Raw genomic sequence first — 72089 nt, 5'->3', positions numbered from 1 at the left:
GATTATTGAAGGGTTTGAGTTATTTATGAAAAGCCTGTATTTTAGATTGTTAGAGGGAATGAGGAGTCTTGCGTTGTTTCCAAAAGGCTTGTTGACTGGACTATTGAAAGTATGATAGTCCACAGGTGTTTCAAGAGGCAGCTTCACTGGAGTATTGACAGGATGACAGTCTTTAGTTGTTTCAAGAGGTTGGCTGGTTGTAGTATTGAATGAATAAAAGTCTTTAGTTGTTTGACTAGGCTGCTCGGTTGAAGTATTGAAAGGATGATACTTTTTGGTTGTTCGATGATTATGCTTTTTTCTTCTAATTTTTGTATTTATTCATAATGTTTTGTGTAGCGCGAACATGAGCCTAGTGGGTTTCAGAGCGCTTTACAGGAAGGGAAGGTAGGGTATAATTGAACCAAGTAAAATGATCACATATATGAATGAAGTAAAGAGCCTTGAGAATACACAAATTACTAAGCTTGTTTTCAAAGGTAGTTCGCAATGAAAAGGTCAGGCATCATAAAAAGAGTTACAGGTATGTTTACACTCAATAGATACAGAGGTGAGAGCTTAGGGTAAACACTTGTTCATCAGAAATTATTTTGCTTTGTTGGAGTATTGACAGGATAATAGTCTTTAGTTGTTTCAAGAGGTTGGTTGGAGTATTAACATGATAATAGTCTTTAGTTGTTTCAAGAAGCTGGTTGGTTGGAGTATTGACAGGATGATAGTCTTTAGTTTCAAGATGTTGGTTGGTTGGAGTATTGACGGGATGATAGTCTTTAGTTTCAAGAAGTTGGTTGGTTGGAGTATTGACGGGATGATAGTCTTTAGTTGTTTCAAGAAGTTGGTTGGTTGGAGAATTGAAAGGATAATAGTCTTTAGTTGTTTCAAGAAGTTGATTGGTTGGAGTATTGACAGGATGAGAGTCTTAAGTTGGTTCCCAGAAGAAATGTTGCTGGACTGTTGAAGGGACAGGAAGGTCTCGAGTTGAATCTGGAAGGCCAGTAGACTTGATTATTGAAGTGATGGAAGGATTTTAGTTTTCTGGCCATATGTTCACCTCCTCTTTCCCCTCTCCATCCGCCCTTCTCATCTCTTTCTGGCCTCACCTCGACCTCACACCTTATTTTCTTCAGGACAGTCTGGATGCTTAACAGCTCCTCTGGCCTCCCTGCCTCCTCCCCCCATTTGCTCCCAAGCCGCATTTCTCCTCCCCCCCAATCACAGCAATGCCAAGATCTTGTTGTTTACAGGAATCCTCTCTACAAACCAGCACATTTATTGCAGCCATAGCAAGTATCTTTAATTTCAGTGCCACATAATTACATGCCACATAATTACACTGCACTCAACGCCACATACACTCCAAATATCACTCAGTGCCACATAATTTCATGCCACATAATTACACTGCACTCAATGCAACATACACTCCAAATACCACTCAGTGCCACATAATTACATGCTACATAATTACACTGCACTCAATGCAACATACACTCAGTGCCACATAATTATATGCTACATAATTACACTGCATTCAATGCAACATACACTCCAAACAATACCACTCAGTGCCATATAATTATATGCTACATAATTACACTGCACTCAATGCAGCATACACTCCAAATACCACTCAGTACCACATAATTACATGCCACAAAATTACACTCTACTGAATACAACATACACTCCCCATATTATCACTCAGTGCCATATAATTACACACCTCATACTTACACTCTACTCAATGCAACATAGATATACTTTATCTATCTGTCTATCTATCTATGGCCCTCACTCTATCTGTCTATCTATCGCACTCACTCTATCTATCGCCATTGCTCTATCTATCTCTCTATCGCCCTCACTCTATCTATCTATCGCCCTCACTCTATCTATCTATTTATCTATCTATCGCACTCACTCTATCGCATCACCATAGCATCACTCAGCACCACCACAGCATCACTCAGGGGCACCACAACATCACTATGCGCTACCACCGCATCACTGTATGCCACAGCATCACTCGTCGCCACCACAACATCACTCAGCGCTACCACAGCATCAATCTGTGCAACCATTCAACAACAACTGGTTCAAATATGTTCTCTCAATGTTTCAAGCTTTATTACAAATGTCACAAAAAGATGTAAATATTTTGCTTCTGTTCTTGGTTTTTCGTCACAATAAAATACAATGAACATAATCTTCACAAAAGTTATTTACAAAAGCTATTGCCATTATAAATTACAGTAACTTTTATTTAAGTATTCATTATTACAAAAAAAAACATTTTTATTTGTAATATCAATACATCTAAGTCACATAAATACAACACATATTGCATTACAAATGCTATAGGTGTCATATTTGCAAAAGTTAAAACTATTGGCATTGTAAATGACAAAGCTATTAATTTCGCTATTTTCAAAACCAACACATAAATACAAAATTTGTCATTTACAATACCAATAGCTCAAACTTTCCTAATGCGAGACCTATTGCATTGCAAATGCTTGTTTGGAAAGGGCCAGGTTTTTAGGGTTTTCCTTAAACTATGCAAGTTTTCACTAGCTCTAAGATGGACTGGCAGCTCTACATCTGGGCAGCCTTAATCTAGAAAGACCTCCCACCTGCCCTGTCTTTCCCGAATTTATGTTTGCAGAGCAATTTTGCTGTAGCAGAACGTAAGTTCCTTCCATGCCTGTAGTGACAAAATGTATTTTGTAGTAACACTGGTCCAGTTCCCTTTAGTGCCCTATATACAATATATAAAGCTTTACAGATGATTCTTTCTTTCACCGGCAGCCAGTGTAGGGCTTTCAGTGCAGCTGAGGAGGAGTCAGTTGTTGGTTTATTTAAGGTCAGTTTTGCTGCAAATGTTTGTACCATGTACAATCTATTAATTAGGCACTCCACAGTGTTACAATAATCTAACCTGCTCAGGATTGCCCCTTATGCTACAAGCTTTCTCGCTGGCTGAGGCAGTAAATTAACAATTTTCCTCAGGATCCTTAGTAGCGCGAAACATGTAGCTACTATTTTATTACTGTGTCTTTCTAAGGGAAGTTTTCCGTCTATGTACACTCCCAAGTTTCACATCATTTGCGATCTTTCAGGGCTCTTTAAGGCCAGAAGTTCTCTAGGAGTGATTCGGAAATTTTAGAAGGAGAGCAGCACGGGTGGTGGTCTCGGCGCCGTGTGGGATGGACGCCTGAGCTTTGAGCTCCACCGCACCGAACCATCCTGTAAACCGCGGGTGCATCTTTACGTGCCTTTTCTGTGCGGTTTTCATCGATATTGGCACCGGAATATGCTGTGAACCGGAGGATGGGTCTGTGACATGTTTTTGCAGCGTTCTTCTCCTCATTTTTTAACTTTATTTCCTCATCACAGCACGTCCACCATTTTGTATGCTGATGCCGTCATGAGCCTCCTTCCTTCAAATCCTGCCTCATTACTCTATTTTGTGAGCGCTGCTACCAGTTAGACAGCTGCAAATCATGGTGAGCCGCTTTCTATGCTGTGTTATCTCTGTTTTGTGGCATTTATCCACTGCTCATTAGATGTTCATTATAATGGCCGCCATTTTGTCTACTACGTCGCCTCAGAATGCTCCTCTTCACTGCTACTGCATCAAGTTCCATTAATGAGCCCTTACTGTGTTGATATTTGCCACCATTGTTGAGGAAGCTCTTTATGTTCTACCTATGAGCTTTATCAGTTTATCAATTTAAGACCACTTTTTTTTCACGCTGAATTTTCCTCTGCAGTTGTCATTCACTCTGATGGTACTGTTTCATAGACACTAATTTAGCTATATCTTATATTGACATTTACAATTGCGACTCTTGTATATGGCCAGAATACGTAAACCGGAATTTATTTTTGTTCCTAAACCTTCCTCTGTTGAGACTCTTTCACCTCCTACGCCAGCTATTAACAGCACCACGTTGCTGCATACTGCTATGGCCAGGGTGTCATCTAATCGCAGTCAGGCCTCACAGGCATTGCAACATAAATCTTCTCCACCCACATCAGCGTCTAAACGTCTAAAACAAGACTCTCCTCCTCCATATAAATCACCTCCGGTTATTTCCCTGGAATTGCTGTTAGATGAAATACGAGCATTGCATCCATTTGCGGAAGAAACTAATAGCAAAATGCAATTGTTGGAGGAGAAGTGGTCTTCTACGGAGGGAAGAGTATCTGCAATGGAGCAACAAATATCTGTAGTGCAAGTTGACTCTCAAAACTCAGCTCGTTGGAGAGGAAGGTCCGTAGGCTACAGCATCATACTGAGGATTTGGAAAATTGCAATAGACGGAACAATCTTCGTATTTATGAACTGCCTGAGAACTTGGAAGGGGATGATCCTGTTACCTTCTTCACGTCTTTTATCCCAAAATTCCTTAATATGACTCCGTTAACATCTCTTAATATTCAACGGGCTCACAGGCTTGGCCTCGTCCTCCACTCTCCTCAGCCTCACCTTCGTCTTCAACTCCAGTTTCATCTAGACCTCGTGGTGTCATCATCCTCTTCCTGAAATATACCGACTTACTCTCGTCCTGGCCCTTTTTTCCTCTTCTTTTCTTTCTTTTGCATCTGAATACTTTGATCTGAATTGTTCTTCCAACACATCTCCACATATTATATGGGACTCTTTTAAGGCCACGGCAAGAGGTTTTATCATTGATTTTGTTTAAAAAAAGAAGAAACGTTTCGCCCAAGAACACAGATCCACTTTGGCACATATTAAGCTTTAAGAACACAAATTCTATACTTCTTCGAGTCAATCTGTTCTCCCAGAATTAATCCATGCTAAACTTGCCTACAATAAAACCTCTACTGACAATGCGTCCTCTATGATTTTACGTGGTAGTGCTAGTTATTATGGCGGTCGTAACAAGGCAGGAAAGCTTTTGGCGAATTTTCTCAAAACCCGCACAGAGCGCACACTCATAGATGCTATATATTCCTCTAACAACTCTCTTCTGCACTTAGATCAAGATATCCTTGAAGAATTCAAGCTCTTTTATCAAAATCTTAACACCCCAGAATCCCCTCCTCCTTCTTCTGTCATTCAGGAATATCTTGATAAAATTCCTCCTCCCTCTTCCTCTCATCTTAACCTTTCCGATCTTGATTCCGATCTATCCCTAACAGAACTCTCCTTTGCTCTCAATTCTCTCACCAAAGGTAAGACGTCTGGCCCAGATGGTTTCTCTCTTGAATTTTACTTAAACTTCTCAGATTTTCTCCTTCCGAGACTTTTAACATTATTTCATTCCTTTTATTTAGCTGCTAAAACAGAAGGTACCTTTCAAGAGGCAACAATTTGTTTGATTTATAAAGAGGGTCGGGATCCTAAATATTGTAAAAATTACCAGCCATATCTTTGGTAAACGTGGATTATAAATTGTTCATTAAAGTGCTTGCTCTATGATTAGATCCTATTATGCCTCATCTCATTGGAAAAGAGCAATGTGGGTTTATCAAGGGCATGCATACCTCTGACAACTCTCGGCTTTTTCTTAACGTTCTAAACAAAATTCCCTCTTTATCTGCCTCTCTAGAGGCCAACTCGGTTGATGCAGAGAAGGCCTTTGATAGAGTAGATTGGTCTTTCCTATTCGCCTCGCTCCGCTGGCATGGTTTCGGCTCCAAATTAATTTCGCTTATTTCACTTTTATACTCTGCCCCTAGAGCCTCGGTATTGGTTAATGGTTGTATATCTTCCTATTTTCATATTCAACGCGGAGTTCGTCAAGGTTGCCATTTATCCCCTCTTCTTTTTGTTTTAGCTCTTGAACCCTTTTTGTCCTCTATCCCTAACAATAACTCCATCTTTGGTTTCCCTTTTGGTGACCATCAACTTAAACTATCCCCTTATGCCGATGATATCCTTTTATTTATTTCTGACCCATTTCTGACCCTGATACTTCTATCCCACCTTTACTACACAAATTTGAAACCTTTTCCCAGGTTACAAGATCAATTCAGACAAAACAGAAATTCTTCCCCTCACCAAATTTTTTCTTCCCCATTCTTTCTCATCCACTGGCTTTACCTGGAATGATTCCAAAATTAAATATTTAAGCATATATGTCTCGAATTCTATTGCCTCTTCGGTTAATCTCAACATAACTGCTGCTCTATCTCTATTGATATAAATTACTTTCCCCATGGAATCCCCTTTTTCTTTCTTGGTGGGGTCGATTAGACTCACTCAAAATGATGATCGCACCTATTTTAATTTATATTTTTTCTATACTTCCTGTCCATATTCCTGACATATACATGAAACGTATTGATTCATGTCATTCTAAATTCCTTTAGAAGAATAAGAAAGCTAGAATTGCCCTTTCTTCTCTTCGCAAATCTAAATCCAATGGAGGTGTGAACTTTCCAGATTTTCGTCTTTATCATAAATCCTTTTCTCACTGTCAAGCCTCGAAATGGCTCCTATCCGAACATTCCCCCTTTACTCCTCTTTGGTTATCCATTGAGCAAGCTTTGTTATTGCCATTCTCCCTTCGGGAGGTTTCGACTTTCTCGATTAAAACTTCTCTTATATCTTTCCCCTTGTTTAAACATACTTGTTCTCTTCTGAGGCCTTTAACTTTACCAGAACCTATTCCTCGTAATACTTTTTTAGACTCCCTTATCTGGTATAATCCTCTTATCCTTCTCAATAATAGACCTATTTTCTGGAACTCTTGGAGATCTAAAGAGATCATATGGGTTAAACATCTTTTTAATGGTATCGCACCATGTTCTTTCCCTGAATTTCAGGCCATATTTCACTGTCCTCGTTCTTTTTTACATACATTTACCACACTCATCACAGTTGTTCTTGATGTATTTTATTATTTTCCTCCTCCTTCTCATGATGACTCCCAAGGTTCTTTGCTTACGCTTCTCCTTTCCTCACCTAAAGCCTCTCTTATATACAAGTATTTCCTAGCCCCCGACCCAGGTCATATTAAATCCAAATTGGAACTCTCTTGGGAGTCTGATCTGGGATGTGAATGGGTATCTGTTTCTGGGATAAACTTTGGTCTAGGTCTTTAAAAATTTCTCGCTCTGCCTCTCTTACCCAATCTATGTTCTTTCTTTATCACAGACTTTATCTTTCTCCATAGCCCGTTTTTTTTCTCCAGACTCTGAGTCTAATTGCTGGACCTGTGGTTCCTCTGATGCTCAATTCATGCATCTTCTTTTTCTTTGCCCCTTTGTCTCCAAATTCTGGGATTCCGTTTGGTCCTATATCTCTTGCATCTTTAATGTTTCTTTTTCCTACATCATACCTCTACTGTTTACTGGAAGTCTCTTTGACTCTTTATCCATACCTTCTCATAGTCATGATCTTTTTAATCTCATGCTTGCCTTAGCTTTTCAACATATTACCCTTAACTGGAAAACTCTCACTAAGCTTTCTAAACAATATTGGTGGAATTCCCTTTGTCACTTTAACAGACTTGGCGTTGCCTTCGCCTCCTGCTGTAAACCAACACTTATAGAGACCTCTTTTGGCTGCCCCTTACTACTTATTTAGACCAGCTTGCTTTAAGGCATAACTTCTTGTACAAATCTGAAAATTTTAAACTCCCTTGAATATTTATTCTCTGTTCTCTTGCTGTATAATTCATAATGATTCTTTATATATAAGTAACCGATTAATGATTTATTCATATCTTGCAAGGTTTTGCAATGTAATATGCATTCTCCTTTTATGATAATATGCTCTTATGCCTCCTCCCTCCCTCCCCTTCCTACCCTCCCTATCTTTCCATACCTACTCCATTTAAAATCTTAAAAATAGCTTTTATTACATTCATTGTACCAACATATTGTTCTTGTACCTCTAATTCAGTAATTATCATGCTGTTGGTATTCTTTCTTGTTACATTTTCTTGTATATTTAATAAATCTTTCCAAACAAAAAAAGTAGGAGAGCAGCACAGATGCTTTGTTTTACCTTCATTGAATTTCAGGCAGTTCTTTTTAAGCCAACTGGTCATTTCTTGTATGCAGGTATTGAATGTACCTACTGAATTGGGGCAGGTTTTCTCAAGGGATACACTTTGCTGCATATCGTCAAAGTAATCCACAAAAAAAGATCCCAACGGATCTAACCAGAGTCAGCAATGGACGTATGTATGTATTAAAAAGAATGGGGCTCCGGGCCGAGCCCTGATAAACCACCTGTTCTGTTTTCCTAAACTTTGACTGGAAAGGGCCGAGTGAGATGGGTTGGTATTTATCCGATAGGAACGATCCAATCTACTCTAGGAAAGCTCCCTCCACTCCTATCTCCTTAAGTCTCTGTAACAATATCTGGTGGTTGACAGTGTCAAATGCAGCTGACAGGTTTAATAGTATCAAAACTGCTGTTTTCCCCCCAACCACCATCCTTAATTCATCCATAGTCGGGGTTAGTGCTGGCTCTGTGTCGCTGGTCTAAAACCATTCTGTTCAGCCTCCATGATGTTGTGGTTCTCCAGAAAATGTCCTAGTAATTTGCTAATGTGTTTGTCCAATATTTTGGTTGGGTAAGGAAGTTGGGAGATGGGGCGATAGCAACTCTGGTCGCTTATGTCAGCCTTTGGTTTCTTCAGCAGTGCAGTAACCAGTGATCTTTCAAGATCTTTGGTACAGAGCTAGTTCTCAAAGATTGATTACAGATTTTTACCAACACTGGAGTAGCTTCTCCTCTCTATCTTTCCACCTATAGGGAGGCAGTGTCTAGCAGGGAATCAGAGGAGATGCTCGACATCAGAACTTTAAAATCCTTCTTTACTGAACACAATGGAGAAGCAATGGGCTAGTAAACTATGGTTGTACCATCATCCTCTGTCCCTCTTTCCCCTGCCTCTGTGGATATGTGGATTTGGCAGAAGTAGAGAGAGGGAGAGACTGTAGAACAGAGCACAGAGCAACCCTCCCCGCCTCCGTCTTCTCATTAGCCTGTACTACTGTAGCCTCAGAAGGAAAGAGAGTGGATTCTGCTCAGTGTCTGTCTACCTCAGTTTGGCCAAACAATGAAAAACGGTTTGATAGAGCACAAGGAGAAAGGGGCTGAATACTTTTCACTTTCACAACTTTTGCTGTGTGCGCACACACTAATAACTGCCAGGCACACACTTGAAATCCTATGAAACACATGCAAGCCTCAAAGGCACATGGAATTGTGAAACCCCTGCATCTGGCAGGAGTTTTTTTTGTATCCAATTAGGACATGCTGCCCTCATGGAATTTATGTTCCAATATCCTTATAGCCCTCTGTAATGGGTTATACTGGCCATTAACACCTTGGCTGCTAGAGGTTTTCTTTATTATAAACAAAAAATGGAGAGTGAAGGGATTTTATCCACCTCGGTGGACGGAAAGGTACTCCCGATCCCCTGGGTAGGTAACTATATAACAAAAAGGAGGAGTACCACCATAGATAAGGCTAGAAGGCGATATCGGTGGGATGGAATTCTAATGAGGCAAAAGAAGAAGTCCTTCTTTGTTTTTAATAAACCCCTCACTCACCGACCTGGTCGGTGACATGCTTCATCATCGGGGCCACCTTGACAGCCGAATGCCGTCAAGGTGTCGCAATAAACAAAACAAAAGCCGGGCTGCTAACGTTTTTTGAAACAATGCACAACCTAGTATCAACAATTGCTAGGCTGGACAACGATTAGTGTTGAGTCACTTTTTGTATTTTATAAAAGATTATGAGCAGAGTTTTTTTTGAGCATCAAAAGATACACCACAACATTTGCAAAGGTTCACAAATACATTGAATAAACCAAAAACAACAAATCAAAATCAAATATACAACACATAAACAATTGTGATAAACATTGAATATGGACAACTGTACAATGCCTCAACTAAGTCTGTCATTGAGGCACCAATCCTGAATGAAAATTGCACTAGTGGACTAACAGATGGAATACTAGCCTACTTGTTTCACCCACCACAGAATACACAGTGAATTTGTCACACGGTGCTGTAAATAGGAGACACACAAAAACTAAACAGCAGTGTAGAAATGTGTGAATTGTATTCCTATTACGCCCTAGTTATTTGGTATCTTGGTGGTGCTGGACGTCGATGCGTTTCGAACCCAGAGACGAGTAACGGGTTCTCCTCAGGACATGGACTGGGGGGTCGTTGTCACTGTGAATTAATTAAAAAAAGGGGGATATCAATGGTAAACTAGCTGACATCAACTCCTCACTAAATCACGACACTCTGAAAACATAAAGGTACCTTCTTTTCGGGGGGTCGGGTCACTCCCTGTAAGGCAGATGGTAAACAAACCTCAGTTACACTCAGTCCTTTAGAGACCTTATGTGCTGCACTACTAGATTGTAAAATTAACATATACCTCAATGGTGTAAACACTCGTAAATGGTGGGGGTGCGGGCGCACCTAAGTTATACTGTGTGCAAGTTAGACCGCCTGCAAGAAGTAAGAAGACTTCTTAGTACAGCCCTGAACATCTCAGCGTTAGATGGAAAATGTATTAAGCGTGTGGGATCCTACCTTTGTTTGTAGGCTTGTGGGTCTTCGCTGTGCGCGTGGGAAAAGCGGCAGCCGCCGCGCTACTTAGACAGCTAAAAAAATTATAGAGCGGGCGTTTTAGAAGATTGTCATTTTTCGCCCGCTCGCTGAAAACAATGTTAGTTTCGGGGAACTTACTTCTCTGAAGATGAACTGAAGCGCTGCAACCGGCACCCAAACGATTCTGAAAGACAACTCGAGGCCTTGGGGGCGTGTCTACATGTATTTACCTCAGACCGAGTCCTGATGTATCTTGGGATATGTAGTGCGGGTTCGCATGACTGTGCAAAAGGGATGCGTAGATAGAGTGCAGAAAGGGGCTCGACTGGGAATGTGTTCATGATAGGGAACTTGTTCGCTCGCGCTATCAATGGTGAGCCTTAATTGAGAGATGTCAAAAAGTGCGTGCACTACGGACACATGAGCTGCAGCAAGCGGAAACAGACAATCGCCGCGGACAAAATATTTACAAATTGCTGAATTCGTTTAGATCGTTCAGTCCAGACATGGCAGTATTGAATCTTAAAATGAGGTAGGCCTCTTTTTGTGCCAGACGTACGTCCGGGTCCCCACCTGCCCCTGGAATGTTCTTTATACTTGCTAAGATTGTCCATTTGAGGTCATTGGCCGAATGTTCCTTCCTCAGAAAATGGGACACCAAAGGTGCTGTCATGACTTTATTGTTGATCCTGGATCTGTGCTGGATAATGCGTTGGCGCACTTCTTGGGTTGTTTTGCCTATATAGACTTTTCCACACGGGCACGTGATGGCATATACTGCATATTTTGTCTTACAATTTGTGAAGTCATCGTGTCGCCAGTGTTTTTTACCATCCGTGAAAAGGGTTCCTTCGGTCGTCAGATTGCACACAGAACATGTGCCGCACTTATGGTGTCCTTTTACTGGGCCCATATTAAAGAGGGTGCCCTGTACTTCTCTTCTGGTTGTCCCCCGAGTGGACGAGATCTGCTGTCCAATGCTTCGGTTCTTTTTAAGCGCGAACAATGGTTTGCCAATATCAGGTAGAATTTCTTCAACCAGGTGCCAATTGCTCCGGATGATTTTCTGTACCGGGGTAGTGTGGGGTCCAAAGGTGGACACACATACCATCCGTTCCACTTGTGGTTTTTCCCGCTTCTGCAGGAGATGTTCCCGGGGTGTCCATCTTGCCCTCTGCATAGAGTGTTTCAGAAGTTTGGCCGGATAGCCTCTCGCCTTCAGTTTGCTAGTGAGTGCTTCTCCATGGGTGATGAAGTCTTCCGTTCTTGAACAGTTCCGTCTCACCCTAAGATATTGACCATAGGGGAGGTTGTTCTTTAAACTTTTGGGGTGGAAACTTGCATAATGTAAGGAATTGTTCTTATCAGTTTTTTTCTGGAAGAGTGTGGACTTCAGACCTTCAGGTGTAGATTTAATCTCCACATCTAGAAATGGCATAGTTCTGCAGTCGTACGCCAGACTGAATTTAATATCAGGACTGCGGTTGTTCAACCACCCATGGAAATCTTCTAGAGACTGTGGTGTACCATTCCAGATACACCACACGTCATCTATATACCTTAGCCACTGCCCTATATGGGCTTTGTACGGGTTGTTATTATACACAAATTTCTCCTCATATTGGGCCAAGTAAAGTATAGCCATCTCCGGGGCGAATGGACACCCCATCGCTGATCCCTTGATTTGCAAAAACATTTCATCTTCAAATACAAAGAAATTCTTCTTGAGGGCAAGGGATGCAAAGTTGACGATCAGCTCAGTCGGCACTCTGTGGGGGCGAGGTCTAGAATCGAGATACATTTCGATGACATCTACTCCATCTTGCTGTGGAATTTGGGTATATAGGGACGAGACGTCTATTGTCACCAGGAGCTGAGTACTTGGATCAAATTCTACTCCTTCTACCTTATTTAGAAAATCCATGGTGTCCCGGAGAAAGCAAGGGACTTCGATGGTAAATTCCTTCAAGAAAACATCCACAAACTTTGAAATTGGCTCCAACACTGAGTCACATCCCGACACTATTGGACGGCCTGGTGGTACATTTGGATCTTTGTGTACTTTGGGGAGAAAGTACAGATGTGGAGTGCGAGGGAAGCGCTTAACTAGAAATTCTGCTTCTTTAGGGCCAATTATCCCATTCTCTCGAGCTTCTTTCGCCATCTGGGAGATTTCATGGGTGATCTCAGCCGTGGGATCTTGTGTGATACGTCGATACCAGTTGGCATTGTACACATGGCTCCTTCCTTCGGCTTTGTACAGATCTTTAGACCACAGCACCACTGCCCCTCCTTTGTCCGCCGGTCTGATGACTGCTTCCTGCTGGTTTTTCAATGATTCAATGGCTTGTCTTTGATCTTTTGAGAGATTTGCTGGTATAAATCGTCTCTTATTCTCCAACACGTTGAGTGAAGATAACACCTTTTGTTCGAAGGTGATAATGTTCCTCGCCATGTTGTTACTAGGTGGACAAAAGGAGGATTGTTTCTGAGACCGGACACCTCAATTTGTGGTTGCCTAGTGGAGTCCTTGAAGAACCACCTAAGTCGTATTTTTCTGAAGAATTCAATCACCTCCAGTTTCACTTTGGTGAAGTCAAGATGTGTATCCGGTACAAATGAAAGACCAAACTGCAACAGTTCTTCCTCTGCTTTGGTCAAGATTTTGTTAGAAATGTTAATAATGGAGGAATTATCTAAGACTTGTAGTTCCGCTTGCACGTTGACATTTCCCATTGTGGCTGTTTGAATTTGCTCCGCTGTTGTTGTTGGCCCTGCCCTAAAAAAGGCCTCTTCTGTTGATTCCTATTGGATTATCCTTCCCCCGGATCAGATTCAGCAGCTGACTCTGAAGAGGAGGTTCCGGAAAATGTGACAAATCTTTTTTTGGATCTGCCTTGATATGAATTGAGGTACCTGGTGAACTCAGATCGGGTATAAAAATCTTCTTTCAGATATGGGTACACAGTCTCCAAATTGAACGATTTTTTATCCTTTTCAAATTTGGATGTTTTGAAGTTGATTGTGCTGTCCTTGAATGTTGTTATCTCTTTCTCTATTTTTTCAAGAAGTAGTTTCGCCTCTGATTCTGTATGATTGTCCTTGATGTTTTGAAGTTGTTCTTCGATTTCCTCAATTTCTTTTTGGCAGATTCTGTGGGCTGTCTCCACTGTGTGCACCATGAGATCTCTACTGCACTTTGTGCTGATACAGCTGAATTTTTTCTTGTACACTGGATCGTCTGTGAAAATCACAGGTACGTTCTTTATCTGTAGACCCCACGGAATTGTTCCGGCTCTTAAGTTGGCAAGTAAGAACTGGCCATGTAATTCTGTTCTGATGTGCTTCTTTTGTAGCCTTAGAAGCTTGTCCGCTACGTTTTGCTGCTTCGCTGTGCCGCTCAATGTACGTTAGCTGCCCGGCTTTTGATTTGTTTATTGTATACGAGTGGTCCAGGCCGGTCAGGGACAGGGCCCAAGCCTTCCCCAGTTTTCCTTTGTCAAGGTGTCGCAGCAACCCTTGACGGCAAAGAAGGACTTCTTCTTTTGCCTCATTAGAATTCCATCCCACCGATATCGCCTTCTAGCCTTATCTATGGTGGTACTCCTCCTTTTTGCTAGAGGTTTTCCCCCGCGGCGCTGCATTTTCTGATTTCCCATTCTTCATGACGAGCTCAGCTCGTCATGAGCACACGACCAGTGTACTGCATGACGAGCTGAGCTCGTCATGAGCAGCGAAGGGGTTAAAAACTCACTCACTTGCTATAGGCCCTTACTGTTAGCTTAGGCTTATAAAGCAGGGAAGGCCATCCATGAATGATATTGCCTATTATAGGAGCTGATAAATCTATATTAGGACATCTGTCCTCGTGGGCAGAATGCTCTAATAGAGTTATAGCCTGCTGCAGGTGGCTAGTGTGACCATTAAAGTCTCACTTCCTTGGTATTAGCCTGTGCTTTTAGCTTGGAACAATAACACTAGAGTTGTTATAGCCTGCTATGGCGGGCATTAACAATCATTTATTTTATATTTTAAATAGAACCTGCCTATTTTGTGTTTATTAAACTAAACATATTTTTAAAGCAGAAAAAAAACAAAGAAAAAACGGAATTCGGATTATAAAAGAAAAAGAATCCTGGCTTGCAGCCTAATGGGTGACCATCAGGTTAACTCTTGCTGTGGCTCTCAGTTCTCCCACAGAGACAGTTTTACCATACACAGTGCAGTACATGCCCATGGGGTAAATAGAGATTCCATGTCATTTGTCACAACCTGTAAGGTGTCCTTTTGCATACTGCCTGCTTCTTCTGCCATCCATTAATGCGTTTAATCATGCCACTGGTACCAAAGCTCTACTTCATGCTGTTACTTGGCTGAACCCCTGGACACAAAGCATGCATTTAGCTATTTTAGCTCATACTTTCTTCTCTCCTTGAGGAATTTAGAAAAATTACAAGACCACAGACTTAAGACTGGTCATTGTGCCTTCCTCCTACTCCTGCACGTCCTGAGATGTCTGGGGTGCTGGGTTCTGTCCTCCAGATGCTATGTTAATTGAAATTCCTCATAATGAAAAAATGTTACAAATAAAAAAGCAAAGGGTGCAGCAGATCTGAACTCAATAAAACACAGACCTGAAATGACTGCCAAGAAGGACGAACTAGTTTAAAGTGCAAGAATACAGTAATAAGAACCAATAAAAAGAGACTTGATGGTACATAATAGCCCACTGCATGATGAGGGACGTGCAACCCTGCCCTGTGGGCCAGAGCTACATGTATAGTTGGACACCTAGTAATGACTTTTGGTAATGGGTGGATATGGATCACGCATGTGCATCATGACCTAGGTTGTCTCATGGTAATGCAAACTTGTTGGATTAGCATGGCCACACCAAGCACTACCCTCATGATGGCAGAGGACTACTATTCTTAACATGAGTAAAGTGTTATGAGTAGGTGGTGGCAGCATGCAAGCTTTGTGTTATAGTATTCAGTAGCGTGAAGAGGCATTTTGTACCTGCATCACAGAAGTGGTGCCAACTGGTCCACACATGTAAAGTACCACAGCTGTGTACTTAACTCAATCTTGACCTGCACAGACTGTGTGTAGCATCGGAAAGTGTGTGATTCTTATTTGTGTAAGATGGGGTGCGTGTGTGTGCCTGTGTTTGGAAGTTAGAAAAAGAATTACCGGGCACAGTACTTATTAATCTAAAGGCAAAGGCATAAGAACTCTGGATAATTATTCATTGCAATTCTTTATCAGTGCCATTGATATAAAAACATCAGTGAATTTATTCATATTTTATTATTTTTTTGGATTATAAAATAATTTTTTTATAGATACAAAAATAACTTCCATATATAAATAAAAAACGTTTTTATAGATACATTCAATACATCAATATTCCCTCATGTTGATAATTAGAGTCACAGTTAGATGATCATCTGATATTCCAACAAAGCATAAGATATTCCTTTTTTTATTTAATACAATTAGTCCAGCTTAGGAATCCAGACAGGCCTTGCTGGGACGGTCGGTTTTTCTTCAGTGATTGTTGGCTTCAGGAACACGTTACTTTGTTTCTTTCTTATTTCATTTAAGTCCTTTAAAACAGCCAAACGGTCTTTGATATCAAAGGGTTTTTGGTCTAACACTGAAGTCTGACAATCGAGATCCGATATTAACATTCTGGTCCCAAAAAGGACTTCATATGGAGTGATACCCCCCAGAAAACTTCTTGGCATATTGTTAAGACTACGTTGGACACTTATTAGATGTTTGACCCACCCATCACCCAAGCCTAATTCCCTAGCTGTTATTGATTGCTTTATGTCACGTTTTTTTCTCTCCACTACCAAATTACCCTCAGGATGGAATGGACTAGAGTACCGCAATGCAACGCCCAATTTGGCCATGTCCTCCTTGTAAGCTCGAGAGCTAAACGCAGGACCCTGGTCAGAATGTAGCGTGCTGACTGCGTATGTGCCTATAAAGACTCACAAATCTTGTATAACAGTTTGAGCGTCAGCCGAGCGCTGAGGCCACATCCAAACAAATCTTGTCTTAATATTTGTGGGACTGCATTTGTCCATAGGGTCGGCTGCTTGTAGAAAGTCTAATGCTGTCTAACAATGGTGTCTGTACTGGGCTGGCTACACTGGAGTCAGGTATCTGGCGGCATTCTCTGCTGCGATCTCTATTGCAGTCATGACAGTTAATTGCAAATGTGTGAATGTGAGCATTCATCCCTGGCCACCAGTACATCTCTTTTAATTCTAATATGGATTTAGAGGTCCCCTGATGTATCAGAACCTCTCCTAAATGTGCTTCGTGTATCAATGCTACTCTACGTTTCCTCTTTGGAATTACCCTATCCCCCACTCCAGGGATTCGAGCAAAAGGAACGGAGTTTGCATCAATCATATATGAGTGGAAATGTATTAGGTAACGCCGCACCGCTGCCTTTGCTTGTGGCATTGACAGCTAGCATTATTTTGCCATCTATTTTCATTTTTTAACGAGTGATTGCAGCAACGGAAGCCGTTTGCACAGCTGCCTTTGCGGCTTCATCAGCCAATGAATTCCCTTCAACGTGAATGCCATCACGTTGATGTCTCAGCGTATGTATTACGTGAGTGTTTTGTAGTTCCTATCGTAACTGAACTACTTGTTCCCAAAGCAGTTTATGCTTGATTGTGCCACCTTTTGCATCTTTGTAACCATTTTGAATCCAGTTTTGCAAGTATTCATTGTAAGATTTAACACAATAATATGAATGGCACACTATGGGTGTGGGGAATTCGCAGTCTGTATTTTCAAGCGCCATCTTGAATGCTTGTAGTTCAGCTCGCTGAGCTGTACAATCTCCTCTCCTAGAGATTGAGTTTTAGTGTCCATTGGTCGGAATTTGCCATCGCGCCAACGACCTTTAACGATCGCGCACACTGCACTATAGGCTTGTTTACCCATCATAGCGGGTTGAGCTGATCCGTCAGTATAAATTATAGATTCATACTGCTCTAGAGGCAGAATTTTAGTAAGCAGAGGACATTTTTGCTCGTATTGTAGAAATGCTTGTGTTTTCAAATATGGGTCAAAAACATATTCAACATCTGTTGCAGCAGGAGAATTAACCTATTGTATCCATCTCGGATGTAAAGTTTTAGCATTTGGGATGCTCGCTTTTGTCACTGCCTCTAAGGCAGGTACAGGTGAAACGACCATAATGCGTTTACCCTGTGCGAGGGCTCTCTCTTTTGCTACTGCAGTTTGATCCGCTGTCAAAATTGTTTGGGTAGAAGTGAATTTCATTTCTGCTTGTGTGTACAAGTGTGATTTGTAAGCTATTGGTACCTTTTCACCTTCGTTAAAAGTTAAGTACGTCAATCCGCATTGTCCTGGAATGATTCGGATCACTAAATTGCGTACGTTTAGGCATTTTCGCAAATGTTTTGTTGCCAACATGTCTGTTTGTAGTGAACGCAAAATTCCTGTATGTTTTTATGTCCAATTAACTGTTTTAAAATCAGGTTTGATTAATTTGTAGAGAGGTTTAACCCTTTCTGCGTAATTTAGACTGTAAGTTCTTCAGAAATGTAGGAAACCTAGAATTGACTGTAAGTTTTTCAGTGTTTTTGAAAGTTGGAGCAGCGCACACTTTTCTAAAAAGTTGGCTGCCAGGCTTTTGCCTTCACTTGATAGTTCATATCCCAGAAAAAGGACATTGAGATGGGCAATTTTCGAATTTGTAAAATTGAATTTGTACCCTTCTGAGGCGAATCCAAGTATAATCGTGTTCACCCTGTTCACGTGCCTATCCAAGTCATCATCTGTTAGATAGATGTCATTGACCTATGATAATGCCTCATCATCATAGGTTTGTAGTAACTCTGTTACTCTAGCTGAAAATAACCCAGGACTAATCCTAAATCCCAGAGGGAGACGACAGAAGTGACGCTGTGTCCCCATAATTAAGAAAGCGGTCAAAAACCTACTTTCTGGAGCAATACTTTGACAGAATTTTTTTTTAGAAATATCTAATGTGTTTTTATACTTTTTACGCACGATGTTATTCATTAATGCTGCACTGTGTGCATTTTGTACTGCAAAAGTTTTGCAACAAGAGTTTAAATGGCTGTAAACCAATACTAGACTATATGTATTGTCTGGTTTGGAGACAGGAAAAAAGGATTGTTCATTGACGAGGTGCATGTTTCAATCACCCCTTGGTATTCAAGTCGATCTAAGAACTCCCTGACCTGTTTTTTAGCTTCTTGCTTAACTGGGTACTGCATTTGTGCAATTGGTTGATTTTTCAACTGGATTTTATCTGAGGAGAATCCTCATCCCATCCTACATGATTGTTATACAACGCAGGAGCCTGGGCAACTGCCCATTTCCTGGCATAAGTATATTTTAAATGAATTGGAATATGATTGGAGAAAACTGGCATAATGATGTCTTCGCCATATGGGCACTCCCTGACAAATTCTGGTGGACAGTCTTTTTCAGCTAGAAGACTGTCATAACCCTTAGAAAGTCGCTCCCAAAAGAGTGCTCTCACCTTTCTCGGTATGTCCCCCTCCATTCGGAGTGTTATTTCATATAACTAATGTGGACAACTAAACCTCGTATCTGCAGTTTCAACTTGAATGAATTCATTCATGTCCACTGTCTCCAGATGATCCTTCAAGTTCTTGCGAGATATGGTGACTTCTGCTGCGCTGTCCAACATTGTCTGAGCCCATTCCCCGTTCTTGAGTTGTGTCCTCAAGATCCTCGGCATGTCTGATCTTTAGACCTGCTACTTTCTTTTTGGTGAATTGAGGTTTCTTGTTTTTCTGAACGTGTTGATCATCTTTGGACTTCACGCGTTCTTCCTTGTGTTCTGACCATCCTCTTCTTTCGGATTTCAGTGACGAAGTCTGAAAGGTATGTGAGGAATGTGTATCAGTATCTTGATATCTATCAGGTTTTCTCAAATTATCCCTGTTCCTGAGGGTATACCTCCTTTCAGAGGGCTCATTTTGAGGAGACCTACCTCGGGATTGAGAACGCTTCTATTTAGAAGTTTGTTTGCTATTCTCCCACTTCTTTTTAATAGGAGTAGGAGTGTTTTTAGAGCAGACCTTTTCAGGGCTTTCTGACAGTTGGGGTTTACTGGTTTACCTCCCAGACTGTCTCTGCCTAATTCTTCATAGGATTTTTCAATTATTCTGGCTAGTTCTTGTGGTTGCCTAGTTACATCAAATTCCCTTAACTTTTGGCGGACCGCCACGAATGCTGCTTCACCTTTAATATTAGCTAATATCATTGTTGAGACCTGCTTGAAATCTTTCAGTAATTTCACACCTAGATTTAAAGCAGGCTCTGACCCGTATTCATTTTGAATTTGTTTCTGGGCGTCCGGTATTACCGCCATAGACGGAACACCATGTGTTTTAGTGTAAATCGCAGCAAAGACTTTACCCCAAGTGTTGCAGTCCTTCAGATGTGGCGCGATCGCCATCGGTAAAAAGATTGTTAAAATTATGTGTTTCTCATGAGGGTAGTATTAGGAAATACTGCCTCGATTTGAGTAATTTTTTGAGCTATCCAGAATGGAATTTGTTCCCATTTTGCAGGTAATTTACCAAGGACCGAATGTAGAGTCTGTGGTGTAATGTTATTTGTGTTCCCCTGGTGAGGGGGGTGTTGTGGAATCATTATTGCCGGTTGTACTGTAAGGGTCCGCATGACAGTTTGAACCAATTGTCTATAGATTTTGATTATCTCTTTGAGTTAGTTCCTCATCTGTCATTTCATTAATTTCAGGATGTGGAGTATAGCTGGCTAAAACCGTCCATGTCCCTCCTGGTCTACCTAGTGGACTGGGCCTGGTAATGTGATTAATATGTTTTAGGGTGCCTTTAAAACAGAGCGCATGCTCCTGGTAAGTTAGTGGAATTTCAATATCCTCGAAAGGAATGTATTCAGTTGGTGGTTTATCTTCTTTGTTGAAGTGAAACACATTTGTAACTGGATTTGCTTCAGGGAAGACTATCCATGATAAGAATACCTCGTCTGATGATATTCATGTGCCTCTATCACAAAAACTACCCTACCACCTCTCGATGTTAGGACATTTTTTATAAGTTTTATAGTTATGGTCCTCCTCAAATTTTGAGCAATGCTTATGGTATCTTCGTCGGTTTCTTGGAAACCTGAAATGTTAAGAGCTGCATCGGCTTGATCAGCCGCAGCTCCACCGTTCTCGGTGTTGTTGCCTTTATTCGACATTTTGTTGACTGAAAGTTTGCAGAGCAAGTTTCAAGTAAACATAGATAAGGTGCACAATATTTTGGAACACTGTATCCTTCAACGTTGAGCAAACCAAACACTAATACATAGGATTTTCGTTCTACTCAGCTATGGCGGATATTATCCTTTTACCCACTCCAGACGTCTATTGGAGTATTACGGAAAAAGGGGTCTCTGAGAAAAACACAACTGAGTTATTTTAGTATCTAGCGTTAAATTAGTGCCTTAGCAAACGTTGGGCGCCACGTAGTGTAGTTCCTATATTCCCAATAGACTCTGCGCATTGGAATAATATATCCTATAGATTTGACGTAGGACTTAAGTCAATAGGTCTCTATCAAATATACTAAACTTAATAGTGAGTGCCAGCGAGCTCAGAGGTCACTAGAAACTTTCTCGAATTCACAAGAAGGGATTAGTTTCTGACAACCGCATAAACACGACAACTTTGTTTCCCCAAGAATAAGAACGTATCTCTTAGAGTCGTGAAAACAATAGATAAGTATTTCACTCAGTCAATCGTTCATGCTTCGTTTCTACAGAGTTGTAGAGAAATATGTGAGACAGGCATTTTCAATTAAAGGTTTATTGAACAGTCTTCTTTCTCATGCAAGAGAGGTGAACTGCTACAATTGTTAGGCAGAATGCAAAGTATAATGCGTACAGCGTAAACAGTAATATGAAATAATACTGTAAGAACATTCTGTGGTTTCAAAGCCATATAAAAATACATACATAAATAACATAGACTAAAATACTCAACTGGTGCTTCTAAAATACACCTACCCCAATGTACCTAACCTAAGTCTAGTACGTGGAAAGAAGTAAGTATGGTCTTTTGCATGAGTTTAGTTTTGCCAAGAATCAACCCAAGGTTTCTCTAGGTTCTAATCAGCTCCATACCTTAGAATGAAGGAAGTCTGGTATCTCTGTCTCGGGACTCTGTTTCCCAACACCCCGCAAGGGCAGTCAGAAACACTTGAGCTGGATTTCTCAACAGAGGAGGGTAGCTTCCTGATCAGTGCCTCAGCTGGAGAGTCGGCTTCCTTCGGCACTTGCTGTAGCGAGCTGCGTCGGGCAAGTAGGTCGTCAAACTGCTCCTAACCACTGTGCATTGCTATAGCAAGTGAAGGTATATTTATACCTTGAAGGTGTTTAGGAATGCCATGTTTGATATAAAGTCGGGCATATGAACGTCATGAATGAACCCCTTGGGAATAGTTGTTCATTGTGAAACTAACTGAGTTTTTGGACAAATCAATATTCAAGCAAGGGGAAGTCCCTAACGGCTCCAGCTGGTTTTCCAAGAACTTGTGACGTTTGGTGAACGGATGGAAGCAGCCATGCCTGTATTTGGGTAGCATGGGCCATGCCTAAAAAAGGGCTTGATTTCTTATGCCTATATGAGGGTAAAAAGAATTGTACCTATATAAGGGCATGAATCAGGGAAATCCTTTCGGAATCTAAAACACCATGCAATAAAACCTTTCTATGACTTAAATAGACCTCATTCTTCAGCACAACATTTGACACAGGAACATACTGATATTTTATGTTCTGTACAAGCTGACATGCTAGCTTCAAGGCATTTACACACACGTGTTACCACAACTAACCTGGTGATCCGCGTAGCTGCTGGACCAACCTGGTACACCTACATTACTTTTTTTTTGTTAACTTTGTTTTATTGAGTTTCTGAGAGAGAAAAAGGCAATGTACAGGCATTAGGTAACATCGCGACAGACCCTGGGCCGACCCACGTCCCCTCACCGCTCCTTGGTCCCTCCTTGAAGCGATGATGCCGGCTGTTTGCGATTCAAATGTCCCAAGAAGCCTGACTGGCAAAAAGTCTCTAGTGAGTTCACCAGGCAAAAACTCAGTTTTACAATTGAACCCACCACCCCCCAACTCCCACCCCCACTCCCGGAACCAGTGTGTCTGCATTATCCCCAAGTGGGCCATGAAAGCAATATCGCATGAGCGTCTATGTCTCTGCCGAATCCTCCAAGCGTGGGGGCTCTGTGAGACGTAATATGCGGAGGTATTTCTGGCAAGTAATTATTTCATTGAATTCAGCCAATAGAATTGCCAATAAAGGCTGCCATGTGGTGGCAAACGTCGACAGGGAGTGTGTGAGGGAGGCCTGGATGCGCTCCACACCTGCTATGAACCACAATATGTGAAGCCACCCTGTGTGTGTTGGTTTAGTCTGTGTGCCCCAGAGTGAGAGAATGTGTTGTACCGCCTCCCCTAACGCTAAACCCATATGCTTTCCCCGCATTGATTTCAGAGGGAAGGTGAGTCTGTTGGGCAGGCCCAAGAGCGTGTAGGCTGGGAACCGAGGGATCTCTGTATCAAAATGTTTATCAATTTCGTTAAGAACCTCTGTCCAGAAACCTTCCACCTCCCGGCACTCCTATAGCAAATGTGTCAATGTGCCATCTACTCCACAACCCCTCCAACAAGCAGGACTCCGGGCAGGGTTGCCTCTGTGTAGCTGGGCAGGCATTACGTACCAGTAGGTGGAGACTTTGACCGCCGCCTCCCTGCTTGCAGTATTCCGTGCCATATGATTCGCTCTATAATATATGGCCTGCAATTCCTGATCGGAAAAAGCCCTACCCATCTCTCCCTCCCAGCGCCTCTGACCTGCAGAGCGCGAAGTGGGAACTGGTGGCTGAAGCATGTGGTAGTGCTCCTAGATCATCTTCGATCCGTTTCTTTGGTGACTAGCCATTTCACAAACCGTGTTAGCTTCCTACTCACCAGTGGGAGCACTTCCGGGTGCGTCAGCCAGTGTCGGAGCTGGAAATATTGGTACCTGGTCATGTCGTAAAAATCATAGAACTGCTGAAGATCCAAGAATTGCATAAACCCCTGTAAGTCGAATAAGTGACCTGCTGATTGGCACAGGGATGTACGCCATTGCGTGTATGCCCGCTTATCCATCCCGGGTACAAAGTCTGGGTTGTCTGGCAGAGGCATCATCGGGAAGGGAATCGTCGTGAGCCCCCTCCGGCAGGCATCAGCATCCCAAACGCCCATAACGGTGCGAGTGATAGGAGATTTGTTGAGATATTTCGGCCTATCCGCTCGTTTCAGGAAAGGTACCCGCCAAAGTGCGGTCAGCCCCATCGCCCGATCCTGAAAGGGCCACCTTTTTTCAGATTCAGGCCGGTTCCACTCCACCAGGTATCGGATCTGGGCTGCTTGATAATATTGTAAAAGTTTGGGAATCCCCAACCCTCCCTCATCCGGATGGCGTAGTGAGTGACAGAGCTCTACACATCCGCGGCCTCCCTCCTGCCCAGATAAAATGTTGGATGAGGTCTTGAAGCTTCCGGATGGTGCCTGGGGGAGAACCCACGGGGATGGTTTGAAAGACATATAGGATTTTAGGCAAGGTAGACATTTTAATTGCTGCGATGCGGCCTAATAAAGACAGCGGGAACTGCCGCCATCAGCGTAGGTCGCTCTGACTTGGTATGTCAGGCGGGCGTAGTTCGAGGAAACCGTCTGTTCCGTAGATGGAGTTAGAATGATCCCCAGATAAGGGATTTCGGAACAAACGTGGAGGTCTCCGAATGCCGGGCTCTTGGACACCGGCGTGGATGCATTGCCACCGAGGGGGAGGAGCATAGACTTCCCTGTGTTAACTTTAAAGCCCGACACCACACCAAAGGCCTCCAGTTCATGCAGGAACTCAGGCACAGATCGCCGGGGTGTCTCTAGTGCAGCCAGAATGTCGTCCGCGTACAAACTAAGTGTGTGAGGTTCCCCTCCGAAGGAAATACCCCGGATGCCATGGTTATCTCATATTCTCTGGGCGAGAGGCTCAATATACAGCGCGAAGAGGAGAGGTGAGAGAGGACACCCCTGCCTCGTGCTCCTCTGAATAAGAAAGGGGCGAGATTGCGTACCGTTCACCCAAATTGATGCTCTCGGCTCGGCATAGCAGCTTGCGACCCAGGCCCTAAAGCGATCCCGAGACCAAAGCGTGCCAGCACCCTATCTAAGAACCCCCAATACACTCTGTCGAATGCTTTCTCTGCATCTATCGACAGTAGGATGGCATCCGATTTATTATAATGGGCCTTGTCGATAAGATGCATAATGCGTTTGGTGTTGTCACTGCACTGGCGAATCAGAATGAAGCCGGATTGGTCGGGTTCTATAATGCCGGGCAGCTTGGGACCCAATCTGGAGGCAAGAACCCCCGTGAAGATCTTTAAATCTAGATTGAGTAGGGAGATAGGTCTGTACGCTGAGCACAGGGTAGCATCCTTCCCCGGTTTAGGCAGAACGATAACGTCCGCTGCGAGCATGTCTGGCGGGATAGAGCCCGGCCCCTGGAAGTAGTTGAAGAGGCGAGTCAAGATGGGCGCTATAGGTGGACAAAATGATTTGTAGAAACCCGCAGTGAAGCCTTAAGGTCCCAGGGATTTCAACATTTTGAGTCTGGAGATTGCGCCAATGACTTCCTCTATCCTAATAGGCGCCTCTAGGTCAGCGGCCCCTGAAGAGTCAAGAGCCGTAATCGCCACGTGGCTGAGGTAGGCCTCTCCCGTCCCATCGGCGGTCGAATCCCTACTGTAGAGCGTTGCATAATACTCCCTGAACTCCTCCGCTATCGGGTCGTCCATCGACGCCTGTTCTCCCCGCTGCCCAGTGATAGATGTAATTTTGGCCTGTTGGATGCGGGCTCTAAGTTTACTCGCCAGGAGGCGCCCCGTCTTGTTACCTCCTACATAAAAAATATGCTTAATCCGCAAAGCCGCAAATTCCGCAAGATCGAGGTCCAGGCCAGCCAACTGCGCCCTGGCCGCCTTCAGTTGATGCCAGATCCTGGGGGCCCCCGTGCGTCCATGAACCCGTTCAAGTTCCAGGACCTTGGCCACCAGCAAGTCCAGATGCTCCACCCGCTACTTATTGTCTGCTGCGGAAAGCGCTATCAGCTCCCCCCGTACCACCGCCTTGGGCGCCCCCCATAGTGCCGGAAGAGATGTGTCGGGCAAGTCAAAGCTCGATAGGTACTCGGAAATACATTTGCTGAGCTGCTGGTGCACCCCCTTCTTCTGTAGTAGGGATTCTCGTAGCCTCCATTTACCTTTAGGTGTGTGTTTGCAAGGGACCGAAAAGGAGAGCACCAAGGCATCATGATCCGAGAGTGCTACAGGTTCTATATCCACCTCTGTCACCAATGGGTAGAAGTCTGATGAGCTAAGGAAATGGTCCAGCCTGGCATAAGTATGATGTACGTGCGAGTAGAATGTGTATTGTGTGCTCGTGGGGTGGGCCTCCCGCCAAACATCCATAAGCCCTCTCTGACTCAGCCAGTCCCTCCCTTCCGATGAGAGCGCCCCTGACATACCATAACGGTGCCCTGATCTGTCCCAGTCTGAGTCCATTACCAGATTGAGGTCCCCTCCGATGAGGACGTGTTTGTCCGGACATAAAAAGACCTCTGACAATGCACCCTTAATCAAGGATTCCTGGCCCGAATTAGGAGCATAGAGAGATCCCGCTACAAATGTCAGGCCCCCTATCTTGAAAGTGTGTGCTAGTAGATTACCCCAGACCTCCGCCACCCTATCTCCCACCGAGCCCCGGAAATGTCTGGCCACCAATATGGCAACCCCTTTTTTTTATCCCTATTGGAGGAGTAGAATTGTTGAGGAAAGGCGCGGGACCGCATCCTGTGCCAGTCTTTGGATAACAGATGCGTTTCTTGAAGGAGACATATGGATGCACCAGATTGATCCAAGTACGATAAAATGGCCCAACGCTTGATGGGATTGTTAAGCCCCTTCACGTTAAGGGTAACTATTTCCACGGTAGTATCCATCCCGACCTCAGATTATGGTTGTCAGCTCTGTTCTGACCCTCCCATTCTCAGCTGGTTGCCCCACCAAGGGCCCTATACATTCGACACACTAGTTCCTGTCGCCCCATACCCTCCCCCATCCACCAAGCCCACCCGCAACTGTCCCCCCACCTCCCGTGGCCCATCCCCCCTTCCTTCCCTCAACCAAACAACCCATCCCCCCTCCCTAACCCCAACTGGACACCCCCAAAGCTCAGATAGAGTCCCATGTCTGTTCTCCCACCTCGCAGACATGTGGAAAGAGTACCTGCTGGAACGTGCAACCTCAACTGCGAGTAGCCCACCCCTCCCCCTGGCCAGATATGAACGTTTTTGATGTGTCCCCGCTCAGAGGTTAATCATGGAGTGGGAGTCGTGTCTCTGAGCACCGCAGTCACGGCCGCTGCTCTCTCCTGTGACGATGTGGTAGGGTCTGGTTTCAAATTCAGCGCCGCCGAGGTGCGCAGTCTGCACACTGTCTGCCATCCTCCGTCCCTGGATCGCTGCAACCCGGGGGGTGACTCATCCTTCTCGGCACAGGCCAGGCCCAGAAGATCGTAGATCTCGTTGAGGGACCTCATCTGCTGGAGTACACCATTCCATTTGAAGATCAGTCGAAATGGGTGGCCCCATGAGTACACCACCTCTTTGTCCCTGAGGAAGGAAGTAACTTCTCGGAACGCTTTCCGTTTCTGGAGGGTGATAATGGAGAGGTCCTGAAATAGGGCCGCAGCATGCCCTTGGTATTGCAGAGCTTGTTTCAGTCTGGCTTCCCTGAGGATCCTTTCTTTCAGGGGGAAGTCCGGCAGAAAGGCGAGAATGTTGGGGGGAGGAGCAGATCCTTTTCACGGGAGGCCCACCCTATGAGCTCTGTCAATTCGAATGTCCAGATCCGGGCCGGCCACAAAATGTCTCTAAACAGTCCCTGTAAGTATTGTGTAACGTCCTTCCCCTCTGCGGACGGCGGGACCCTGCAGACCCGTATGTTATTTCTCCAGGACCTATTTTCAAGATCCTCTGCATGTGCTTGGAGGTCTACCTGTTGTTTTTTAAGGCAGAGCAACTCCTGTTGAAGTAACTCCACCTCTTCGCTCTTGGTTTGATCGTTACCTTCAAGAGCCGCCACCCGTTCTCCCAGGCCATCCACTTCCCGTCAAATTTCTCTTACCTCCCCCGCCACCTCCTGCTTAAGTGTGTGGAAGTCCTCCCTTAGTGAGTTAAAAAGTGACTCAAGAAACGCGGAGGTGATCAGCGCTTCCCCCTCAGCATTGTCTGTTTGTGGCTTGGACGGCGTCGGGGATGGAGGGCCTTTATCTCCCTTGCCAGGACCCTTCATCAGTATGTCCGCAAGTGTCCGCTCCCCCTTCTTGCGGGTTGAGGCCATGATGGAGTCCCTGCCTCCTTTCGCTCGTGCCTGAGCTCCTGCGCCCAAACCTTGAGCCTCTACGGGGCCCGGACAAGTTCCCGCCACCGGCCCCTATTCTCAAAGCGAAGCAAATGCTCCCGGAACTGCCTGGGCACCTCCGGCATGGATCTGCTCGGGCCGAGCCGCCACTGCAAGCCCGGAACGCTCAACGAACCCGGTTTGCGCTCTCCTGCACCCCCAGGTAATATGCACCCCAGCAGCCACACTCCAAATGCCCCCGTAAGCGCCGGTGTCGCGTCTAAGATTGAGGCAAATGTCTAGGAAAGCGCGCGGAGGTGCTCCCCGATGTCCCACTGATTCCCACGTTCCACCAGATCACAAGGGGAAGGGCTCACCCATTAGCGAGCTGCAGGTTCCGGGCAAGGTAAGTACCCCCAGTTGTACAAGAGCGGGTCTGTCGGTGCGCTGACCCCCGCTCTGGGGTCTGAGAACCAGGTGCTAGTTTCTCCCTGTAGCCCAATCTTGTTGGCCAAGCAGGGAGCGCTACGCTAGCCCCCTAGGAGACAGGGCCTCCCTCGCCTCTCACCTGCCGTGCAGATCACCGTTCCACAAGCTCTGCGGTGTAGGCCCCTCATTCCAGCTCATCGAGCCTCCTCTGGCGTCCCAGGCGGTGCCGCCCCCTCACACCGCCAACCGCCTGCCTCCGGCCCCCCCCCAGGCCAGCCGCAGTCCAGCGATGTGCAGGGAAAGAGAGGGTGGTACCCTGTTCGGTAACCCCGCCAGCGGCAGTCCCTCAGCAGTGTCTGAAGCAGGCCTCTTTTCGCGCCGCCATTTCAGGCGCTCCGCACCCAATCTCAGTGGCGCCTCGCCTTCCTCATCGTTGGGCCGACCGCCTCCTCTCCCGTCTTTCGCCCCCCAGCCGGGGCACCACTTCTTCCCCTGCAGCGCCTCTCCTTTACCAGCCGGGCCCCTCAGCCTCGGCCTGGCCGCCCCAGGGTAAAGGCCGCCCGGTCTGGCGCTCCAGCCGCACTCGGCTCTTCCCCTCTCACGAGCTCCGCGGCGCCCCGGCCGACGGGTCAAAAGGCCAGACACCGCACCCCCTCGGGCAAGGCAGACCAGCGTTAGGCGGCTTCTCGGAGTGCAGGGAGTCACCGGTCTCCAGCTCTCTTCACCACACGGCCGCCATGTCGGGGCTCTTGGCCCAGAGCTCAAAGGTGCAGCGGACAGCCGGCGGCTCACCAAAAACCACTCTGGGGGCAATTCCGCCTCTCCGCTGCGTGTGCGACCCCCCTCTGTGCTTCTGGGGGACACTGCACACCCTGCTAGGCCGGAGAAGAGAGTCTGGGGTAGGGAGCCTCCGCCAGAGACGTCTGCTTAGCTCGCCATCTTGGCCACGCCCCCCACCTACATTACTTTTAATTAAGGCAACACAGTACCTATTGCATACAAATCACATTTGTACACGAACGCTGAAATGCGTTTTGCCCCAACTGAAAAAATACTCACAGCAGTACAGTCTGTTGTAGTGAGAGAGAGAGAGCACTAGCTCAGGGAAACGTATAATTGTCGTAACACCAGTACCAACCTTGGAGACCGTTACAAAGGCAAGCATTCCGAATGCAATAGCACTGCATCCACGATGGATTCAATGGGCTAATTCGCTCAATGCAACAGATGTAGATTACAGATTTGATTCTAACATAAGCATTTCTGTAATACGAACAAGAATATTCTCTGCCGAATTATATAATGCCTTTAAATCAATATGAATGTAGCATTCATACCGATGGAACTGTCCAACTGGCCGTAGGAACGAAATAGCAATATATCGTGGCATGTGCAATTGTAAAAGGGCACATGCAGGACGGAAAGTTTTTTCCTGGAAAATCCCACATGCAGTGTCTAGGAGACTGTACTAAGCAGCTGGGAGAACTAAAAGCCCTGATACTGGCACTACAAAGTACAGATAATAATAATAATAATAATAATAATAATAATAATAATAATAATAATAATAATAATAATAATAATAATAACCCCTTCGCCGCAGGGCTAATTCCCCTGCGGCGGGGGGAGTGGGCCGCGCACCGCGGAACTCATGACAATCCCAGCTCGTCATGACTCCGCCCACTCCTGTGGAACGCCCACACAGGAGGGGAATTATCCCCGTATGGACGTTCTGCGGCAGTTATGACGAGCTCAGCTCATCATGAGCACAGCTCCACTGTGCCTCATGACAAGCTCAGCTTGTCATAAGCGCCGAAGGGGATAATACTAATAATAATATTAATAATAATAATAAAGACATTTATACAGCGCATGGCTACCTCCAACGGAGGTGTTCCGTGCTAAAAGAGGATTTGGCAGTGAGAGAAAAGGGAGAGCTACGGAAGGCTGAAAAGCTAGGTTTCCAGCGCTTTCCTAAATGCCAGTTCTGACTCTAATTTACGGAGATGGATAGGCATAGAATTCCAAAGTGATGCAGTTCTCACTGAGAAAGATCTACCGCCTACCTGCCTTAGAGAAATGAGGAATCCTGAGCAGTTTTTGGTGAGTAGATCTCAGAACCCTATTTTGGTGATATTCCTAAAATCTCTGTTTCAAGTATACCGGGCCCTAATCTCTGCTGGCTCTATAGGCAATGGAAAGCGCCTCAAACACGATTCTCCTTTTCACAGGCAACCAATGGAGGCTCCAAAGAGGAGGGGGGGATATGTGGTGGCGGCGGAATGGCACATTCCTAAAAAGTCTGTGTCAGAACCACTACACCTTCGACACGTGTGGTAAATGCGGTGTACACCTATTTGAAACCAAGCTGGAACAGGAAAAGTGGAAAATCCACAAAAGATTGCACTTGGAGTGCTTTGCTGTAAAAGAGGAATTCTAAGATGGCCGCCGCGGAACAAACGCAGTAGCGGTCTAGTTGTTATTTTCACACCTGTGTGGAGCCTTGGTGAAGCGCGCTCTCCCTAACAAGTGCGCACCACACCGAAGCGTTGCCCGAGTTCGGACCTGAACTTCTCTCGTTCCTGTTAAATTCTAGAATTCTCCCAAAAGCAATTCCTAAGATATATTTTGAGTTACCTTGAATATAGGCAGCGTTGTTCCCCTCACTTCTTGCCTGATATTCATTTCCTGAGTTGGAGGCATCAAGACTCGTCCAAGTGATTTCTTCACAAAGTAGCTCCTCCCGCCTCAGTGATTCCTGACAAGAGTTAACCCCTTGAGGACGAGAAAAGAGAAAACTGAGCCAGTTCATTGCAAGCTAAGTCACATTATTTCATTTATTGTAGAAGATAACATAGAAGAAGAAGGTTACTTGTGAAATAAGACATTGTCATAGAAATGTTTAAACTTACCTTAATATTGAAAGACTCTGTTAATTCCCAAAGCTGAAAAAGAAAACAAAAGACTTCGTAAAAGAAGCACAACTACTTGAAGATAAGAAAACTGCAGAAACAAATATTGTTAGAAAAATAAATTCTAAAAAGGATAAGAAGACTAAGCTGTACAACAAGTTGTCGTAAAAATATATAGAAGTATAGAAGAGACTTCATTAAAATAATACTGGTAGGTGAGCCTATCATTATAATAATAATAATTAGGTTAGGCTTGACTTGATTAGTTTACTGAATGTTCATATAATTCATAGGTTAACCTGCACAGGAAAAGTAAGAAACAGGGTACCAGGCTGCCAGTCACCAACTATAATGACCTACTTCTCTGTATGTTTCGGTGCTTCTGTCAGTCACCAGGCCATTACTTACCACATCCTTTCTCAGGATCCAGAAAGACACCACAATACTTACCCAAGAAAGGAATAAACACTGACAACATATAAGACCATTGCAGAGGAGCTCGCAAATAACAACAAGTTACAACACCTCCCCATCCGAGAGGGTACGCAGCAAATCACAACACCTCCCCATCTGAGAGGGTACACAGCGCATGCTCCTCCTAGCAATGTAATTTAGACATCCCTGATGGGAGCCGATTTCCCTCCCGTATCAACAATTACCCATTAGAGGGGAATCGTCCATCCCTCTGTAAGTACTTGGTAAAAAAGGGTCCCGACCTTCCCTCACAAGGAATACAAACAAATGATATGCTCTAGGGTTTCTTTATTACATGATAATAGGATGACAAAAGAAAGAAATAACTGAACATCACAGTAAACATTAGTAGCAATCATCAATACATACATATACATAGAGCCTGAAAATAAAAGCATAGTTAGATACAATAGGTACACCTGGAACACCTCACCATAATCGTAGGCGTCTTATCATCTGAAGAAGGGTTCGTCTCTCTTTCCCTCTCTGGCTGGGTCAGGACTCTCTGTTGCACAAACACAACTACACGTCTGCACCGTGATGTATCACCAGACCGCCAAATCACCAGACCAGCATCTCAGCATCTCAGCATCTCAGCATCTCATACCTTCTATTCTTTGGCAAGATTATTCTAATGCAAGACCATCCTACATTCAGGCTAAAGTAACATAGAACACTAAAGTCAGTACACAATGGTGGTGATCGAGGGTCATCACAGAGCATCAGACCACTAAAGTGGCTGATTCACTACACCAACTACAATGAAGAGAGGCTAGTTCAAAAGGATTTAGGGGTACGTCATTTCCAAGGGTACATTTATAAATATCTATAGATCTTTAGATAGATACAGAGTAGACCAAGTTACTAAGTAATTGTGTTCTGTTAGGTTCCTCAGGTATCTTTCGAGAGATAGTCTATTGAATGGACTGACAAGAAATGGTGCAGTGAAGGAAATCCGGAGGTCCAGAGCCAGTCTCTTCCGTTGTTTGTTATTTTAATCAATCTCCCTTCCCCCTTTGGGGTTGTTTGGAAATGTGATTTTAATCGGTCTCTGAGGACCTTTTCCACAGAGAATTTTTGGGTGGTACTCCCCTGCGCGTTCCATCGAACCTGTGCATAATTGGCGTCATGTAACATGACCAGGAAGGCCAGGATATCAAGTGGCACACCTAGTTTAAAAAAGGTTTTCCACATTTTGGAGCGGGGTACAAGATCAAAAGCCGACTTAAGGTCAACGAAAGATGCATATATTGTACCTCCCCCTAACACTACAATGCACCAGTAGATTAATATAAACCTGAACACCTGGTCACGGGTACTGGCACAGGAGCGGAGACCCGCCTGGAGTGGAGACAAAATATCATGCTCCGCAATCCATGCCTGAATTCGGCTCAGTACCAGCCCAGCAGCAACTTTTTTTATACAATCGATAAGGCTTACCGGCCTATAGTTTCCTGGCCTGGAGTGGTCTCCTTTCTTATAAATAGGGAGTATTTCTGCACCTGTCCATGTGCCTGGCATAGGTGCTCCACTTGCTATGTAATTCACAAGGAGCTGAATATAGGATGCCCAGTTAGGTATATCTTGGAAAAGCAGGTCTACGGGGATGCAGTCAGGCCATGGCGCCCTACCTCTTTGGATGGACAGTAGTGCACTTTCCACCTCTTTCTTAGTGAAATACAGAGTGGAAGTGGGAGGGGGGAGATCAAATGACTCGTCAGCCTCCTCTGAAAGTGTAAACTGGGCCTTAAAATGCAATACCCACTGGTCTGGGGCTAAATGATTTCCCGGCACTCTGGTTGGCGCACCACTGCCCCATTTCACCAAGTGACAGAAGGTAGACATGCTTCTCCCTTAGCATGCCTTATGCAACTCGACCCAGTGCTGCTCGTCCCAGTCCCTTTTGGCTCCTATTCTTGGACCTAATTGCCCTAGCCAGGGTTCTATAGGCCGCGCGGCACGATTGGTCGTATCAGGCAGCTGCTTTAAAACTGGAGTGAATCTAATTTTTTTGTGTGTTTAGTTATAAAAAACCCTTAAGCTGGTCAAACAATTCCCCGTGGATCAGTGGAATGATGGAATTAATTTCATCTAGGCTAGCACATGCCTGGAGCTTACCTAGTTCTCTTGCCATCAAAGTGCTCATTTGATTTAGGTGCTCTTCTTTTTTTATCACATTTGACCATTTCACTCTCCTGGTGTCGTTGGTCAAGTATGCTTCCACATGATTAGTACGTGGTGCCAAACAAACACCAAGGGGAATGCATGCAGGGTACAGGGAGAACACCAACGGGTTATTGTCACTCTCAGTACGTTGACAGACCACCATGACAATTAAATTGGGCCAAAATTCCTTATTTATCAGGATGTACTCAATGCGACTACTACAGGCACTGGTGTCAAAAGTATGCGTACCCTGCTTATCTGAAGCTGTTCTCCCGTTGGCAGCCCTAACACCCTGTTCCATACAAAAACACCTTTAATTAGAGGGCATCCCCTGTCCATTTTTTGATAGGAGGGAGATCGAGGGCAGGAATAGACCACTCAACATCCTCCTCTATGCTGAGATTTATATTATAAAGGTCCAGGGGTTCAAAAGTACAGTTAAAATCACCAGCTAATATCAGATTACTATTGCCTCTAAATTCTATTAAAAATGCATCTAAAAGATCAACAATGGGAGAAGCTTTCCCCCCAAGCACACCCCTTGCATAGACATTGATAAGTATCAAATCAGGTACTTTATCCTGCTGAATCCTAATTATTAAAATGTTCCTACTGTCAATGCACAACTCTTCCACCCTAAATTGATTAGACTGTCTAACCCAGGTTGTGAGCCCCCCCACTTGGTCTTCCTCTCCGGCCCCCCTCCACTCTCTTTGAAAAATTAAGATAGCCCTGGCGGTGTACATAGTCGAGTGCCCAGGTTTCTTGAAAAATTAGTATATCGTGGCCCTCAATAAAGAGGGACCAATCTACTGAAGCAGTTATTGGTAAGAGCCATGCTGTGTTCCAGGAGGCCATTGTGAGACCTGCAGCGGGGCCTGAGTTATTACTGCTACATGGAAGATGACATGGACTACTTACTTCGACTACACCCATGGCCCCTACATAAGGGGAAATACCTGCAGATACCAAACCGTGGTCCCCTGCCTCGAGCGGCCCAGTTGCAGTATGAGCATTATCACCTGTGAGACAAAAAACTAGTTGGTGGAAGGCCTCCTAGGGTAATAAAGTTGGGAGCCAATCCACCCTCAACCAGCACGACAATTAGAGGGGGGACTGTGCTTTTGCGTGGAATTAATTTGAGTCAATCTATGTCCTCTAAATTAGAGAGAATTTCATATCTGTTGTGTGTGGGGACCACATAGTCATAAGGGCCAGGAAGCTGGTCTATATCCCTTGGGCCTGCCCTTCCCCTTGCTTGAGCTGGAGCGTTACGGTAGAAGAAACCTAGTGGCAGAATGTTAATATTATCCTTGCTTAGGTGCTAAAGTTTTACTACTAAAGCAGCGCTATTGGTGGCAAGGTCTTACGAAGCAGACAAAGGACTTTGTCCTCAAATGCAACACCTGCCAGCAGATGAACGGCTCCACCATAGCACGTCCACCACAAACACCCTTTTTGATCTCAGACAAACCTCTCACATGTGTCTATTTGGATCACTGTGGCCCCTTACACTCTGACAGGCCTTACAAGTACATCTTGGAGGCCGTGGATTCATGCTTAGATTCTTGTGGGTTTGGCCCCAGTGCTCGGCTGGCGCTCGAACTGTTATAAAGGATTTGAAAGTCTTTATCGGGACATACACAATTGGCACACTACATTCCAATCAGGGCCCGGCGTTTAGCTCTTGGGCTTACAAAAAAGCCATGGGAAGTTTGGGTCTGGCCTTGCGGTACTCCTCCACCTATCATCCTGAGGGAAATTCGGTAGTCGAGAGGAAAAAACATGACTTAAAGCAGTCCTTAACAGCAAGGGTATTCGCTCGGTGGTAGGTGGTTCAATCATCTATATGGGGTCTAGTAGACACTTAACAACATGCAAAGAAAATCCCTGGGGGTAGTACACCTTACGAGCTCCTGTTTGGGGTAAGAATGTGGATACCCAACCTCAATAGTGTAAGCACGGTGGCGGCTGAAACACCGTTTGACCTCAATGATCATTTGGATGTTTTACTGGACCTAAAAGAATACAGAGCTTTACAAAGCAAAGTCCAAGTAAAATGCACCGCCATTGGGGAAGTGAAAAAAGTACCAGCAAGACCGGCCTGGGCCTTGGAGATAGGGGCCCTGGCCAGGGAGAAAAGTGTGGACAAGAAAGAATTTGGGCTATCTTACAGAACATCTGTACTTGTCCTAGCTGTCGAAGGTACCAGAACTGTTCTTCTTCTGCCTCTTGCTGGCTGTCGAGACAAAAGGTTTGTCTCAATTGATGTGATCAAACCACACTATGTGGCAGATTCTCAACAGTAGGCCACGTGGGCTACTGAGTAGCTGCTACACTCCTCTCGCTACTGTACAGGAAATTCAGATGGAAGCTTTAATAACAACTGAAGACTCCACTTTCCAAAGAGAAGCTGTCAACAAAAATGAGATGATGCTTCTCCCTATTGAAGCAACTACCACTGTACAGTACCAGACGGTCGCTCCCCCCCACGCTCCCTGGCCATTGAGATCTGCTGCACGCTGGTATTGTAGAAATTTGAGCATCACGCTCACTTGCAATTACTTTATTTCATTGCGCATAGCTGTAAAGCAGCATTTGTAACTCGCGCTCGAATGCATTAGCATACTAAGCATAGCGCGTGATTGTAAGGAGCTCTGAACATCGGGTTCGAGTCAATTAGCTTTTAAAGTACATTCTGAACATCGCGCTCGACATTGAAGCACAGCGCCTGAGTGAAACTGACCTGGCATCATCGCGCACAATAGAAATTGTTATTTTAAACATAGCGCTTTGACTAATTAATAGCACCGTACCTCGCATCATTTTCTGCATTGTGGTTTAACTTCACGTGATTGTAGCTACTGCTGACATTGTTTAATCTGCATTCTTGTGCTGCCTCGACTGTGCATTCATTGTGGTATTAGCTTTGCACTAAACATAGTCTGTCCCAGTTTCACTTTCCAAGCTCCATTTTGGAACCTGACTTGTTGTTTACTCGATTGTCCCGCCTACCCTCCCAGCTAACACCTCCCTGCTGACCCTCCCACGCTCCGCCCCCCTCGACTATCCATTTAAGTCGAATGCCCCAATGTGCAGCGTCCACGCGCTACGGCCGCGCCGAAGGTGCGCCAAAGGTAAGCCCGTCTACGCCCGTCCGCGCCAAGGCCGCGCCCAGCTCCAGACCCCCTGGCCCCCGTCCCACCCACCCCACCCACATTACATACGCCGCCTCCACCCTCTTAGCCCTAAACCCCGGCCAACTCCCAACTGCGCCCAAGCCGCCCCCGGACACACCCATGGACCCTTCTCATGCAACTCCTGCAAGTTTGACGGCACCAAGATCAACTCCTCATCCACTAACACCAAACAGAGACCTGACACCAACCAACTTAAATGCATCCTGCTCAACACCCACTCGGTCCACAGACACGCCATCGACCTCTGGAATCTACTAGACACCATCTCTCCGGACGTCGCCTTCCTAACAGAAACATGGATGAACGCCTCCTCAGCTCCAGACATCACCATTGCCATCCCGGAAGGTTACAAGATCATCCGAAAAGACCGCACCAAGCAAACAGGAGGAGGCATCGCTATCGTCCATAAGAACTCCATCCGCATCTCAACCATCTCAGACGTCAACCTCGCTAGCGCCGAGCACCTTCACTTCCAGATCCACACCGACCCCAAGACCACACTCAGAGGCACCCTCCTCTACAGGCCACCAGGACCCCGTGCACAATTCAGTGAAGACATCACTGACTTTATCACCCCACACGCCCTCCCCTCCGAGGATTACATTCTAATGGGAGACCTCAATTTTCACCTGGAAAAAAGCAACAACAGCAACACCACTGCCCTGCTGGACAATCTCGCCAACCTCGGACTCAAACAACTTGTTAATACCCCCACTCACCACGCAGGTCACACTCTCGACCCTATTTTCACCTCCAGCCAACATATCTCCTTCAGTCACACCACAGCTCTCCATTGGACGGACCACAGCTGCGTTCACTTTATCTACAAAAAGACCACAACCCACAACCATCCTCAACTGACTCTGCGAAGAAACTGGAACAAAATCACCATCGACCAGATCTCCTCATCGCTTCTTCAAAACCCCCCTGCCCACTCTTCGAACCCCAACCAAGCAGCCATTAGCTTCACTCAATGGCTAACCAACAGCGCCGACAGCCTAGCACCCCTGAAAAAACATCAAATCAAACTAGGCAGCAAAAACGCCCCCTGGTTCAACGATGATCTTAAGAAATCCAAGAAACTCTGTCGCTCCCTTGAGAAGACATGGAAAAAAGACCCAAACACCAGCACCAGGGACGCGTTCAAAAATGCCATCCGCATACACCACCAACTGATCCGAACCGCCAAGAAAGCCGCTTTCAAAGACCGACTTGATAACAACGCCCACAACAGCAAGGAATTATTCAACATCGTCAAAGAGTTTACCAACCCTACTGCCAACTCCAACGACATCACTCCCTCTCAAGCCCTTTGTGACTCCCTAGCTTCGTTCTTCCACGGCAAAATAGCAGAAATCCACAACAGCTTTGACAACCATCCTGGAGACCAACCCACCCTTCCTTCTGCCGTACCCCCACCCCCTTGAACATCCTTAATGACTGGAACCCAATCTCCACTGAGGACACCATCCGCCTGATGAACTCCATCCACTCAGGATCCCCCACAGACCCATGCCCTCACCACATCTTCAACAAAGCTGACTCCGTCATCGCACCCCACCTCCGAGATGTCATCAACTGCTCCCTTAACTCCGCCACCTTCCCGGAAAGCTGGAAACACGCCGAACTCAGCGCCCTTCTGAAAAAAAACCAAAGCTGACCCCTCCGAACTCAAAAACTACCACCCATCTCGCTCCTTCCATTCCCGGCCAAAGTCATCGAGAAAGCTGTCAACAACCAGCTCGCCGCCTTCCTCGAAACCAACAAATCCCTAGACTCCTCACAGTCTGGCTTCCGAGCCAAACACAGTACTGAGACCGCACTCATTGCAGCAACAGACGACATTCGAACTCTACTGGACAATGGAGACACAGTCGCCCTCATCCTCCTCGACCTCTCCGCAGCCTTCGACACAGTCTGTCATAGCACCCTGTTACAACGCCTCAGAAACATAGGAATCCAAGGAAAAGCACTGGAATGGATCACCTCGTTCCTTGCCGGAAGAACCCAGAGAGTCCCCCTCCCACCATTCAAGTCAGAGGCCACTGAAGTCATCTGCGGCGTGCCACAAGGATCTTCACTCAGCCCCACCCTCTTCAACGTATACATGAGCCCCCTCGCGGCCATCGCACGCCAACACAACCTCAACATCATCTCCTACGCTGATGACACTCAACCGATCCTCTCACTCACCAAAGACCCTAACATCGCCAAAACAAACTTACATAAAGGAATGAGAGAAGTAGCCGAATGGATGAAGCTCAGCCGTCTGAAACTGAATTCAGACAAAACAGAAGTCCTTATCCTAGGTACCTCCCCCTCCGCCTGGGACGACTCGTGGTGGCCAGAGTCCCTTGGAAAAGCACCCATCCCGACGGACCACTCACGGAACCTGGGCGTCATTCTGGACTCCTCACTCTCGATGACCAGACAGGTCAACGCCGTTTCATCATCTTGCTTCAACATCCTTCGCATGCTCAAAAAAACATTTCGCTGGATCCCCACCGAAACTAGAAAAACGGTCACTCACGCACTGGTTACAAGCCGCTTGGACTACGGAAACACCCTATACGCCGGTACCACCGCAAAACTTCAGAAAAAACTCCAACGCATCCAGAACGCATCAGCCAGACTCATACTAGACATTCTGCGTAAAGACCACATTTCTGGTCACCTGAAAAACCTCCACTGGCTCCCCGTCAATAAGAGGATAACATTCCGCCTCCTAACCCACGCACACAAAGCACTTTACGAACTTGGACCCGAATGCCTCAACACACGACTTTCCTTCTACACCCCCTCCCGCCAGCTACGCTCCTCCCACCAAGCCCTTGCTGCTGTACCTCGCATCAACAAAACCACCATGGGAGGAATATCCTTCTCCTACCTGGCAGCCAAAACCTGGAACTCACTTCCCACTCACCTTCGCCTCACTCAGAACCACCTAGCATTCAGAAAGCAACTTAAAACCTGGATATTCGACAAGTAATTCCCCACCCTTCTCCAAGCGCCTTGAGACCCTCTGGGTATGTAGCGCGCTATATAAATCATTTGAATTGAATTGAATTGAATTGAAGACATTTCAATTAAAAAAATTGACGACGTCTATGTCAACATGCCACAGATCGAGTCATCTCCCAGTTCTACAAAACCTGCTGAGCTGCCAAGAATAGACCAAACGGCGTCTGGCTTCTTTGTGCATTATGACCATTTTTCATCAGATCCAAGCGAACCTGATCTGCCGACAAAAGGAAAACATGGCGGCCGCCGGTTAGGGCAGGTCGCGTCTCTCATACGGAGCTCCTGAAAGCCCAGGGATCAGAAGGCTAGTCGGCAGAATCGGCGGACTTTTTTGAGCGAGATTTTGGTCTGAAGGATCTGACCCCTCCTCACCCTCCCCTGATCTCACTCGGCGTCTATCTGGTTTTTTCATCGGCATCAGCATCAGCATCGGCATCGGAATCGGCTTTGGTTGTTTTCCTGGCTGCCGGGTGTCCCTCTCGCGGCAGGAGCCGTTGAATAACAGAGCTCCGTGAGAGGCACGGTTCAGGCTCCACCCGCTCCACCCGCTCAAGAACGCCCTGCCGCCGGCTGCTTTGTCAGCTGTCTTCGGAAAGATTACCGTGGAGGTCGTGGAGGTCGGGAAAGGAAAGGAAAAAACTGCAAAAGACCCTGACAGGCTTCTGACAGGCTTCTCGGTATCCTACGAGGGGGGGCAGCTGTCAGCTGTCTACAGGAGGCTATAGGATTGCCGTGGCGGTCGGGAGAATCTGCACAGACCCTGATACAGGCTTCCTGGTATCCCGCGAGGGAGAGAGAGTAGAGAGTGCAGACAGAGGCTTCTGCGCAGTCACATTCAAAAAAACATTCGAAAACACATTTGAAAGCACTTTCCTTGGGTGGGTGTGTATGGATGTGCGGGTTCGTGGTTCCACCTTCCGCCTCACTTTCCCGGTGGGCAGAGGCAGCCGTGGAGCTGCGAAGGAGCCGCAGAGCGGCTGCTCACGGTGATCTTAGCGGCCTCCGCCCTTTATTAAAGTGCCAAAATTTAACTAAAGGAGCTCAGTCCGGTGGTGCTTCCAACGAGGATAAAAAGCAGAGGACCCGTCGCCTTAAACCCAAATCCAGGACCAGGGCAGCACCAGTGGAGGAAGCAGGAAAGGCAGGAGAAGCACTCGTCCAGGCATTACCTCCAAGTAAGGTGTTTGGGCAGGGGTGTGAGGGTGCTAAGGGTGGCAAAGGTGGAGAAGAGATACTGACATTAAACCCCCTCACTGATATTGATATTGTTACTAAAGTGGGTCCTAACTCCGGCAACGCTAAGGAGGGGGCTAAAAATTTAGAGAGCGGTTTCAGTGAAAATATTCAGGGCCCTTCTATCTTTGTTTTTTCCGGGACCCACTCCGCTAATTCCGCCACTACAGCTACAGCTACCGCAGCTATAGCTCCTCGGCTGTCTGTTCTAAAAGGGTTAAAAGACTTAAAACTTGGCACCAAACCAAAAACCAAAAACACCAAAAACAGTGCAGTGAGGCTCACCCCCTCACTCAGATCATACTTTAAGGTGTTGCCTCAGGTCCTAGAAATCTCCAGCAGACCTCAAGAGGGGGCCATAAATATGGGCGATACAGATATTACCCAAGGATCTGCCGCAGTGGATGTGGTGGCTGTGGATGTGGAAGTGGATTCAGGGGTTCCTGTCCAAAATACCTCGGAGGAGGTTGGGTTTTCAGCCACCCTGGTCAAGGTGGGTGAGTCCCTAGAGTTACAGGAGAAGATTTCATTGGAAGACTTATTACATGAAATCAAAAGCGGGTTCACTGAGTCCAAGCGCAACCAGCAGGAGATCAAAGCGGCGTTTGATGCCCTGAATAAGAGAGTTGATCTTCTCTCTGAGAGGACAGATACTCTCGAAAGTACGGTAACTGAATTAAAAGCTAAATTAGACTCTGCTAATGAGAAGATTTACTATTTAAAACGTGATGGAAACGCAACAAAAGAGAGAGTGGAATCTTTGGAGAATTACTCACGGAGGAACAACGTTAGAATTCTGAAAGTTCCAGAAGGAAAAGAGGGGAGTGAAATGAAAAAATATGTTGCTTCCCTGCTTAAAGAGTCCTTGAATCTGGAGGGGTCCGTGGAGGAGCTGGAAAAAGATATTCAAAGAGCTCACAGAGATCCTTTCCGCTTAAAACAGGGGAGGTCTAAACCAAGGAAGATTCTAGTCAATTTCTTAACTTATTCCGTCAAAGAGAAGATACTGAATTTAGCTCTAAAATCGACTGCTTTAAAAGCCCCAGACTTCTCTTATGTTGTAAGATCCGACCTATCTAGATCTACTCTTGATAGACAATGGGAGTTAGGCCAGAAAATGGAGAAGTTTAGGGCTCTGGGAGCCACTGTCCAGATGAGGTTCCCTGCTTTTTTGAGGGTCATGTATAATAATAAAATGCACAATATTCACTCCCCATTCGAGGCAGATGAACTTCTGACATCTATTTATGACCATCAACAGGGGAACATCTAGTGGTCAACATAGTAGGGACACATTGAGATAAACAATATGGTAAGGGGAAAAGAGGGGAGAAGAGGGGAAAAAATATATATATATATATATATATATGAAAGGAAATATATAACAAAAAATAAATAAATAAATAAATAAATAAATAAAATAATAGGGAGAGTGGGTAAGAGGTATATTTCACAGAGGGTGTTTAAAATTGGAAAAAAATGGAGGGGAAAAAAAAAATAAGTAGAAAAGGAAAAAAAAATATGTATATATATGTATATAAATATATAATATATATGTATGACAAATGTATGTTATATGTATATTAAAATAAAAGGAAAATTAAAATAATGGAACAAGAACTCTGACCCGAAAGTCATGTGGTAAGTTTTGTGATAAACTTTAGTATTATTACTCTCTATAATTATGACGGTTTCCCAAAAAAAACAAAAAAAAAAACAGACCTTACTTAAGTATGCCGACCAATACTTTAACTATATAACAGACCTGGGCAAAGGGAACTCCATAGAGAGACAAATCTGGCACCAACGGCCAGAACAACTAAGGGGGGGGGTTTCCAGGGAGGGATGGGGGAGGGGAAGGGGTAAAATGATAAAATATCCTCACTGTTCAGTCACTGTTCCAAGATCACAATTTTCATTAAATATACTTTTATCTCTATTCTGTTTAATTTGCATTGGGAGATGCAACTCTCTATCGAGTTGGAATAGGGGTTTAGAAATTAGCTGATGGGAATAACATTTTTGTCCTGGAATGTCAATGGCCTGCGTGTCAAGGGTAGGAGGTACAGAATATTGCAATACCTGAGGGACTCTCCAGCGCAGGTCATTGTCATTCAGGAAACACATCTCCTTCAACACGAAGTGAAGGATATGTTGAGTAGAATCAGATGGGTAGACTGTTTTATTTGCACTAACCATAATGCAAATATCCGTGGTATACTAATTATTTTTAAAAAACAAGTAAAAGCTCAGATTATTACATATGAGGAGGATTTCAGTGGGAGATGGTTATACGCTAAAGTTAGTCTAGACAACAGTATATATAATTTGGTTGGTTACCACGGTCCCAACCAGGATGACCCCACATATTTGAATAAAATTCACAGTCAGCTACTAACAACTCAAGGTCCAATAATTTGGATGGGATACTTTAATGTGGTACTTAACCCAAAATTGGATAAATCCCCCAATTCAAAGGCATTAACTTTTAAGAAATCCAGGCAGGTATTGGGGGATGTTATGTCGGCACTCGGATTGGCAGATCCATGGAGGGAGAGAGCTGGGGAGGTACTCGGTGTATCATATCATAACTATAAATATAACCATAAGTCGAGAATTGATTACGCCCTTTTCAGTTATTCATTAAGAGATCCCCTAAAAGACTTAACATATTTGCCCTCACACTTATCGGATCACTCCGCTATATCTTTCTCTCTACAATCGGTCCAGCAATCCTCTCATACTTTATGGTCATTTGACCGCACGATTCTCTTAGAGGAAGAGGAAATAGACCTCCTCATCCAAGAAACAAAAATTTTCATGGATATAAATATTAACTCTACTCAGCTAAATACAGTATGGGAGGCCTATAAAGCGTATTTGAGAGGTTATATTACCAATAGGGCCTCTTACAGAGGGAAAATTTATAGAGCAAGGATCGCCAATATCGAAAACGATATTGCATATTTGGACCAACGTATTGGTTCCGGAAATGGGACTAATACGGAATTAGAACAGCGGAAAGACCTAAAAGAGAAGCTAGAAAGCATTCTTCAGTTAAGGGTTGCACTGAGATGGGAAGTAAGTAAGCTCTCCAACTTTGAATATGGTGAGTCCGCAGGTAAGGTCCTCGCCTGGAAAATTAAATCGGAGCAGGCAAAAAAACATATAAAACATATTATTGTAGAGGGCGAGACATTGGAAAGATCATCTGTTAAAGAAATTGGAAAAGCTTTTTTGGAGTTTTTCCAACAAATATATAAGGAAGAAACTTCGGAGGACCCCATCTCAAAATTTAGATGGTTGGAGAAGATTACTCTTCCCACTCTCAGCCCTGAACAAAGAGATCGTCTCGATAGGCCCATTTCAGAGGAAGAAGTGAGGGAATGCATCAAAAAGGTGAAGAGGGGTAAGGCAACTGGCCCGGATGGTCTACCTGGTGAACTATTACGGGTCGTAGCACCCGAAATAGTCTCGGTGCTGACAAGACTCTTTAATGATATTTTAATAAACGGTGTGACTCCTCCTAAATCATGGGGTGAGGCGATTATTGTCCTGATTCCGAAACCCGGGAAAGATCCAACCAAGTGTGGCTCCATATAGGCCAATCTCGCTTCTAAACAGCGATTATAAGATCTTTGCAGCGGTGTTGGCGAATCGGTTGGGAAGCGAGGCTGGCTCAATAATCCACACTGACCAAAAGGGTTTCATAAAAGGTAGACAACTTTCAGACCTTACCTATGACTTAATTGGGGCAGTGGATATCGCCTCTACGTTCTCTCTTCCTTTGGCTATTATGACCCTCGACGCTACCAAAGCCTTCGACCGTGTAAATTGGGCATACTTAGCCGAAACCATGAAGAAATTCGCATTTGGTCCAAATTTTCGGAGATCAATTGATCTCTTATATGCAAATCCTAGTGCAAGGATTATGGTTAATGGCGTATGTACCGAGCCCTTTTTGATTACTAGGGGGACAAGACAGGGATGCCCCCTGTCCCCTTTACTTTTTAACATATACATTGAGCCACTTGCACAATCTTTTAGGGACGACTCAAGAATTTCCCCATTTAAATTTGATGGTTGGGAAAGGAAAGTAGGGCTATACGCCGATGACATTGTAATCTACACCAGTGACCCAGTAAATGCTTTTCCCATAGTGGTAGAAAAAGCTAAGGAATTCGGAACTATATCAGGCTACGACATCAATGCTGATAAGACTGAGTTAATGACATGGAACATTGCCAATCCTTGTGTTGGGGTGACGCCCTCAACTAGCTCAATACGTTACCTAGGAGTTAAAATAACACAAGACATTGAAGCCTTAGCAAAAGCAAACCTAGACCTGGTTGCCAAAGAGTGTAGGGCCCTTCTGAAATCCTGGGTAGGTCTTAGACTTTCAATTTTTGGGAAGGTTAACATAGTAAAGATGTCTATCCTCCCGAAACTGACTTTTATTTTCAACACAATTCCTATTGCATTTGACCCCAAGCAACTTCTTAAGTGCCAACAAGAAATAAATTCTTTCATCTGGGGCTATAAAGCCACGAGGTTGGCTTGGAAAAAACTGAGGAGGAGGAGGGAGAAAGGGGGATTGGCCCTCCCAGATTTGCAATACTATTCTTGGGCGTTTCAGCTTTCCCATTCAAGAATGCTATTGAAGTCACCAGATCTTACTTCAAACGGGAAGCTATTTAGAGCTATGCTGGTAGGGGCAAACCTCCCATTAGATGGGTTTTTATTCAAGTTCGGAGATCGAAAGTTTTTCAAGAAGGTGAGGCTGAAGACCCTACTATCACAATTAAAGTCATGGGTACAAATTAGACGCAGAGTGGGGTTGGCCTACTACTCTAATTATGCTCAAATTTGGGATTCCCCCGGGCTGCCAATGTGCCTACAGGACTCTTTGGCAACCCCCCTAATCACAGCTGGGCTTTCTAGATGGGGTGAACTGCTATGTGGAAATAGCTTGATACCGTGGGAAGTTCTTAAGGAGAAAGTAGGGCCGACACTGTCAAGATTTAAATACACACAAATTAGCAGCTGGGCCAGAGAAGTAATCAGGAAGGACCCTAATACTGGGAAAATCAGTCCTTTAGAACAACGGCTAGTCGAAAAACAGATAGGAGGTAAGGAGGTGGCTCTTTGGTATTGGTCCATACTGGAAGAGATAGACGGGGATTTTCAACTTCCAAGGGAGCTATGGGGCAGAGAAATTGAGGCATTGGACGAGGATAGTTGGATAGATTCCTTTACCCTTCTGTATAAATTGGTAAAACCCGCTTGGCTTAGACGAAATCACCTGTTTACTTTACACCGGGCATATCTTACCCCTTTACGTCTATCCAAATATCAAGAGGGGAAATGTTGCAATAAATGCCAACTGCCAGCAGCTTCCGACATACACATGTTTTGGGACTGCCCCCGAATAGCTACCTATTGGATGGAGATTAAAGTAACTTTGGACTCAATTATCAAAACCAACATTTCCTTATCCCTACCATTTGTCATTCTTGGCTTCGACCGGAACATCACTGGGGCAGCACGGTCATTTTTGTTCTATGCCATCCTGTTGGCAAGACGGCAGATATGCATGCATTGGGTGGATATCACCCCTCCCACTCACTCAGCATGGCTAACCTCATTATACGAAACCTCAAAGGTTGACTTGAAAAGATCATGTAGAGTCCAGAACCTCACATTCTGGAAACTTTTGACAGAGTGGAAGTGAAGCTCTTTTGGTTTTTTTTTTCCCCCCCCCCCCCAAATATCCGATGATTAAGCCCATCTACTCAACAATTCAGTATAATGGTCTGCCTAGATTTCGACATGTATATACTGACTTCACTGGCACGAAGTTGCCTTGAGACATCGTCACAAGATATATGGACGTTCAACCAACCCATAAAAATCTCTGCCTAGATGTGTAGCGGCTCAATTTCCAGGGCATTGCTCCCAATGGCGGTGAGCTGGCTGGGTGGTTAACTCCGCATCTAAGGGACGTGTGTCGGGCAGATGAGGATAAAAAAAAGAAAAAAATACAAAAGGAATTGTTTGGGACAGGGTATCGTATGATATATATGGTCCTACTAAATTTTTACAAATTCCATTTTTTTAAAAAAAAATTTTTAATAATATCATCACCTCTAGCCCTTTCTCTGATGATTGGGACATTAATTACACCCAATGGGAACACTATCCAACACCACCAAAAGGTAGTTCAAAAAAATTTGTACATATGTTTGCATATGTGTCAGGTTTTGACACATCTGACCCAGCTTCTTTTTACTATAGGCTTGCACCTACACCTTAAAAGAAGAATATGCTCACAAACACCAAGCTGATTCCCTCTGCTTCCTTTATTTGCCAACTGTCTATACAGGGTTTTGACTTTTGGAAAGATACAAAGTCTATATGTGGAACACCAGATTGGCAGGTTCAGGGACAAGAAGCCTTATTCAGAGCATGCCTCATACCACAGCAAATGATTTTCCTGCATAAAACCGCGCAACAGACGTCGGGGTAAATGTACATGCCCCTATCGCCACAGGAACGTCACTTTTTAGGACGTTCCTGTGGCGACAGGGGCTTTGCCCTATTTATAAGGCAGCATTAAGTCACTTAGCGTGGCCTAAAATGCCTTGTAAATAAGGCACCCTTTCACGCTGTACTTAGCATGAAAGGGGAGGGCACTGGGTGTTGCTATGGGCGTTCCACTGCAACACCAATTGATTGTGACGCTGCCTATTATATACAAGGAAGGCGTAAATAGGAGGCAGTGCCAGAATTAAGACCAGGGAAAACCGGGTCTTACCCTGGCGCAACAAGGAGAAATGTTTAATTTCTCCTCATTTTTTCTGCTTTCATGTGTGCTACATTGTGCAGCACACATGAAAAAAGCAAACAGCCAATGATAGTTTTTTTAAATGCTGCTTTGCAACTTCTACGTGTGCTGCACATAGAAGTTACAAAATGGCATTTAAAGATTGTTTATGTGCAGGAAGGGGGAACTTCTTGCACATAAACAATCTTCCCCTCCATGCAGACACTGCCTGCGTTGGTGCTAGGCTCCTAAGTGTAGCGCCATCACAGGGGGAAACGCAGGACTGCACCATATTCTTGTAAATATGGTGCAGCCCTGCGTTTCTGATGTGGCGGATTGAGGCGTTTAACGAGGAAGGCTAACACCTCACTCCACCACTTCCTTTTTACATATGCCCCTTCCTGTCTTGGTTTAGCTAAGACAAAAGATTTGAACACACCTCGTATTCCCACATTTGCATGTTTTGAACATTGGCAACAATACACAAAACAGAGTGAGGATAAGCTAGATGCCGTAGTCCGTAATGGATCATAAATACATCAGACCCCGATCAGCAGAGTTGGTTGGCTTGGCTTCTACACACAGAAAAATGTCAGTCTAGATTCCTGAGTAATACGGGAGAGTTTAAGATCAATGCGCCCTGAATTACGCTATGCACAATCAGAACATGCAGGGATAGTGACATTATATAGTGTTGGAAAGTAATGCCTAGATTGGCTAAAGACCTCAACACTTTCCTAGGTGGACCAACACTTGTTCCTTCTTTCTGATGACCTGGATCTCAGGGATTTTGTACTAGGTCCCAAAAACCCATGTCAAAAGCGCTTCTTGTATGGCATATACAATGAGCCATGGAAGATTTGTCAGCAGGAAGCTGCAGAGAGATTGCATGAGACAGACAGGGTAATAAAGAACATGTCAGGCACGGTCGGCCACAGCGCTTACCATGTCAGGATTGAAGAAACTGCTTCCAGAGACTACAATTCTCATGAGGCCTTTGGTCGAGGCTCATGGGTATTTCAGGACGTTGCGCACGTCGGTCGGCATGCGTAATTCTCTTTCCCTTGTTCTCGTGTATCGAAGCTGTTGGTGGAGACGCCTTCTTGGAGGAGTGCGGGCGCATCGTTGTTTGGAGTCTCGGAGTGTACGGCAGGGCTCTGCGTGCACTCACGCTTAGACGGATGTCTAAGCAGTTCACTGGAGTATCCTTGTCTTCGTGAAGAAAGCCCCAGGTACTCTGGTATCTGTGCTAGTGCGGGGGTTACACGGGGCTGCATCCTGCCTAGAGGAGAAGCGCTGCTTCTCATTTCAGTACATTTAAAACTCTGGTGTTTACTGATTATTGGGCAAGAGTCATTGTCGCATTCAGGAATGAACCGGGATTTTTTTTCAACCATGATTTTGTTCTTTGCTTTAGTTCACTGAAGTGGCTCAACTTCATTGTAGTTTGGTTTATTTGCTTTCCGGGTGGATTAGCGTACATTGTGAACGTGAATATGTTCAAGGAGCACAAAATTGGTTTAATCTTACTACATTGTACTATTTACTGTGTATAAAGGATTATTCCATCGGGAACCCATCTTCATTTATTGTATCCTAAAGTCCTTTTCTTTTACAGCTCATAGGGGTATGTATGAGGTGTGAGGTGTCTATGTGGTAAGAGTATTTTGGTTTTATCAAAACATGTTGTGTAAGGTGTCATACGATTTGGAATACTATCCCCTCGACAGTCCTGTTGACGGGGATAGCATTCCACCCTTCCAGAGGGAGAAGACATGCTACTTTGCTAAAACGCGGTTAATCCTAACCAGAGCCTCAGTATCACAAAATGAATGCTGCTGCCACCGGCACAAGTCTGACCTCCTGCTGCTGACCAAAACTTGGCAGAGGAGGCCTGGACAAAGGGTTTGCTGTCGCAGGGAGGTGCTACACCACCCCAGAAAGGAGATAGTGTATTGGAGCAGGTAGGGCTGAAAGAAACGAGACAGTGCCTGGGGCGCACAAGGCTTCCCCTTGCATATTCCGGTCGAACCGGTTCTGGGGCACACCAGCCCCAGTCCCAGCGCGACCCTGGACAAAGGGAAAGGGTTGTAACCACCCCTTTCCTGGGTCCCTCCCATAGGAGGGACCTAGCAGGTAATCCAGCCCCCAAGTTTGGTATAAGAATGGGAGCATGTGCCAACGCACTCAGATTATCCTGACTGAAATTTATGAAATGAAACTCTGGACCCTTCGACATCGTACTCGACGTAGAAGACTGAAGAATCTCCCTTGTGGCCAAGGAGTGACCACCCTGTGCAAACAGGCACCATCCAGCACCTCGACATTTGCTTTGTTGCAGTTCCCGCCGGAACTCGAGCAACAGAGTTTGACAAGACCCAGCGTGCCTTCCTTCTAACAGTCTGATCCACAGTCCCTGCAGAGCTGAGACCTGTGGAGGCGACCGGAATCGGGGGGCCAGCCATCTTGGAAAGACCACGAGGCGCTGACCGTGCAGCTCCTGAGGCACCCTTGAAGCTGTGCATTGGGGTTTGAGAAGCCCCACCCCTGAGCCTCTCTTGCACCGAAGCTCACCTCTCTACACTCACTGAGTGCTACGTGGGGCCCTTCTGCATCTTTTGGCTTAACACGTTGGTCTGGTCACTTTCCCGTTGGCTTGTGGCCCCTGTACCGACGAACCTTGGAATCTAACTTGTGAATCTGGTTGCTCCAGACTTGCCCTCGCTCCCCTGAAAAGGAGCACCTGCTCTGACCCTCCTGGTCCGAGTATTAAGCCATCTTCGAATCCTGCGTGGGTTGCGCTTGCCAAGGGTTGTTTGCTCCAATCCGGAAGCTGACACTGCCGACAGCGAGAGCCTTCGTGGGACAGCTCGTGATCCACTCCTGGACATCCTCGGTGCCCCAGAGTCCACGTGGCATCAGAGACAAGCTTCTCGTTATCGACCTGATTGCGCCCGACATTGCCTAGTTCCTTCCTGGTTCCACCCTGGTCACTGCTGAGTGACCCAGACTCTGTCCCCTTTGCTTTCAGATCATCTATATCTCCAATCCACCATTGGATCACACCGGACACTTCTCTTCTCGACGCCTGCAGCATCTTCATCTTCAGGCACCATCGACCTGCGTGACGAAACCCGATACTACTTCGCACCTGTGCACCCGCTTCCTGTGGGTGAGGTAACTCAGCAACGCCGGTGTTCCTACACTGGTACACACCTCTAGTGTATGTGTCTAAAGTTTTGTCCTTCTAGGTCAGTCGGAAGGTTCCTTAAACAGTAACTTTATAACTTTTACGCACCATTGACATTGCATTGGTGCATGTGTGTGCTTTAAGCACTGCACCCGAATCCCGAGGGCTTTTCCTGACTTCAGCATTGCTAGTCCCGACCGCTCCAAGCGATTCCCTAGGCCCTAGGCCTAACCACTGTTCGATTGGTACTTCTTATACCACTTTTTTAAAATATGGTTTGCGTGGCCCCCGGCCTCATCCATAATTGTGCAACTTTTATATGTTTAACTGTGCTTTTGTTTAAACGCTTGTGCCTCTGCACTCATAAAGAGTACAGAGGATTATTCTAGTAATAAATACATATATTTTTATAATATATAACTTGTGTGGTGTCCTTTCATTTGATATTACAGGATTGTGATTGGTAAAACAGCTTGCTTAACACGACCTCTTGAGTTAAGCCTTTAAGGCTGCTTAGTCCATGCTACCCTTAGGATAGCTTGTCTTTAAGGTTGACTACGACCATCACCATAAGGGATTGCATAATTGTTTGTGGGGGAGATTTTAACTACAATCTGTGTGTTCATGAGAGGGGGGGGTTGTGGATTCACTGGGGCAGGTGAGGAGGTTTCTTCTCCACACTTTTCCCATCAGGTAGGTGGTGAATCCTTGAACGATATGATGGAATCTTTCAATCTAGACTTTGTTAATAGGATGTGCTCCCCCTGTGTAGAATTTGGTGCTACCTTTGTGGGAAGAGGGCTTGGCACCACTATAGACTTTATTGTTGCCTCGGAAAGTCATGCTACCTGGTATGCAGATTACTCCACCTATCCTGTAGGATTCAGCGACCACCTCCCTCTTTCTTTTGCTATTAACATACCTCAGGCTAAGTCTAGCTCACTGATTGAGAGATTGTCTTGGTTGAAATCCTGCGACATGCCTAGACAAAATGGTTATGCCATTAAATGGAGTCAGATTGACCCAGAGGCTATGTCTGCCAAGATAGTTAGGGGATCTTTGGAATACATCAATAGGTGTCTAGACGTAGAATCCTCTCATACGGAGACATTGGCTGCCTTTGAGGTTATCACACGGACTATACGAGATAGCTTGTATCGTAAGGGGAATGGCCCTACCACTAGGTTGACGACTAATTCCTGGTTCGACGCCCCCTGCTCTAGGGCACATTCACATCTTATGGTCGCATTACACAAAAAGATCAGGGACCCGGCCGAGGAAGCTATTTGTAGGAAAGCCCATTGTCTTTCCCGGAAGAACTGTAAGAACAACATTAAACAGGAGGCCTGGAATAATTTGGTTACTGCAGCAGAATCTAAGGACAGCGCCCTATTTTGGCGAGCAGTTAACGCACCCTTTTTTAATGCACCTAATAATGCTCGGGTGGAGGTCGCCATTAATGAAGCTTCCTGGATTGACTTCCAAAGCTTGTTGATATGGGGGGTTTCGATAGGGAAGTGGCCCGGAACTTTCAACCCGTTAACTTGGCCATTTCAATTGGCGAAATGTCCGCTGCCATCGAGCAGAGTAGGGGAAGGAAAGCCCCAGGAATAGACGGGGTTCCTATCGATTTATTCAAACACTCAGTCGATTTATGGGCTCCCATACTGAAGAGAGTCCTGGACGCTAGTTGTGTGCTGGGGTTTCCTAGGTCCTGGTCTGATTCCATCATTATTCCAATCTTCAAGAAGGGAGATAGGGAGAGCCCTTCTTGTTATCGCCCTATCTCCCTTCTTGACTCCTTTATGAAGATCACGGGAAGGGCCATCCTGAACCGATTATCTTCCTGGGTGGAAGAAGCAGCAGTGCTATCTCCGGTTCAGTACGGGTTCCGCGAGGGGATGGGAACTGTGGAACAGGTCTTGAATTTCACACTCCTCCGAGGGAAATACCTCCAGGCTAAGGCAGGCAAACTCTACGCGGCATTTGTCGACTTGAGCGCCGCATTCGACTGCGTGAAGCATGATCGACTGTGGAAGGTGGTGGAGGATCTTAAAGTAGAAGAGGCCATTATTTCTTTTTTAAGACAACTTTATGCGGGGGCAAGGGCAAGGGTGAGATATGGAACTAGCGGAGAATGCACTAAGCCGTTCCACGTGAAGCGTGGCGTAAGGCAAGGGTGCGTACTTGCGCCCCTCCTTTTTAATTTATATACAAATGATCTAGAGGATGTACTGGCGTCCAAAGTTATTGACTCGCCTAGAATTAACTCTAAAAAAGTGGTGTCTTTATTATATGCTGATGACGCCGTTATTATGGCGAGGACAGAGAGAGGTCTGCAGTCAGCCCTGGACGCTTATATGAACTTTATGGAATCCAGGGCATTGTCATTAAACGTGAAAAAAACCTTTGCAATGACGTGCGCCAGGGGCAAGTTCAAAACTTGCAAACTGTTTGCACGTAAGGAAAAAGTGCAAACTACTAAATCCTTCTCTTATTTAGAAGTAGTCTTTGAGGGCGGGGGACACTGGGGCTCAGCTATAAGGAGTAGGACTCTGTTGTTCAAAAAAGCAACCGCAGCACTTATGGTCTTCTCACGAAAAATGGGTAAAAGACCCCCCGAAATTTTACTCAAAATTTATATGGCCAAATGCGTAAGCACAGCCATTTACGGGGCTGGCGTTTGGGGTATCCAAGACACCAGGGAATTACAAGTTGTAGAAAACACTTTTTTAAGATTTATTTTAGCCATTCCATCTAGTTTATCTGTGTTCAATTGTCATGCCGAGCTGGGGGTTCGACATATCAGCGATTTGATTGCGATGCAACCTTTGTTACTTTGGCACAGGGTTTGGACTGTAGCAGACTTGGAACTTAACAGAGAGATTACCCGCGATGTCATGGCCCTCGATAAATCCAATAACATAGCGTGATTGTCATACATCCAAAAGTTCTGCCAAGATCTGGGGAAGCCTGAGTTTTATTCTTCACCCGAGGAGCTATCCACGATCTCGAGGAAAGATCTAAAGAATTGTTGCTGGCACCATTTAGAATCCTTGAGACTAGGTTCTGAGCTGAATAAGGAAACGGTTGTGCGGCACCAATTATTGCTTAGCTCGGCTGATATGGAACCCTATTTGATCTGGTGTACTAAGGGCTTTGACAGGTTCCTACTTACTAGGCTTAGATTTAACATCTTTTTTCGCCTAGTTTCATTCCCACAAACCAATGATTGGTCTAAAGTGCTCGCCAAATGTCCATGTGATGGGAGGGCAGAACAATCAACCCTCCATGTGATTCTCTTCTGTAAATTTTATCACAATGAGAGAGTTCGATGGATTAAACCACTCTTGAAAAGTCACGGAACTTGGTACCAGTGCCGCCCAGCCTTATTGTATCTCCAATCACTTAATGATGAACTGTGTGTGACTACTGTGGTTGGCTTTTTAAAAAGTGTTTTTAGAAAAAGGAAAAGTTTAATATGTTCATAATATTTTTACATATGTAATTTGTCATAAATGCAATGTTAATTTTGTGTACATTATGTATTGATTTTCTCCTTGTTGTAGCTTTTATGATTTTTTAATCTACAAAAATCGAAATAAAGCTTTTCTACTACTACTACAACCATCACCATAAGGGATTGTTTGGACTGATACAAGGTGCCCCCAGAATTGGAGACATCACATATCAGGCCAACTTCTCACATTGGTGAGCAGAGGTGCGGATTTGAGCTTGCTGCTGTTTTACAATTGCAAACTTTTTATCAAATTGAAAGATCACATTAAGTACCTTAGGTACATATAAACAAAGCTTAGCATATTTTAGTTCTACTGAACTTAGTAGTTGTAGATCAAAGGGCTTAGCCCACCCTGCCTACAACTCACTAGCAAGGTACAGTAGGAAAACACTTAGTGTAGGTAAGTGCACCACTTACACCTCACTAGCAGTCATGGCTGGCACAGAGGGAGCTTCAAGCTCTTCACCTGTGATGGTTGACCTTACCAAGGCACCTTCCAGCTATGACAACCTCAGCCACAGAGACTTGAGTGCCTTGTGCACTTCAAGGGGGATGAAAAAGGGTCACAACCCTACCATTCCCATCCTGATAGCCATCCTGGAGAAGGATGATTACAGTTCCCTTAGATGCAGGAGATGGAGTGAACCCCCCTGAGATTGAAAATTCCCCAGAGATAGAGGAGGAACCTGAATCAGATCCTAATGAAGATTCAGATCAAGATCAGAGGACATACCAGGTACTAGTGGGGAGGCTTAACCAAACCAACTTGGACCTACATAGGAATGGAGAGGGCGAGCACCTCCCCAGATCCTGTAACATAGTTCCCTCAGGTAATAGAAGGTTGAGATCCTCCTCAAGGGATTCTCATATTTCTAGTGCCTTAAGGGAATCTCAAAGGGGAATGACTTCCCCCCAGAGAAAAGAGCATAGGGCCAGAATGTGGGCTGTCCTACTCCAGATAGAGAGGGAAGAGGTAGCCCTGGCTCAAGCTAAAACTTGCTTTAGCAAGAGAACAAAAGTTGAGTGCATTAGATTCCACTGGTGGCAGCATAATTCCTAGAGAGAAAGACAGGTCATATGATAATAGAAACCTGACAAAGATTGTAGCCCCCTACAAGGAAGGGGATGACATCTACAAATGGATGACTGCTCTGGAGAGAGCCTGCATGGTACAGCAGGTTCCTCAAGAACAGTGGGCTGCAATTTTATGGTACTTCTTTTCCAATCCAATCCAAAAATTCTTTATTTCGGCCATTTGAGACCATAAAAGATTCATTAACACATTTAAAACATTCAAAACACATCATACACATAATAGAAGCATGGCAGGGTACATTTCACAAGTATTTCAATTCCCTGTAGAGTCTGGGCATGAGGAAGCGATTAGCTCTATTTCGTTACAGTTCATAGCACTTTTACAGAAAATCAATCTTTTAGTATTTTTCCCCTTATCTGCCACATGGCCATTATAAACTTGGCAACTGCAAAAACTATATGGGGCAGGGTACTTGTCTTCAGTATTCTGTATGAGTGTACATAGTTTTTTATGCCCAGGTTCCTGCACAATGGCACTAGCCAATATTTCCTCGGTCTTGTGTAGGCAGGGCAAAAAAACAAAACATGTATTTCTTCCTCATCATACTTATTGCACCCAAGGCAAATTTTATCATACTGCACTGTACATTTGCAAGTGAAAGTTTTGAGGGGCAAGGCACCTAGCCTCCATAGAATGAACAGTTTCCTTGCGAAAATAGGAAATATAATGTCCATAAAACCTTCAAAATGATAAGAATTTTTGGAATCCAGAAATTGTTCAGTCAGGGTGCCGATTTTGGGTGCACAGACAAGAGAGACCAGACTTTTCTCCTTGGATATTTCCACCATCCTTTTGCGTGGGACCCTTTGGCAGCCTCTTTCAGGACAACGAACATAAAGAGTCGGAAGGTCTGTTAAGCTACGTAGCTGAGTTTATAAAGTCCTACTAAAGTGACCCTTTTGGATTGCACTGAACCAGACCAAGTGGTAACATGACACGAAAATGTGTTAGATATCCTATCAGCCCACCCATCTGGCGGAGCCTCGTCATGTAGGACGTCTAACCAGGGTGGTGAGTCCAAGCCCAGATGTATTGGCCAGACACCACACACTACTGGTTCATCATGTAAACGTGTCCGTGCCACAGAATGGTGCTGAGAAAATGCAGTGCAAAACAGGGAATAAAGAATAAGTGATCTTAAAATGACGGTCGAGGCAAAGAAAAAGTGTTTTTATTAAAGATATTCACCAAGACGCCAGATTAAAAAAGAGTGTAGAACAGTGTGAAATAATCACTGTGATGCTTGGTTGTGTTAAGGATCAGGACATTCTGTGGCTGATAGGATATCTAACACATTTTCGTGTCATGTTACCACTTGGTCTGGTTCAGTGCAATCCAAAAGGGTCACTTTAGTAGGACTTTATAAACTCAGCTACGTAGCTTAACAGACCTTCCGACTCTTTATGTTCGTTGTAGTTTGATTAGGGGTATTGAGTCTGGTAGGTCTATAAATATAGTCCCCTTGACCCTCCTCAACCTTTGTTTTCCAGCCTCTTTCAGGAGCCTCCCATAACTCAGGAAGTCCCAGACGATAAAGTTCTCTCTTGACAAAAGCCAACCAGGGGATTCTGTCACGCTGATTAAGATTCATAACGTGCTTAAGGTCTTCCCTATAGTGGGCAAGTTCACCAGTGGACCAGAGCCTGGGCCAGAACCTCAGCGGTTTTAGTTCCAATTCATCCCCTATTGAAGGGAACCCCTTTTCTGAGAAAGGGAGGGATAGGCTCCTCCCAGTTAGACCTGAGGATGCCAAAAACTACTCTGTCCTGAAGAGTGCTCTTATTGAAGGGTTTGGCCTAACCACTGAGCAATACAGGTTGTTGTTCAGAGATACCCAAAAAGCTCAGACTCAGGACTGGACTGATTTTGTTGATTGTGCCACTAAGGCTCTGGAGGGTTGGCTGCAGGGAAGTAAAGTTCAGACTATACAGGATTGTACAATCTTATAATGAGAGAGCAGATCCTTAATAACTGTCAGAACCAGCTGTTGCATCAATACCTTATTGACTCTGATCTGACCTCTCCCCAATAATTGGGAAAGAAGGCGGACAAATGGGTCAGAACAAGGATTAAGCAGAAACCCCAGAACCATGGTGGTGACCAGAAGAAAACAGACCAGAAGGGTGGGGATAAGAAAGATAAAGAAAAAGACCAGAAGTCTTCTTCAGGCCCACAAAATTCTAATAAGGTGGATGGTTCCCAAATTGGTAACAAGAAGAAGAAGAATGATGGCCCAAAGAAACCTTGGTGCAATACTTGTAAGTCCACTTCCCACTGGGGGAGTGAATGCACCAAGAAAAATCCAGTTCCAACCACTGCAGCTCCTAAAGCACCTGCACCCCCTAGTACAGTCAGCAGTGGTGGTACACAACCTAAGGGTATAGTAGGGTTGACCCTGGGTACTGAGATGGAGTCTGGCCTAGTCAGAATCCCTACTCAGGCAGTTCTGCTCTATGATGTGGACATGGCCATGACTACTATGAGTCCCAGTAACCTGGGCAAGTATAGACAGACGCCTTTAATTAATGAGAAACTGGCTCAGGCCTACAGGGACACATGTGGCAGTGTCACTATGGTGACACCTAACTTTGTGGACCCTGGACAAATTGTACTAGGTGAGAATTACCTAATGATCAATGCAAGCAATGCCACTACTACACATAGTGTGGCTGTTGTTAACGTCTCCTGGGGAGGGGTAACTGGCCTAAAGAAAGTTGTTGTGAGTGCAGACCTGCCAGTAGACTGTCTGTTGGGCAATGATCTAAAGAACTCAGTTTGGTCAGAGGTGGAGTACAGGACTCATGCTGAAATGCTAGGGATATCAGCGCATGTCCTTGCTGTAACCAGAACTCAGGCAAAGAAGTGCCTACCTGTACCTGTGGTGGATCTTGAAACTATAGACCAACCACAATCCAAGAGAAGGAGCAAGAGAGTTAAGGCTGTGCCTTCCCACTTGCCCCAGGTTGAGGATCAGACTTCACAGGAGGCTGATTCTGCAGTCCAAGAGGAGACTGTCTCTGAGGAACTTGAACCTGATCAGGTTGAGTTTCTGGGGACAGGGGGGCCCTCAAGGGCAGACCTGGGGCAGGCCCAATTAGATTGCCCTTCCCTTGAACCCCTCAGACAGCAAGCTGCTGCTGAGGCTGCTGGGAATGCTCAAGGTACACATAGAGTGTATTGGGATGATGGGCTCCTTTATTCAGAGGCTAGAGACCCCAAGCCTGGTGCCACCAGGAGGTTGGTCATACCTTTGTAATTTAGGGGCTTCCTTCTTACCTTGGCCCATGAGATTCCCCTTGCAGGACACTTAGGCCAGAACAAGACTTGGGACAGGCTTGTCCCTCATTTTCACTGGCCTCATATGTCAGAAAATGTCAAGGAGTTTTGTCGCTCCTGTGTCACTTGCCAAGTCAGTGGTAAGTCAGGTGGCACAACAAAGGCCCCCCTGATACCACTTCCTGTGGTGGGGGTACCCTTTGAAAGAGTTGGAATAGATATTGTGGGTCCCATGGATCCTCAAACAGCATCTGGGCACAGATTTATACTGGTGGTAGTGGATCATGCCACAAGGTACCCAGAGGCAATTCCCCTGAGGACCACAACAGCTCCTGTTGTGGCAAGGGCCCTTCTTCCAGTTTTCTCAAGAGTGGGCTTTCCAAAGGAGGTTCTTTCAGACAGAGGTACCAACTTCATGTCTAGATACTTGAAGGCAATGTGGAAAGAGTGTGGAGTAAACTATAGGTTTACCACACCCTATCATCCTCAGTGCAATGGGCTTGTTGAAAGGTTCAACAAGACCCTAAAGGGAATGATAAAAGGGTTACCTGAGAAGCTTAGGTGACGATGGGACATCCTTTTACCCTGCTTGCTCTTTGCTTACAGAGAGATCCCACAGAAGGGGGTTGGCTACAGCCCTTTTGAACTTTTGGTTGGCCACCCTGTGAGGGGTCCATTGTGTCTGGTGAAAGAAGGATGGGAGTTACCTCTCAAAAAGCCTAAGCTAGATGTGGTGGACTATGTACTTGGTCTCCGCTCCAGGATGGCTGAGTACATGGAAAGAGCATCCAAAAACATGGAGGCCAGTCAAGAATTACAGAAAGCTTGGCATGACCAAAAGGCTGTTCTGGTTGAGTTCCAGCCAGGGCAGAAGGTGTGGGTGTTGGAGCCAGTGGCCCCAGCAGCTCTCCAGGACAAATGGTCTGGACCCCACACCATCATTGAAAAGAAGGGAGAGGTCACCTATTTGGTTGACCTTGGAACCCCTAGGAGTCCCCACAGGGTGCTCCATGTTAACAGATTTAAAGCATTTGTTGACAGGGAGGACATGAGCATGCTCAAGGCCATAGATGGGGAACAGGAGGAAGAGAGTCACCCTCTCCCAGACTTGTTATCCCAGAACCCTGAAGATGGTTCAGTTGATGGAGTAGCCTTGGCAGGCAGCCTCACTGATCAGCAACAGATGGACTGCAGACAGGTGTTGCAGGCCCATAGACATATCTTTTCTCTCACACCCAGTCAAACTAACTGGTGCACCCATGAGGTGGACACTGGTGACAGTCTGCCTGTGAAGAATAAAATCTACAGTCAACCTGACCACGTCAGGGATTGTATAAAGGCTGAGGTGCAAAAGATGCTTGAACTTGGAGTGATTGAGACATCAGAGAGCCCATGGGCCAGCCCAGTAGTCCTTGTGCCAAAACCCCATACCAAAGATGGAAAGAGAGAAATGAGGTTTTGTGTGGATTACAGAGGTCTCAATGCTGTCACTAGGACAGATGCTCATCCCATTCCAAGGGCAGATGAGCTCATTGATAAGTTGGCTTCTGCCAAATTTCTGAGCACATTTGATTTGACAGCTGGCTATTGGCAAATCAGGTTAGCTGAAGAGTCTAAAGCCAAAACAGCATTCTCTACCCCTAGTGGGCATTATCAGTTTGTGGTAATGCCCTTTGGTTTGAAGAATGCACTTGCCACCTTCCAAATGTTGGTGAATCAAGTCCTTCCTGGGTTGGATGACTTTTGTGCAGCATATCTAGATGATATTGCTGTCTTTAGCTCCACCTGGGAGGATCACCTGATCCACCTGAAGAAGGTTCTGGAGGCCCTGCAAAAGGCAGGCCTGACTATCAAGGTTACCAAGTGCCAGATAGGGCAGAGCAAGGTTGTGTACCTGGGCCACCTAGTAGGTGGGGGTCAGGTTCAACCACTGGAGAGTAAGATCCAGACCATAAAAAACTGGGCTCCTTCAACTACCCAGACACAAGTCAGAGCCTTCTTGGGCCTGCCTGGGTATTACAGGAAGTTTGTAAAGAACTATGGGTCCATTGTGACACCATTAAATGACTTGCCATCCAAGAAGATGCCCAAAAAGGTTCAGTGGACAGTTAGCTGTCAAAAGGCATTTGATGACCTGAAGAAGGCCATGTGCTCTGCATGTTCCAGGATAATGCCATACCATATACTCTTAAGTGCATTATTATCCATTGCGGTTATGTGCTAACTTTGGTTTGGCTTTATCAAAACATGTCGTGTAAAGTGTCATACGATTTGGAATACTATCCCCTCGACAGTCCTGTCGACGGGGATAGCATTCCACCCTTCTAGAGGGAGAAGACATGTTACTTTGCTAAAATGCGGTTAATCCTAACCAGAGCCTCAGCATCACAAAATGAATGCTGCTGCCACCGACACAAGTCTGACCTCCTGCTGATGACCGAAACTTGGCAGAGGAGGCCTGGACAAAGGGTTTCCTGTCGCAGGGAGGTGCTACACCACCCCAGACAGGATATAGTGTATTGGGGCAGGGAGGGCTGAAAGAAACGAGACAGTGCCTGGGGCGCATAAGGCTTCCCCTTGCATAATCCGTTCAAACCGGTTCTGGGGCACACCAGCCCCAATCCCAGCGCGACCCTGGACAAAGGGAAAGGGGTTTAACAACCCCCTTCCTGGGTCCCACCCATAGGAGGGACCTAGCAGGTAATCCAGCCCCCAAGATTGGTATAGGAATGGGAGCAGTGCCAACGCACTCAGATTATCCTGACTGAAACTTATGAAATGAAACTCTGGACCCTTCGACATCCTACTCGACGTAGAAGACTGAAGAATCTCCCTTGTGGTCATGGAGTGACCACCCTGTGCAAACAGGCACCATTCAGCACCTCGACGTTTGCTTTGTTGCAGTTCCCGCCGGAACTCGAGCAACAGAGTTCGACAAGAGCCAGCGTGCCTGCCTTCTAACAGCCCGATCCACAGTCCCTGCAGAGCTGAGACCTGTGGAGGCGACCGGAAGCGTGGGGCCCGCCATCTTGGAAAGACCACGAGGCGCTGACCGTGCAGCTCTCGAGGCACCCTCGAAGCTGTGCATTGGGGTTTGAGAAGCCCCAGTCCTGAGCCTCTCTTGCACCGAAGCTCACCCCTCTACACTCACCGAGTGCTGCGTGGGGCCCTTCTGCATCTTTTGGCTTAATGCGTTGGTCCGGTCACTTGCCCATTGGCTTGTGGCCCCTGTACCAATGAACCTTGAAATCTAACTTGTGAGTCTGGTTGCTCCAGACTTGCCCTCGCTCCCCTGAAAAGGAGCACCCGCTCTGACCCTCCTGGTACGAGTATTTAGCCATCTTCGAATCTTGTGTGGGTTGCGCTTGCCAAGGGTTGTTTGCTCCAATCCGGAAGCCGACACCGCCGACAGCGAGAGCCTTTGTGGGACAGCTCGTGATCCACTCCTGGACATCCTCGGTGCCCCAGAGTCCACATGGCAGCGGAGAAAAGCTTCTCGTCATCGACCTAATTGCGCCCGACATTGCCTGGTTCCTTCCTGGTTCCACCCTGGTCCCTGCTGAGTGACCCAGACTCTGTCCCCTCTGCTTTCAGACCATCTATATCTTCGATCCACCCTTGGATCACACCGGACACTTCTATTCTCGACGCCTGCAGCATCTTCATCTTCAGGCACCATCGACCTGCGTGACGAAACCCGACACTACTTCGTACCTGTGCACCCGCTTCCTGTGGGTGAGGTAACTCAGCAACGCTGGTGTTCCTACACTGGTACACACCTCTAGTGTATGTGTCTAAAGGTTTGTCCTTCTAGGTCAGTCGGAAGGTTCCTTAAACAGTAACTTTATAACTTTTACGCACCATTGACATTGCATTGGTGCATGTGTGTGCTTTAAGTAATGCACCCGAAACCCGCTGGCTTTTCCCGACTTCAGCATTGCTAGAGCAATCTCTAGACCCCACGGACTTGTCCAACTATCGTCCCATCTCGCTCCTTCCCTGGATAGGGAAGGTAGCAGAGAAACTGGTAAATAAACAACTGTCCCACTTCCTGGAGGCTAACCTTCTCTTAAAAAACTCCCAAACCGGCTTTAGACCAGGTCAGGGGACAGACACCGCCCTCCTGGCGGCCGTAGAGAAAGCGAGAGAGATCATTGACACAGGAGGATCAGTGGCAGTGGTCCTCCTGGACCTCAGCGCAGCATTCGACACTGTCAACCATCAGGTCCTAGCCCAGCGCCTAGACAACATAGGTATACAAGACAGTGCGCTGAGATGGCTCACATCTTTTCTCTCCCAACGCTCCTTCCAAGTCTGGGAAGGAGAAAGCCGCTCCCCCCCAATTCCCCTCCGGTGTGGAGTGCCCCAGGGCTCCTCACTGAGCCCCACGCTTTTCAACGTGTATATGGCCCCACTGGAGGAATTGGTCGCCCCATTTGGAGTCACGATCGTCAGCTACGCTGACGACACCCAGCTGGTGGTGACTCTCTCACACCCCAAGCTAAAACTCTCCAACCTGCGTGACTGTCTCTCCACCGTCCACCAATGGATGAGCGACTCTGACCTAAAGCTCAACGGGTCAAAAACAGAGATCCTGCTCCTCGGCCACAAATCCCCGAGTCTTCCACCTGACATCTGGCCCGCCTGTATGGGTGACCCCCCTTCCCCCAAAACAGAGGTCAAGAGTCTAGGAGTGTGGCTCGAGACAGACCTCACCTTTAGGACTCAGGCTAGGAAAACTGCCGGAATCTGCTATGGGCTTCTAAGATCATGCAGAAAGGTACTGCCCCTACTACCATTCAAATCTCGCCTCCTGCTAATCCAAGGCCTAGTGCTAGCAAGGCTAGATTATAGCAACGCCATTTACCTCGGCGCACCGGAAGCCACCTACCAGATCTTACAAAAAACCCAAAATGCCGCAGCCCGCCTGCTCACAAACACCCCATCAAGAACATCGGCCAAACCAGCGTTGAGAAAACTTCATTGGCTCCCCGTGAGGGAAAGAGTCGCATTCAAGGCCCTCTGCCTGGCCCACAAGACCCTGCACAACGTTGGCCCTCCCATTCTGAGCACATGGATCACCCCATACAAACCACCGAGAGCGCTCCGGTCTGAACAGGGAAACCTCATTGTGGTCCCTAGGGTGAAGAAAACCCGCGTTGGCGGCCGCAGATTCTCGGTAAATACTGCCAGAAAATGGAACGCACTTCCCCCGAACCTTAGAGCGGAACCAAGCCTTTTAAGATTTAGGAAATCCCTCAAAACCCTCCTCTTTCCTTGATCTACTCGAAGTTCTCCTTGCCCCCCCCTTTAGGAGTACGAGGTTCAGCGCTGGGATACTCAAGGGTGACTATGCGCTCTATAAAAACCTAAAATAAATAAATAAATAAATAGTCCCGACTGCTCCCCGCGATTCCCTAGGCCCTAGGCCTAACCACTGTTCGATTGGTACTTCTTATACCACTTTTTTAATATATGGTTTACCTGGCCCCCCCGGCCTCATCCATAATTGTGCAACTTTTATATGTTTAACTGTGCTTTTGTTTAAACGCTTGTGCCTCTGCACTCATAAAGAGTACAGAGGATTATTCTAGTAATAAATAGATATATTTTTTATAATATATAACTTGTGTGGTGAACTTTCATTTGATATTACAGGATTGTGATTGGTAAAACAGCTTGCTTAACACGACCTCTTGAGTTAAGCCTTTAAGGCTGCTTAGTCCATGCTACCCTTAGGATAGCTTGTCTATAAGGTTGACTTACAACCATCACCATAAGGGATTGTTTGGACTGATACAAGGTGCCCCCAGAATTGGAGACATCATATATCAGGCCAACTTCTCACAGGGGCAAAGTGCATCAACAGTCCATTGTACAGAACAGAGCAGGTCCATCTGAGGCAGCACATGAGAGGGCACAATGCAGCAGCAGAACAGCTACAGGGCAGTGTTCACAACAGAGCAGGTGCATATGAGGCAGCACAAGTGAGAGGCACATTGCATCATAACTCAAACAGGGCCAGTGGCCAGAACAGTGCAGGTACATCTGAGGCAGGACAAGTCAGTGGCACATTTCATCATAACTCAAACAGGACCAGGGGACAGAACAGAGCAGGTACATCTGAGGCAGCACATAAGAGGGCACAATGCAGCAGCAGAACAGCAACAGGGCAGTGTACACAACCGAGCAGGTGTATCTGAGGCAGCACAAGTCAGTGGCACATTGCATCACTTTAATAACAGGGCCAATGGCCAGAACAGAGCAGGTACATCTGAGGCAGCACAAGTAAGTAGCACATTGCATCGTACCTCAAACAGGGCCATTGACCAGAACAGAGCAGGTACATCTGAGACAACACAAGTCAGTGGCACATTGCATCATAACTCAAACAGGGCCAGTGGCCAGAACAGAGCAGGGTCATCTGAGGCGGCACATGAGAGGGCTCAATGCAGCAGCGGAACAGCAACAGGGCAGTGTTCACAACAGAGCAGGTACATCGGAGGCAGCACATGAGAGGGGCAAAGTGCATCAACAGTCCATGGTACAGAACAGAGCAGGTCCATCTGAGGCAGCACATGAGAGGGCACAATGCAGCAGCAGAACAGCAACAGGGCAGTGTTCACAACAGAGTAGGTAAATCTGAGCAGCACAGATGAGGGGTACATTGCATCATAACTCAAACACGGCCAGTAGCCAGAACAGAGCAGGTACATCTGAGGCAGCACAAGCCAGTGGCACATTGCATCATAATTCAAACAGGGCCAGGGGCCAGTGGCCAGAACAGAGCAGGTCCATCTGAGGCAGCAAATGAGAGGGCAAAATGCAGCATCAGAACAGCAACAGGGCGGTGTTTACAACAGAGCAGGTGCATCTGAGGCAGCAAAAGTGAGGGGCACATTGCATCATAACTCAAACAGGGCCAGTGGCCAGAACAGAGCAGGTACATCTGAGGCAGCACAAGTCAGTGGCACATTGCATCACATTAATAACAGGGCCAGTGGCCAGAACAGAGCATGTACATCTGAGGCAGCACAAGTCAGTGGCACATTGCATCACATTAATAACAGGGCCAGTGGCCAGAACAGAGCAGGTACATCTGAGGCAGCACAAGTCAGTGGCACATTGCTTCACATTAATAACAGAGCCAGTGGCCAGAATAGAGCAGGTCCATCTGAGGCAGCACATGAGAGGGCACAATGCAGCAGCAGAGCAGCAACAGGGCAGTGTTCACAACAGAGCAGGTACATCTGAGGCAGCACATGAGAGGGGCAAAGTGCATCAACAGTCCATGGTACAGAACAGAGCAGGTCCATCTGAGGCAGCACATGAGAGGGCACAATGCAGCAGCAGAACAGCAACAGGGCAGTGTTCACAACTGAGCAGGTGCATCTGAGGCAGCACAGGTGAGGGACACATTGCATCATAACTCAAACAGGGCCAGTGGCCAGAACAGAGCAGGGTCATCTGAGGCGGCACATGAGAGGGCTCAATGCAGCAGTGGAACAGCAACAGGGCAGTGTTCACAACAGAGCAGGTACATCTGAGGCAGCACATGAGAGGGGCAAAGTGCATCAACAGTCCATGGTACAGAACAGAGCAGGTCCATCTGAGGCAGCACATGAGAGGGCACAATGCAGCAGCAGAACAGCAACAGGGCAGTGTTCACAACTGAGCAGGTGCATCTGAGGCAGCACAGGTGAGGGACACATTGCATCATAACTCAAACAGGGCCAGTGGCCAGAACAGAGCAGGCCCATCTGAGACAGCACATGAGAGGGCAAAATGCAGCAGCAGAACAGCAACAGGGCAGTGTTCACAACAGAGCAGGTGCATCTGAGGCAGCACACGTGAGGGGCACATTGCATCATAACTCAAACAGGGCCAGTGGCCAGAACAGAGCAGGTACATATGAGGCAGCACAAGTCAGTGGCACACTGCATTACATTAATAACAGGGCCAGTGGCCATAACAGAGCAGGTACATCCGAGGCAGCACAAGTCAGTGGCACATTGCATCATAACTCAAACAGGGCCATTGACCAGAACAGAGCAGGTCCATCTGAGGCATCACTTGAGAGGGCACAATGCAGCATCAGAACAGCAACAGGGAAGTGTTCACAACAGAGCAGGTCCATCTGAGGCAGCACATGAGAGGGCACAATGCAGCAGCAGAATAGCACATTGCATCAGTGGCACATTGCATCATAACTCAAACAGGGCCAGTGGCCAGAACAGAGCAGGTACATATGAGGCAGCCAAAGTCAGTGGCACACTGCATAACATTAATAACAGGGCCAGTGGCCAGAACAGAGCAGGTACATCTGAGGCAGCACAAGTCAGTGGCACATTGCATCATAACTCAAACAGGGCCAGTGGCCAGAACAGAGCAGGTCCATCTGAGGCATCACTTGGGAGGGCACAATGCAGCATCAGAACAGCAACAGGGAAGTGTTCACAACAGAGCAGGTCCATCTGAGGCAGCACATGAGAGGGCACAATGCAGCATCAGAACAGCAACAGGGCAGTGTTCACAACAGAGCAGGTCCATCTGAGGCAGCACATGAGAGGGCACAATGCAGCAGCAGAATAGCACATTGCATCAGTGGCACATTGCATCATAACTCAAACAGGGCCAGGGGCCAGTGGCCAGAACAGAGCAGGTCCATCTGAGGCAGCACATGAGAGGGCGCAATGCAGCAGCAGAACAGCAACAGGGCAGTGTTCACAACAGAGCAGGTCCATCTGAGGCAGCACAAGTCAGAGGCACATTGCATCATAACTCAAACAGGGCCAGTGGCCAGAACAGAGCAGGTCCATCTGAAGCAGCACATGAGAGGGCACAATGCAGCAGCAGAACAGCAACAGGGCAGTGTTCACAACAGAGCAGGTACGTCTGAGGCAGCACATGAGAGGGTCAAAGTGCATCAACAGTCCATGGTACAGAACAGAGCAGGTCCATCTGAGGCAGCACATGAGAGGGCACAATGCAGCAGAAGAACAGCAACAGGGCATTGTTCACAACAGAGCAGGTACATCTGAGGCAGCACAAGTCAGTGGCACATTGCATCATAACTCAAACAGGGCCAGTGGCCAGAACAGAGCAGGTACATCTGAGGCAGCACATGAAAGGGCACAATGCAGCAGAAGAACAGAAACAGGGCAGTGTTCACAACAGAGCAGGTGCATCTGAGGCAGCACAAGAGAGGGGCACTTGCAGCAGCAGAAAAGCAACAGGGCAGTGTTCACAACAGAGCAGGTACATCTGAGGCAGCACAAGGGCGTGTGTCATACGGACAGTCCCATGGACAAGAATATTGCAAGGGTGGCTACAATGAACAGTCCAGACATCAAGTACAATGAGATTTGTGTGATGGGAACTGCACCTCACAGCACAGAATCAAGTGGACTGTGGGACCTCGTAGCTTCGGACACAGTGGCAGGACCTGATACAGGAGTGTGAGAAACAGCCACAGCTCTAGTGACTGACACATGAGCTATAGACTCTGACACACTGGCAGGACCTGATACAGGAGTGTGAGAAACAGCCACAGCTTTAGTGACTGACACATGAGCGATAGATCCTGACACACTGCCAGGACCTCATACAGGAGTGTGAGAAAAAGCCACAGCTCTAGTGACTGACACATGAGCGATAGACCCTGACACACTGGCAGGACCTGTCCCTGGACTCTGACCAACAAATACCATGCCAGCATCTGAGACATGAGATTGGAGGACACACACAGTGGCAGTACCTAAAACAGGGGAGGGCACAACTGACACAGTGCTACTACATGAGGCATGACAGCGAACAACAGACACAGTGCCACTATCTGACACATGACAGTGAACTGCAGCTGACCCACTAGGACCACTGAAATGATGAGCCGCAGGGCTGTATGGGCTAGGAGGCAGGGTGGCTCTGGGAGCTGGGGACAGCTCTACTTGTGTGACATTGGGGTGGTTAGGTGTCACCGGTGTGTGTTTCCGTTTCTTTGGGATTTGGAAGGGCACCCTGGACATGACTGGACTGGTAAGTGGTGCGGGCTCATCTGAAACATCACCCATCAAAGGTGGATCATGTGCATTTGGGGGTCTGCTCTCTGGGGACGTGCTGGAACCTGCTTGACGCTTGCTCTGGCCCTGCCTTCTGCCCTCTGCATCATGTGTAATGGGGGATGCAACAACAGTATATTCCTTCCTCTGCTTCACCGGGGTGTGGATGGGAGTAGAGGTTTGGGGGCCTCCACCTCTGACACATGTGGTTTACGTTCCTTCACCAACACCAGCTTCAGGGGACGCATGGGGGATGGATGTCTGTCCTTGGTGGATGTCCTGTCCATGGGAGACGCCTTCGCCCTGGGAGGTGCTTGCTCCCTGGAAGGTGCCTTGGCCGTGGGAGACGCCTTGGCCTTAGGAGGTGTCCTGTCTTTGGAATGTGCTTTATCCGTGGCCGGTGCTCTGTCCCTGGGAGGTGCCTTGTCCATTGAAGGTGCCCTGTAATTGTAGGGGCCCGGTCCTTGGGAGTGGCCCTGTCCATTGAAGGTGCCCTGTCCTTGGGAGGTGCCCTGTCCCTGGTCTGTGCCTTGTCCATGAGATGTGCCTTGTCCTTGTTAGTACCTTTTGAGGGGGATGCCTGTGTGTCACGTGAATCTGTGCCCCCATCACCCCTTGAGGATCCTGTGTGTCATCTCCAGGGTAGCTGATGTCGTGTTCTGTGAAAGATATCCCTTTCCCAGGGGATGGTGTCTGTGGCCTCCGTTGCCTGCCTTGCTGCCTGTGCCTGCTTCTAGTGAAATACCCTGAAAATGATGCATGTTCAGAAGTGTCACTCTCCCCTGAGACAGTAAGTGGTGTGGATGGGGGAACTGAAGTAGAAGCTTGTCCATGTGACTGTTGAATGGCTGCAGACACTGTGTTGGATAAGGACTGTACTGTCCTGTGGAGACCAGCAATATCATCATGCATCCCCCTCCACGAATACTACCACCTGCCCCAACTTCCTATCGTGGTCCAGGAATGCATTTATCATGTTTGTTTGCCCTAAACACAGCTGTCGCAGCAGATCAACCGCCTCAGCACTAAGGGCAGTTTGTGTCACAGGGGCAGGGGCAGCGGTGCCTGCACCGAAGGCCTCTCTGCTCTCCCTAGTCTTGTGAGCACGAGCAGTACTTTTTGCAGTTGGTGGCAGTGTGGGCCCAGTGTGCTGTGTACCGATTGAAGGTGTAGATTGTCCACTCCCTGTGTCTACCAACAGTGCTGACTCACCACCGCTGTCTGAAGATGAGGGCGATGGTGTCTCCACATGTGAGTCCTATGGGATAGTTCTGTCCCCCTCTCCGGGGCTGCTCTCTTCCATCTCAGTCTGTGTTTGTGTGGTCTCTGATCCGGAAGTATTGCCACCACTTCCCTCCGTCGTTTGTCTGTCAGTGCCTTCGTCCAAAGCTGAAAGAGAGAGATCAGAGGTATACCTAAGTACCACACTCACTAACTGAAAATTACAAAATCCAAACGTCCTTGACTGCTGGACAACATGTCGCACCCATCCTGCACATGAACCACCCCTCCCAGACATCCTCATGTCAAAGAATTAGTGGGCCCTGTGACACATGTACATGAAACAAACAGGGCAAGTGCATGCAGACCACCACACATGTGATGACAAGTAATTTGTAATTTTGTAATTTGTAATTGGGTTTATATAGAGCATAAATCACCCGAAGGTCTCAGAGCGCTTGCAGATGCATGAAGGAGTTACCGGAAGTCCGATAGCTCCAAGAGCCACGTTTTTAGGAGTCTGCTGTATCTCATGTGGGTGGGTTTGGTTCTGATGTTTAGGGGGAGGGCATTCCAGGCATCCGGGGCTAGCTTAGAGAAGGATCTGTCACCATTCCTGACAGTGCGAACTTTGGGAATGGTTAGGAGAGACTTGTTGGCGGACCGAAGAGTTCTGACCGGACAGTAGTTGACAAGCTTCTTCTCTAAGTATTTGGTGCCTTGTCCATTGATGGTTTTGTGGACTACGCAGCAAACTTTGAAGTTTAAGCCAGTGGAGGGTTCTAAGATTAGGCATAGATGGGGAGCGGGGGGGTAGATCAAGGACCATCCTGGCTGCCGTATTCTGTAGAACCTGGAGTTTAGCCAGGAGGTTCTCATTGATGGAGGCCAGTAGAGAGTTGCAATAATCCATCCGGCTGATGATAAGGCCTTGGACTAGGGGCATGCGCGAGGAGAGGGGAATCCATTTTAAAATTTTCCTGAGGTTGCGCATCAGCCCAAAACTTGTATGCACTATCTTGTTGACATGGCTGGCCATGGACAGCTTGTCGTCAATTGTCACCCCAAGGTTTCGGACCGCGGACTCGGGAGGGGGACAGGGCCCTAGTGATGGTGGCCACCATTCGTCCTTCCAGTGTTTGTGGGCATTTCCAAAAAGCACGATCTCCGTTTTACCAGCGTTGAGCATCAAGAAGTTGTTGGTCATCCAGTCCTTGATTGAGATCATGCACTTTTGGAATCTCAGTTTGGTGTCATTTGGGTCGGGCCTAGGGTAATCAGTAGTTGCGTGTCGTCAGCGTAGGACACGGTATCAAAGCCGTACGCCCTAATTACTCGTGCAAGGGGGACAC

Source organism: Lissotriton vulgaris, unplaced genomic scaffold (assembly GCF_964263255.1).
Source record: "Lissotriton vulgaris unplaced genomic scaffold, aLisVul1.2 SCAFFOLD_278, whole genome shotgun sequence".
In the NCBI taxonomy this organism is placed as follows: domain Eukaryota; kingdom Metazoa; phylum Chordata; class Amphibia; order Caudata; family Salamandridae; genus Lissotriton; species Lissotriton vulgaris.
The sequence above is the reverse complement of the archived record's forward strand: the minus strand, read 5'-3'. Positions refer to the sequence as shown.